Raw genomic sequence first — 62,004 nt, 5'->3', positions numbered from 1 at the left:
GTGGACCAGACCCGTGGCCAGGGGATGGGCATCCCCGGGTAGCAATCCCACAATGCACTGTACCTCAGAGAGAGAGCATACCATGGGGCATCAAGGGTGCCGGGCCCTCCCTCCAGAGGAGGACAGCCGGTTACAATACTGCTCACAAAAAGACAAGGGCCAGGCTGCCCTCGGGGCACCTTCAGTCTTCACTTTTGTCTCTCCGGAAGAGCCAGCAGTCTGATTCCGTCTTTTTCAGCCCCGTCTCTCTCCTTCTCTCCACCCCCCACGCTGCTGAACCGTTTCATTTCAATCACAAAGGAAAAACACAGTGGGGGTGGGGGGAATACCTAGGAGTCTATTATCACATACATATTAATATGTTAATACTTTCTTTCTTAAAAAAAACAACTCTTGATGTTATTATTTTGCAGACTACGCTTTATAGTACCTGTGTGACGGGACCTAGAACACTGGATACAAATAGAGCTATGTTGGTTTATCATAATATGTATGCAGAAACTTTCCTTTTGTCATATTATCCTTGTAATGTAAGGAGATTGTTAATAAAAGCATTTAAATTTACTCACAGAGGTCGAATCTCTGCCTTCTTGCCTCTCTCCCAGCCTGTGCTCAGGGCTATTCAGAATGAGTCCCATGCTTGGGTGTCAGGTGAGATGCCTACTGCCTGCCAGGTCAGAAGGAACTGGAAGAGGCCTTTCAAGTCCCTTCCTGCTGTTCTCGCTTTTCCCCCATTCGAGTCCACTTCCACCAGGTAACTTACATGCCTCACCCACCAGTCAGGCCAAAAAGAGGTGTCACCAAAACCCTTTAAAATAAATCTCTCTGCCCTCACACACATTTAGCCCACAAAAATCTCAGATTTTATTGCAGGTAAACAGTGTTCTAATTCTCCCTCCAACTACCTCGCATGATTCTCCACTGGCAGACTCAATCTCCAGGGAGGGGTCCTTCCCCAGGAGTTTGCTAATGGCACTGGTCCGGGGGTGGGTGATAAGTGATGTTTTTGTTTTTGTTTTTTTAATTAATTTATTTATTTTTGACTGCATTGGGTCTTTGTTGGTGCGCGCGGACTTCTCATTGCGGTGGCTTATCTTGTTGCGGAGCACGGGCTCTAGGCGCGCAGGCTTCAGTAGTTGTGGCTTGTGGGCTCTAGAGCGCAGGCTCAGTAGTTGTGGCGCACGGGCTTAGTTGCTCTGCAGCATGTGGGATCTTCCCAGACCAGGGCTCAAACCCATGTCCCCTGCATTGGCTAGCGGATTCTTAACCACCGCGCCACCAGGGAAGTCCCGATAAGTGATGTTTTGCCCAAATTGTTTTAGAAAGAAGATGGGCATACATTCAAGAAAAATATAGAAAAGTGGTTGTATTGTTTCCTCCCGGATGCTGAACCCTCCTCCTCCCAGCCCCTTCTCACCCCAGCCCAGCTTCCTGCCATGGGCCTTCCCTCTCCCTTTTTCTGACCCTCCGGCTTCTCAGTTCCCGCCATCTTCCTCCCAGCCTGTGTCCCTTCCAGCCCCTAGGTCACCCAGAGGCTTCCTGTTGTGAAGGCCTTTCTACAGTCTCCATAGAATGTTGGGGTTCTCTTCTTTTCCCAGGGGAGGGGGAGTGGGAAGGAAGGAGCAAAGGGGAACAGCTGTCCATGTCTAACCAGCTCCGGTGAACCAGGGTCAGCCCCGCCCCACGGCTGGCCATTGGATTTGACCCACATGTGCATCTGGGAAGCAAGGAAAAGAAAGATATTCCATCTGCACTTGGCTGTGAGCTCGGTCTCCCCAAAGTGGGGCTTGGAGGATGTGGCAAGTGGGGAGGTCTAGTCCACTCCCTCCCCTCCCTCTTCTCCCCAGCTGCCCCAGCTTCCCTCTCCAAGCTTCAAAAGACAAGTTCACCCCAGAGAGAAGACTCAGGAGTCTGGCCTGAAGACCCAAAGGTCCGCTATGTGACCATTTCTACAGTGATCTTTTGAGAACACAGATCTAGTCGTGGCATCCTCTCTGCTTAGAAGCCTCTAAGGGTTTCCCATTGCTCTTAGAGTTCAATCCAAAGTCCCGATCGTGACCCATCAGCCCTGCCTTGTCCAGCCCCTGCCTACCTCCTGGGCTCCTGTGCCCTCCTCTGCCGGTGCTCCCTGGCCTCCTCTCTGTTCCTCAAGCTCACTGGGCTCTTTCCCACCACAGGACCTCCCAGTACCCTGTGCCCTCTGCCTGGGATGGTTTTCCCCAGGATGGTTGCCTGGCCAAGCTCTTCTCATCTTTTAAGTGTCAGCTAAAACGCTTCCTTCTGAGGGGGTCTTTCCTGACCACGCCCTCTAAATAGCCACCCTCAAGGCGCTATTCATTGTTCCTCCTGAGATTTTCATTCATAACACTTATCTCACTTTGGAACTGTGTAATTATCGTGTGTGTGTGTGTGTGTGTGTGTGTGTGTGTGTGTGTGTGTGTGTTCTATGTCTGGTCTTCCTCCTCTGTATTGTAATGCCCATAAGGGGAAAGTAGAGACTTTTTAATACCACTGTGTGCAGTTCCTGTCACATAGTAGGCACCTAATCATTGTTTATCGAAGGGATGAATGAATGAACGTAAATTTCATTTGCCTGATAAAAGTGCAATCCCAGCAATGTTGTATTGGTCACAGTAGAAATCCCAGATTCTTCCACTTTGCCTGTCTCTGTCTCAGTTTCCTCATTTGACTAGGATGCCCCAGCCCTTGACACCTGGCTACACCTGGCCTTGACCCAGCCCCTTCTCTACAAAGTGGAGGCGGCCCCTGAGCTGCTTACTTGAGCTCTCCTCCACTCCAACCTGCTCTTGTCCTTTGGACAATGTTGCACCCCACCCAGGCAGGTATTCCAAGTTCCCCCAGGGAAGAGAACTTTTCCAGCTCCTTCCAGAGTGGCAATTCTGAGTCCGTGGTTCCAGGTAGCATTGTGAAACTATTGCCTATGCATCTGTTTCGTTTCCAGTAAAAACCCTTGGCCACTGGCTCTAAGTCAGAGTCTGAACTTTAGGGTTAGAGTGGTACCAGATTCAAATCCCCCCTCTGCCTCTTATAAGCTGTGACACCTTGGACAAGTCATTTATCTGAGCCTGCGTCTTCAGGGCTCAGTACAGAGCAGAGGCTTAAAAACATGGTGACCAGGGTCATTATCATCGTTACTGTTACCTCTAACATCAGGTTGAAGTAGATGCTAGGAAGTTTAGGGTCCCCTTCTTTCACCCTGAATCCCAGGGTCTACCCTGGATGAGGGGTTGCCTGTGACTTTTAATACAGAGCTACCAATACCTATGCCACAGCTGGCTTGGAGACCTCTGCCTGACTCACCTTTTCCTTCTCAGCCTGGAGAGAGAGCCTCAGGGCACCTTCTTCTGGCCAACAGCTCAACTCACCTGGCTCTCGAGGGAAAAGGGACCGCAAAGAGGGTTGGTTTGTTTGGTTTTGGCTGGAAGAACAGATTTCTCCTCGTCTGTCCCTGGTTTGAATCCTGAGTTTCTGAAACAGGATTTCTGCCATCACCCACTCGCCCTGAGCCACCAAGAATGAGTGCTGGGAAACTGGGATGGGAAACCAGGCTCCAGCAGAGTCTGCCTTGAGAAGAGACCTCACCTGGCTGAGCACAAGCCACCAGTAGACTGGTTTCTATGGTAACATCTGGCTTCCAGTCCTAAGACAGGCTTCCTCCCACCTCCTCCCAGGTAGGCACCTGCCCCCATCTCTGGCTTCAGGAAGCTGCCAAGGTCCCCACCAGGGACCATCTGCGCTGGCTCACCTGCAGGAGATGAGGGAGGGGCACAGGGGACCTTCTCCAAGGCTGGTACCAAGAAAACACCCAACCCCCTAAATCCATCCACAGCCACTTCCCATGGCTCTGTCCTTGCCAGGCATCTGCCCAGGGAAGGAGACAGAACAGATGCCAGGGTTCCAAGCTCTTGAAATGTTGGGCTTATAACTGGCTCTGAAAAAAATAGAAACTCTTGGGTGGAAAATTACCACTGGCTCCATTAGCAATTAAGCAAATGAGAAGAGGCTGACTCAGAGCCTCAGGTAACATCGCATACTGTCTGGAGGAGCAGGTGGCTGTCAGGACACCAGGCCCAGGGCAGGGAAGGCAGGTACACGTGTCCGTGGGTTTAGTTCGTTTTATGCATGAGATTGGAGGCCAGAGATAATGTGAAAAGTCTCAATTACCAAATCACAAAATGTTCAAACTTGAAGGGTGATCATTTTGTCCAAATTTATTTTACAGGTGCAGGCACAAGCCCAGAGGCAAGTGACGTGCCCAGGGCCATGAAGGTGGCAGTGACAAAGCCCAGCTGGGTTGCAGGTTCTCAGCTCCTAAATGCAGTGCTCTAGATTTGAGTTATTTCATAGGCAGGAGCAGAGTTTATTATTTAAGGAGGTTCAGGGGAAAGCCCCATATAAAATCATTCCTGAACTCTTCTTGCCTCTTCCATTTCTCTTTTATATAAATCCAGACTCTCAAATATTAGTTTTGGGCTCCAGGAGCCATATTCATAGTTACCTGTGAAACATAGTCTACACAGTATTTGGCTACGTGGGATAAAACCCACTTCTATTTAATTATGGAAGTTTAAATCCTGGCTGTAATTAAAAGATAACAAATATGTATATGATATAAAATAAGGAATTACATGCACAGACTTGAAAAGCAGAGCTTTTCTTTATGGTTCATTTATCCTTTTTAAGAGCCTTTGGTTTTAATTCCATGTGACCTGGCTGATTGCCTACTGACTTGAAAATTCAGGCCCTTCCCCTGGCTTAATGCCTGAGCCCCTTCCGGAAGCCAGGGCTCCAGCAGCCACCAGGAGGGCCTAAGATGACAGGATTCTGGAAGTTCCCTTGTCCCTGCCCACCACCTGGAGCACAGGTGAACCCCAAGCCACTGCCCTGACTCTTCCAGTGATGGGAGTACTACTTTGGGGGACATTAGAGAAAGTCTCTAGTTTCCACCTGATTTTTCTTCTCAAGAATAAAGTTAAATCCCCAAGAGACCTTGCCCAAGAACGTTCACAGCAGCATTTCCTCTAACGGAAAAAAAAAAAAGGAAAAGAAATATCTAAACATACGTCAACAGGAGAATGGGACTGTGGTATATTCATACAATGGAAAATAATACAGCAGCAAAAAAAATAAAGGAACTAGAGCTAAATAAATCTGCATGGATAAAGCTCAAAATTTTAACGTAGAGCAAAAATAATGCGATGCAATTTCAAATTAAAAACACGAAATATTCTATAGTGCTCAGGGTTTACATGTACAGGTAGTAAAAAGATAAAGAAAGGCTTGAGGTGAGAAACCCTAAATTCAGGATGGTGGTCTCCTGAGTGAAAGGCTGAGGGGATTTCAACTGTATTTGTCAAGTTTTGTAAAACTTGGCAGGGGTTCATGTGTGTTTATCAAATTATTTTTTCTACATTTTATATGTCTAAAATATTAAGTAAAAAGGAATAAAAAACACCAGGCAGCTGACCCTGTCGGAAATTATTTATTTACCACTGCAAGATTTTTGCTCCAAAGTGTGACACCAGACATGTGACTACAATATCTCATGCGTCTTTTTGTGCTTCCGTTCATGATTGCAAAACAGACACACACTTAGAATTGACAACAGGAACACAGGCAGCAAAAACAAATCACAAGGACTAGGTCTCTCTTTTGGTGGTCCTCACCTCCATTTGGCTTAAACTGCCCAGGACTCCTTTACATCCCAAAGGAATTGCCCCTGAAGAACTGCTCTCCCAAATTGTTCTCTCTACATAGCTTTGTTTGGGGTGATTTGCCACTGAATCCACACCAAGAGTCACATCTCAGATTGAAACGGACAGATGCGTGCAAGGTCTTGATCAATAGGCACTCAACAAATATATACTGATTTGAGGCAAGGAGTGAGTTACAGATTAATGAGATTAGACTCCCAATTCTCTACCCCATCGCCATGTATCTATGACACAGCCAGATCACCTTGTGGGCGACAGCCCAGTCAGAGATGGTTTCTCACTTTATTTTCACGTCTGATTCATGCACTTCTTAGAAAATGCTCCCTGGCAAAGGACAAGGTGTTCCTTTCAAAAAAAAAAACATCAGATGTGTTCACACAGACTCAATTACTCTAATTTGGTAGTAAATTGCAAGTGTTATCTGGTACAAGGTAAGCTGATGCAAAGATTAGTGAAGTTTTTTCATCTGGCAGTCTGATATCTCTGGGTAATTTAAAATTCACTGAGATGGAGTTTTGGTGGAAAAGCACAGCTTTTATAATCTCGTCTATCATTAATTACATTTACATAGTGAGCTATAAATTGTTATTAGGTGAATGGTAATACTCAGTGTCATGAATTTCTAGGCCAACTGCTGAGGTGCCTGATGACTTTACCATTGAGAACTCAGCTAGGACTCTGATTTTTATGCCATTTACATAAAAATGTGTCTTTTCCTGCCTACTCCCCTATCCAGTCTTCATTCATTAATTCATTCAACAAATATTTATTGAGGGTGCATGAGCCAGTTCTAATTCTAGGCATTTGGAATACACCAGTGAACACAACAGGCAAAAACCCCTGCAAAATCTGTCTCATTTCTATACAACCTTGTTAAGTGAGGTGATGGCTGACACCTAACATGTTAAGCAGTGACATTTGACTCCCATCAGAGGCAACTTTTAGTTTGGATTCTGGAAAACTAAACCTTTGAGATCCAAAGAAATGAATGCCTCATGATAGAATGACTGTGGGTGGAGTTGATATTCTGGGATCAGGGGCCCCATTAACTCACCTCAAACATCCTTTGGTGTGACTGTAAGGCAGGTGAATGGACTTATAAGGAAGTAGAACCCACGTCTCCTGATTTTAAGTCTAGAATCCAGACTTTTTTAGATTGGAGTAGAAGATATAACCAAGAAGAGAGTACTGGTCAGCTTACATAGGGAATGTTTTGTTCTGTTTCAGCATGCCAACCAAAAAAGGGAGACCAGAATGGTGAGGGGGATCTCAAAAACAGGTCGTAGGAAACCACTAACAAATGCCTTGCCTAAAAAAACTTGGCAGACGGTGGCCAGCCTTAATGGGAGAGATTTCCAGTTACGTGAAAGAATTTCCCATTTGAGAGGGATTAGATATTTTTCTGTTTCTTCAGGGGACAGGTCGAAATTATTTCTAAATGTTTTTCTACTTCTGTCCAGAAAGGGAAAATAACGACACAAAGGTGATATGTCTCTACTCAGATTCTCAGGGAGAGACCAAGAATGATTTGACTTGTTAAAGGACTGAAGGAAAGGAATTCATTTTTAGATCAGGGGCCTGGGTGACATCTGAAGGCCCAGAGTTTAGATGTCAGTATTAAAGAGTCCAAATGTAGAATCCATGGTTCTGGAAATGCCTGGGATGATTCTGGCACTTTCCGGGCATGGTCAGTTCCCAACATGAAGCTTAAAGATGATCTGCTGGTGGCCTTGGAGTTTGTCTCTAACCAGGGATGCCTATAGCTCTCAAGTACAATTTCATCTATCACATCATTCACAGAGACAGAGCTGCCACGTCACTAGTCCTATTTTATGGATGGTCAACAACAGAACCCAGGAATCCTGGTTCCCAGGCAAAGATTATAACCACTCAGCAAGGCTCATAATGTTATTAATGATGTGGACAGCTATTTGGAATAATCAGGTAGTGATTTGAAACCTAGCTGCTCATTATTTACTAATGGAAGTGATAGGTCCTAAAAACAGAGGGACAGGGGCACATTTGCAAAAGACCTCATTTCCTTCTCTACCTCCACAGAGCCAGACTAAATTACTATGTGCCCCAAACTGAATTCCTCCTCAAGTGGCTGGTATGCTGAGAAGGGATGCGTTTGACTCAGAGGGTCACTTTGGTGATGCTGGTGGATGTGACAACCAGCATCCAATAACTAACGGGGGATCCCACCTATTCCTGGTCAGGGAAGGTCTCCCCAAGTATAACATAAACTGATTTCGAGATGAAACAATACAATTATTCAATAGAAAGCACAAAATTCAGTCCAAGAGCAGGATCTGAAAAGCACAGATGAAAACATTAAGAATTCAAATGATGACATTAAAAATGGAGGCTCCTAAATTTTATATCAACAATTGAGATGTCCACCATTGGCACCGGCAGCCCCAGGGTGTTGGGGGCCTGACGAGGACTGTGAAACCCTGTCTGGGATGTTGTAAAAGGGATTTCTCCAAGTGCGGTGCTCCAACCTTGGCATGCAAACTACTCTGTGTTTGCTTAAAATGCAGCCTCCTGGGGTTCAGCCAGGATTACGGATTCGGAATGTCTAAAACAGGGCCTGGGAATCTGCTGGTGATTCTTCACACACTAAGGTTTGAGAACTGCTGGGTTAGTTAGTGCCTTGGGTCAGTAGCACGATTTCCTGCTGGCTAAGATTCCATCCACCCTGACAATCTCTAATTCTTATGAGATGATCCAGGATACATAATTTCTGTCATCCTTTTTGACACACTTATTTTTAAAAAGCCACATTCCTTGCATCCATTATTCCCCAGATTAAGCTTTCTCTGCATCTGGCCTGACCCCCACTGCAAAACCTGCACACAGACCGTATATGATAAGTGTCTCTGCAATAACACAGGTAAGCAAAACGCATTCCTCCTGACCCAAATGTCCCGTCTCCGCCCTGCCCTGCCTTGCTCGTTTTTAAGAAACAGGAGTGTGATGGGAGAGGAAGAGGGTCCTGGTCTTCGCACACACATCTGTCTTCTGGTGTCAGAATGCAAATGGGGCACAAGAGGAGGTCGCAGAGGACAGTGGGGCTGGGAGCGGGCTGTGCCCGAGGAGGGTGGCGGCCTGGGCGGCCGCCTACAGGTGCAGCTGGTGCCACATGGCGATCTGCCGGCGCGGATTCTTCAGCATCTCCTCCCAGTGGCTGCGCTCGGAGCCCGAGGCGTGCAGGCCCAGGCTGCAGCGCCCAAGCGGGCAGCTCTGCCCCTCGGCGCCCTGGCCCAGCACGTCCAGCTCCACACTGGAGGCCCGCAGCAGGTCATCCGGCAGCTCAAACATGATCATCTCGTTCCACACGGGGTTGATCTTGTGCTTGGCGCGTTTCGTCTGCTTCTTCTTCAGCTTCCGAGCCTGGTGCTTCAAGGTCACCTTGACAGAGACATCTGGGGAGAAACAGGGGGACAGAGACAGAGAGAAGGGCCAGGAGTGAGCTTCTGGGGCGTGGTGGGGCCTGGGATGATAGTCCCTCTCGGGGATGGAGAGACAGGGTCTCTGGCTCAAGATCTGCACTGAGGCACCCTCTCTACCACCCCTCCCCCCACCCCATGGGCCATGTATTCATTCAACAGCTATTAAATGCCCACCATATGGCAGACACTGATCTAGACATGGGGGTACGGCAAAAGCTCCTGCCTCAAGTGTGGAGAACAGACCATAGCACAATATATATGGCTGGTCATCAGGTGGCCCATGACAGGGTCACGCTAAGGTACAGCCAGGAAAGTTTGTCATGAGCCCTTCCGAGTGCCTTCACGTCCCACATCAAACCAGGCCCAGGATGATGGCTCAGACGTCCTGCAGCTTGATTTTAAACTCAGACCAGAAACACTAAGCCATCCCTACGTCTTCACCCCCTTGGTTCTCCGTCCAAGCATTTTTGTCGGTTCCTAAGATAGTAGGTCTCCTGCTGGTTGGTTGAGTTCTTCTCATCTGTTCTTTTGCAGGTTTTACTTGAGGATCCCGACCTCATGCAGAGGGTGAGGGTAGCCTGCCTTGACCCCCAGTAGAACTCTCCACCCCAGGAGACTGGCCAGCAGGTCACTAGACAAGCTTTCTGGTAACATCATGAGGTGCAGGACTCAGATTGTGTTTTCATTAGTCAGGGTTTCGGAAGCAAATGTGAGAATAATTGTTACTCTGTATTTATTGCTATAATTATCACCCCCAGGTGGTTAGTTTGTTATTTCAGCAGAGATATTTGAGAGATAAAGTGCTCAGCTGTAATTGTCCTGACAGGAGCTATAAAGATTAAAAAAAAAAAAAAAAAAAAAAAAGAGCAGGAGACAAAGTATTGTCTGGAGGGGATGAGGAAAAAGCATTGCATTCTGACCTTTGGCTCAGGCATCTGTCAGCCAGACCAACTCTTCTGATTTCATTCGCCAAAAATCTCTTGCTCAAAGGTTCTGAATGCAGAGGCAATTCTTTATTTGTTTGCTGCTATAAATATCTATTTATTTATATCCTGCTCTGAGCCCTTGGCTTCGGGTCCAAGTATCATAGGGCTGACCAATGCTACTTTTCTGCTCTGACAGGAGAGGCTGTTTGGTCCTTAAGACTTGCGGCCTGTGCTGCCATATCCAGAAGGAAAAGCCAAGGCCTCCAGAGTGTTGAGGAGATGTTTATTTGGGTATATGCACAGACGCCGCCTTAGCCTGTGCACCCCCACGCTTTCTGCTGTCGCCCACACTCAGCTGGTGTGGGGATGGCAGGTTGGCAAAGGCTGGGAAGAGAGGGGAGCCTAGGGTGGGTGTGGGGAGTAGAGTGGCAGCTAGCTGAAACTGGAGAAGGAGAACCCTGGCTTCCCGACACCTGCGTGGAAGGTGGGTCCAGCCGGGTCTGGTTGACGAGGGCTGGGCTAAATTTTCCCTACAGCCCAGACACTCCACTCCCTGGCTACAGTCTGATCCTTGGCTTCCTATGACCCATGGGTAAGGCTGATTCTTCTCGTCATGGATCTGCAACGTAGGGAGCCCCAGCTAGCTCATTCCTGGGCCCCAGTGGGTGGGATCGGCCCCGGAGTGAATGGATGTGAATTTAGAGAAGTGAGTGTGTCCTTCCAAATTGGTGTGTATGTTTGGGGTGGAGGACACGGCTGAGGCTGACTCCACAAACGTACTGACGTTCCACATCCCTGCTCACCTGTGCCCACTGCCTCCCAGGTGCCACCCCCCCTGCACCTATTCCTCGCAGTGGGAGGGGCCCTAGCTCCCCTCTCACACCTCACTCACCCTTCCCCAGGAGCTCCTTGGACTGATTAGCGTGGAGGTTCTTGGCCTTAATCAGCACCACTAGGAGGCGGTTGGCAGCCGGGAGGTAGCTGATGGAGAGAAGGACCTCTCCCGTTCCTGCAGACGCCTCCTGAAACAGAAGAGGGGATGCAGGAGGTGAGTCTCATTTAGGGATGCCTTCTGACCCCCTCACCATCGCTGAGGCTGGGATCACACTAGCCTCGTATCCAACGGGCATCCTAGAAACCATTTACCCATCAGTACTGCTTTCTCCACCCTCGCAGAATGGAGGAAGGCACAGAGGAATTCTGTGTAGCATGTGTTTCAGTACAAGTTTTTTTCATTTGCCACAAAACGTGATTTTCCAAACAGTTTATATTCAAATCCAACATATAAAACAGATCAAAGAGATGCCACTCAGGATGTGGCAGGGCCAGAGGGCCTGGACCCCCTCTCACCTTCATCACCCCCGCCCCCGGCTCCTGGGGCGACTGTATAGAGCCCTAGGGTTCTAGAGAACAGAGTTTGAGAACCACTGTATTGACTCATCAGGTCCCTGGGGCAGCGGGCTGCTGTAAGACATTACTCTGCTTGAAAAAATAATCCCTTCCAGGCCCTGCAGGGATGAGAGAGTCAATAATGCGATGTACTAATGCTGAGCAGGGCCTGGCTTGGTCAACAGAATGGCCAACCGTGTCAACAAAAGGCCGGGCATACGAGGGGAGGTACCACACCAGAGACACTGGCAGTAACTGTGATTTGCAGGAGGTGCTGATGCCTCCGGGAAACATCCAGAGTGTCCATCCCCCATCTGCAGCTTTACAGAGTGTCTCCGCTGAAATTCCTACAAGAGTTTGCTTGGAATTTCAACAAATCCATTGAGGGACGAAAACGAGTGAAAGAGACACCACAGGAGGCAGGTCACAGCCCAAGGATAGTGCTAAGAGTATAGAATTGATTGTCGGGTTTCAGTTCCAATCTTACCATTTACTAGCTGTGTGACCTTAGGCAAGTTATTTCTCTTTCCAAAACATCCATTTCCTCATCTGTAAAATGGGAACAATAATATCTCCACCCAATGGGGTTGTGAAAATTAAAAGAGTAATTATTTAACGGCTTAGAACAGTGCCTGGCACACACGACAGCATCTGTCCCCTTGCTTTGACGATTACCATTAGTTATCAAGGAAGGACAATCACTACTTCTTGAGATGATTAAGTGGGAACATTGTTTCTGGGTGAATGGGAGCCAGTCTGGGTTTAGGGAGTGAAGCTGGATGGAGTAGCTGGCCAGCCCTCTGCCGGGGTCACACCTTTCATCCAGGAAACATGTCTTCAATAGGACCGCAACAATTCAACTAGCCCTAAGTGGCTAGTCATATGATGGAATGATTCCGGGAGATGCCAGGAATTTGGTAATGGCATTAAGGGTAGCAGCTAACATTACACACTCTGTGCTGGGTGCAATTACAATATCTATCCCCCGAGCCTTCACCTCCACAAAGCCATCCCCAGCACCTAGCACACAGCTGACACACAATACCTATTTGTGAGAAGGAAGGGTGAGACATCCCATTTAATCTTGACAACAGGAGTAAGAGGGATACTGACCTGGTTCCCATTTTAAGCATAAGACCCTGATGCTCAGAGAGGACCCTTCACTGCCTGAGGTCATGTAGCCAGTAAGTAGCAAAACTGAGACTTGAATGGGGGTCTGGTCTGATAGCAAAGCCCCAGTCCTAAACCCGTGGTCCTCCAGCATCCTCGGTGGACAGACCTCTCATTTCACAGTAAAGGAACTGAGTTCAGGCATGTGTACTGAGGGGTGGCAGCTGAGCTGGGATGGGCACCAGCCTCCTGATTCAAGATCACTTATTGGAGGTCCACAGTTGTTGGCCTGGGCTGTGGCCACAGGGTGACCAAGTGAGAGAGGCCTGGACCCATCAGCCCGTGAAGGGCTCGTCACCTCTGTGTAGGGAGCCAACAGCCCCAGATGAGCCCAGCTGGCCGTGCCACAGCTGGAGAATTTTAACAGCATCTGCCCTCTCGGCTCTGCTGTTTGAAGTATCTGCTGACAAAAATAACCCTCTTTCTTTCTCCATCTTTTCTCTGTTTTTTCCCGCACCCACCACCCCTGCATCTTTCTCTTGGGCTCTCAATAAATCATTCCAGCTGCCCTTGGAGTGGGTCACTCTGTGGTCCCTGGTGATGCACATGCCACTTTTGGCTGAGTGTCTTCCGGTGAGAACTGGGGCACCACTGGCACCTCCTTTAACCCATTCTGACCAAGAGAAGAAAAACATGTGGGCTACAGCAACTGATGGCTCCACCCACTTTGTTCAAATCAGCCCGCACCCTCCAGCTAGTGGGGGCAAGGGGCTCCCTAGCCTGGCCTTGGGGCTCTCTCATACACCGAGAGCCCCATCTCAGACTTCTGACTCCACGCTGCCCTCTGAGATTGTTCACATTCGTGGCAAGCAGGCCAGCGGTCCAAGTGGATGTGGGAGTACATTTGCGGAACAGTGACAGCTACCATGAGTGTGATGATTATTAGGATGGATGAGCCGTGAGGGCAGGTCTTTTGCCTTCATCACTGCTGTGTCCCCAGCTCCTGGCACTGTGCCTGGCACATGGTGGGAACTGGGCAAGGTATTTGTGGAATGAATGAATAACTTTTGTTCTTCTAGGGGAAAGGATGGGAACAGGTTAGGTGCCTGGGATTTCTGCACAGATAGGCTGCATTTCTACCATTTTGGAGCAGCACCAAACTCTCCAAAGCCCTGGGGTGGAGCCCCTCCATCTCCTGAGGAAGCTGGTTTACCAGCTGAATAAACCAAAGTGTCGGGTTCCTCTTCCCGGGGGGGCCCAGGCTGTGATTCCACGCAAGTCCCAAATCACACACTAATTAGAGAGTGTGCTTGGGAACAGCCTGGGTCCAGCTGAGAGCGCCTGTCAGTGTTTATCAATTTTCTGAGGCTGGGCAAGAGAGGAAGATAAGGCGAAGAAGATATCACAGCAAAAAGTGGAGCAGGTGGGAGTGAAAGCGTACTCTCCCCTCCCTCGGAGCTCATCAGGAAAGGTGCCTGCTGACTGCATCTCTGTGCATTGTCGGGCACTTACATCCCATGGCGGCAGGAGGACAACCCGGGATTTACAACCAGACTGACCTGGCCTCAAGGCCGAGCTTGCCAGGTCCCAGCTGGGCGACCCCACGCGGGTCACTGAGCTACTCTAAGCCTCAGTTCTCTTGCCTGTAAATGCCATAGTCCTGGTGTCACTTCCGCCTGGTTGTTTAGGGACAGAACTTAGGTAAAGTTCGAAGCATAGCAACTGATAGATGGTAAAAGCTCAAAAATTAGTGTCTTTGTTAGTATTTTTATTACTCCAGTCTGGGAGTCAGCAAACTTTTCCTGACCAGATAGTAACTATTTTAGGCTTTGTAGGCTATACAGTCTCCAGATAAGGCACTGACCAGCTGGTTGAAAGATTGGTCATCCAGAAGGTTCCCTCTAGGCACCATCATGGCAGACCCTTGGATGAGGCCTGGACCTGGGGGCCCAAATAGCCACACACTGTCCTGCAGCCCTGACCTTCCTTGACCCCCCTCACTGTCCTGGGGGGAATGATGATTTGCTCTCCGAGGAACCTCTCTCTGAACAGCGAAGCATCTCAGCAGACGCTTGTTTCCCACTCACGGCTTCTGCAGTAGCAGAGGGGTGGGGAGAACCAACCCAGGCTACAACCAACACCCCCCAGCACTGGTCACTCCTTCAAAGCCCAGCACAAGCACCACTGCACACCAGGCCTTTTAGGACTCCCCGTCAGAGCGCTTCAGTTAGGCCCCTCTTAGATGTCTTATGTCAGATATCATCATCGTCATAGCCAACATCACTGTCATCATCAACTGTTCCAATTTCTCCCTCTGGCCTGTACTTTCTGCGAGTCGAGGGGCTTTGCCCGGCGCTCCTCTCCCCTGCACCGCCTGGCCCACACTAGGTGCATGGGGAGTATGAATGGTTTTAAATGGGGATAATATTGTTAGCACCAGAGCCAATTCACTCACAGTGTGATGTCTTCCATGATGGCAAGGCCAGGGGTGGGCGTGTGCATGGCAAGCTAGAAGCAAAACTAGACACCAGGAATCCCCAGTGCTGAGCTATCAGTCTGCTCCAGCCCTCCACCCTGTTCAAGACTCCACCTTACTTTGATACCCCGCCTCCCTCCCCAGACCCCCGCCCCTAGCCTGGGAAGTTCTCTGAAGTTTGTTCCATGAGCACTGGCCCAGTCCTGCATCCCACGCGCCACTAACAGGTTTTACCTTTCCCGGGGAGAGGCAGCCCTACCTTAACTGAAGTCTTCAGCTCGCCCCACTGGGCGGCCCCCAGAGGCACCGACACCCCATCCAGGCCCAGGCACAGCTCCCCAGCCACACTGTGGCGAGAGAAGCGGTCGCAGGTCCTCAGGGTCAGTGTCAGGGTCGCTGTGGGGAGCTCCCCCTCTGCCAGGGGGAGCGCAAGGCCTTCCTCCCACGTGGTGTGCAGCTGCCGCTTCTTCAGGGCCGTCTGGGCCTCCACGGAGCCCATCTTGTTGGCCACGCTGCCCTGGATATAGCAGTCACAGCCTCCGTCATGGTCACTGGTCACAGCTGCAGCCGGGGAGAAAGCAGCCAGATGTAGGGCTTGCTGAGGACCAGGGGAAGGGAGAAGTAGGGCCCTGCTGTGAGCTGCAGAATCCGGCTTAGTTGTCATGACCTTGGGTGTCTGAAAGACCCCGCCGGGGCTGACGACACTGGCTTCGTGCAATCGCCTTTCAGTAAGACATTTAGAAATCGGAGATCCTCCTCATGACTCTGAGATTTCCCCAAGGCGCCAGGGCCCACAGACTGCTGATGATTTTCATCAGTCTTGCTGCTGATTCCATAATTCGTTTGCTCTCTACATTAAATATTTACCACACAACTACCTGTGATATAAATCGCTTGGCCCCTACCTCATGACTGCTATTTTACATTCTGAACTTTGGTGTTTTTAAGGCTTCCCCGAGTGGAAATTTGCACCTGTGGAGCTTTTATGACTGGTTCCTCAATGATAATTTGAGAAGCGGTAGCTGGCGTTACCCAGGCAGAGAAGACGAAGAACTGAGGCCGTGTGTCCTAATGGAAAGAGCCCTGCAGTGAGCTTCGAGGGAACTGGGCTTAGTCCTGGCTCTGGCACCAGGTTGTTGGAGTGATCTTAGACAAGTCACCTGATGTTGCTAGACTTCAGTTTCCGAACTGTAAAATGGGACTACTGTGAAGCCCAAATGTAAGAAAGTATATGAAACACTAAAAAAAATCTTAAAAGAAGTAAAAACGAAAAACACTCCCTCAGAAAAATAAAATTAAGTACGAAAGTCCAATTTATCCTGTCCCCAGCTTCTAGCTTCCAGGAGCCGCAGAGTAGTGCATTTTTTAGCCCCGATTCCTTTGCAAAGTCTTAGCTTTGTTTGCTGATGGTAAAGTGAATTGTCAGGGTAGGGAGACCAGGGACATCCTGACCCTGTAGGAAAGACTACCTGGTTCTAGGACTACAAAAGCTTTGCTGACCATTCAGAATACCCTCTGTGTCTAGCACAGGCCCTGTCCAATGTCAAAGGCATCTATGGCAGAGATGACTAGCTGTTCAACAAAACCCATTCCTTCTTTTAACTGGGCACCTGCTAGGCCACATTTCCCAGGCTCCTTTGCAGTCAGTGGTCATGTGACCAAGTTCCAGCCAATGGGAAGTGAGCAGGCGTGATGCATACCTTACATAGGATACAGCTTTTAAGGAACAGTTGTGCCCTCTCCCTGTTCTCCCCATCCTTCCACCTGCTAGATGACAAGGAGGCCTCAGTGGAAGGAGCCTGGTCCCTGAATCACTATTTGGAGGAAAGATGTCCACCAACCAGGAATCTCCACTTTGGACAGGTATCTGAGAGAGAGGAAAAACCCTGTGTGTCTGAGCATCACACACGTCAGGGTCTTGTTTGTTACAGAGTGCTAATCTAGTACCCAGTGCTACCTCCAGCCACAGATGCTCTGGGGAGACAAGCACACAGAAGGCTGTGAAAGTCAGCTAAGAACATACCTTCCAGGCGCGTCACAAATAGTTCAGCCTTCTGCCTGTCGTAGTCTAGACGGTAGTGAAGTTTGGGAGCTTGGTTCCACCTGGCAGCCTTCTCTGGGTTCCAAGTCTCCATGACACAGACATCCTGCACCACACCTGTTAAGAAGGTCAAGCCATTACTCCCACCCACGCTGGGGTCTTGTTTTCCAGGTCATGCCTTTTCCATCTCTGCCACAAATCCAAACCCAAAGCTTCCTAACCAGGTGCAAAATCATGGTGGCTGCACCAGGGGACCACCTGTGGTCCCGGGCATTACCTTTCAAGGGACCATCACAGCTCAGTGGGCAAGACACGGGCTTTGGCATCAGACGTGAGCTGTTACATAATAGTTATGGGACCCTGGACAAGTTACTTGACTTCTTTGAACCTCAGTTTCCTCATCTTTACAATGGGCATGATAGCGGTTCCTTCTTCCTGGAGTTCCTGTGAGCATTAAATGAAATAAAGTGAGAAAGTACTTAGCCCAGGACCTGGCCCCTGGTGAGCTTTTAGTAGGGGAAACTGTCACAGACTGTGTGGTCCTGATCATCCTGTTTCAAGCAAATCATTCCCCAGCCCATCTCCAGCTCCATCTCTCTCACAGAGTCCAATCCCTGCTCCCCGGGAGTTCATGGCTGGAAATAAATGTCAGAGAATCAGTCAGGCAGGAGTAGATACTGGAGGGCAAGGTTGGAGATAGTGGATTTGACTTTAGAGCATGTTCAGTAAATACTTGCTGAATGAATGAATTTAATTCAGAAGTTCTGAAAACTACAAATAATGCTCACTCGGTCCCTCACTCGGACAGGAGCCAAACATCTGGAAGGTTCTCATTGGTCAAGCAGCTAATGAGAATGAAAGGACCCAGCAGCTAAGGAGACTCCACTTGTAGCAAGTTGGAATTTAACATTTTTTTTGATTTTCAGGACTAATTTAAAGGGCAGAAATATAAAGGAGTATTTAATTTCCAAAACGGTTCATTATTGGGTTCCTGCAAGTAGTGAAGAATCTCCCTGGTGCGTCTAAGCAAGGAATGGGTTGACCAGGATGTGAGCAACAATGTGTGAAGCCAAACACACACCCACCCAGGACCCGGGTGGCTTCCAAGGGCAGCACATGGACAGTGTCAGAGGGGGCTTGCCTGGCACCCTGAGCTTTCGGGTCTCAGACTGCTTCAGCCTTCAGAATCAAAACCAAACCGAGACCAAACCCAACCCAGCACCCCTGGGAAATGCAGAAGCAGATTCAGCTTCAAAAATCAGGACCCCGTATATGTATAACTGATTCACTGTGCTGTACAGCAGGAAGTAACACAACATTGTAAATCAACTATACTTCAATAAAAATTTAAAAAAAAAAAAAGAATCGGGACCCTGAGCTCTAAAAGGGGCTGATGCGGATCATCGATGGTGGGAGTAGACTGAGTTGCGTGCATCATGGGGACAGTGTCTAATCTGGCGTCCTCTCCCTCTGCACACCCTGGCCTCTGGTCAGTATTTGCTGAACCAATCAGCTCTTAGATTTTGGTGGAATCAGAACGTGGTTGTTGCCTTCCGTGGTGGGGAAAGGAATGAGGAACCAGAAAGAGAAAACAAATGGATGTGTTCTGAATTCTTCAAAGTTTCAGACTCTGAAGTACTCTGCTGCTGTCCTTGGTGGAGAGTGTCCAAGCCTGGCTTCATCCCAGCCTTGAGAAATCTGGGGCTCCCAAGAAAGAGGAGCCCCCCTGTGATTCTGCTTCTGATTCTGATTACCACTCCCAAGGGTCCTCATGCAAATTGTTCCCCACCCGCCAAGCTTAAGCTCTCAAGGCCTCAATGGGTTTATTTTAAAATGTGAGCTGGCAAACCTGGAGGCTAAAAGCCAACCAGGATTCGTTCCTGCCACCAGCACTACCTGTATTTGTTCTCGAAGAAACGCCAGCAGAATCACCGTGGTTCTGGGCTGGGTTGGTGGGGGGCACCTGTTCACTGGTCAGCGTGGTGCTGGACCCAGGCCAGGAGATGCCTTAGGAGCCAGTTACGCTGCTTCTGTTTCCACCATCTCCCTCTCCAACCACACAAAACAAAACCCCAAACCATGCAACAATCCGTTCTCCTGGCTGGATTTTTTGTCTCCTTATAAAAGTCTGCATGCTCCCTTGGGTTAGGCACTGTCTCTGCTTCCATATCTGCCCCAGCGTCCAGCATAGCGCTGTACACAGAAAGGTGTTACATTCTTGATGTTGATGCTGATGAGAAGGAGAATAGAGACAATAATAATGATGTTTTTTTTTTTTTTTAATGATGATGTTTTGATTACATCCTTGGGCCAGGCTCTGAGTTAAACACTTTCTATGCATTATTATGTTTACACTTTACAACAACCCTACTGGGCAGGTGATAGTATGATCCCATTTTATATACGAGGAAACTGAGGCCCCCAAAAGATTAGCAACGTGACCAGGGTGACACAATGGGTATATAAAAGGGGAGAGATTAAACCCATGACTCTGAAGCCCGTAGTTTGACCGCAGCTCTTTATCCCCTCTCTATAGCGGTGCCCACGTCTTGAAAGGGACTCTCCATTTCCCAGTGGAAAGTTGGAGGCCTTGGGGAGACGCAATGTGGGAGCATGCAGGGAATAAAGGGCTAAAGGGCTGTCATTCCAAGGTGCTGTGCCCACTTGGATGGACACTGGGGCTGGCCATGCCCACCATCTACAGAGATGCTTTCACCCCTCTCTGAGTACTGCCCACGGAAGAGTGGGGGGTAGAGAGCCCTACCATTCTGAGGAAGGACCAACAGCTCTTCTGTGACCTGCCTCTTCAGGCGGCTGTCATTTGGGGCCTGGGGGCTGGCAGGTGCAGCAGGCTCCTCTGTGGTCCTCAGCGTGTAGTCAGCGTAGTTGATGACCTCGGGGGCCGTCACAGCCGGCCTGGGGCCGTAGATGTCTGGGAACTTGAGGAGGGCCCGGGGCTGAACGGGCTCTGTGGACTTTTTGACGTTGAACTGCACACACAAATCACTCTGATTAGTCCACGAGAGGATCTCCTGCCTGTTCCCACCCACAGAAATGACAGTAGATGACCTGAGCTTTCAAGGGAGGCAGAGGGAGGGCTGTGGTTGCTTTCTGCTCTGAGGACCATGACTTGGGAAGGCAAAATGTCATCTCCAAGCGCAGCAGAATCCCCAACATCATGAATCACGCTAGGGCCCGCTGAGATGTCAGCCCTGTTCGTCCATCCCGCGTGCATCCATTCCCTGTGTACCCTACAGCTGTGCCCGCAGGTGTTCCCCAGGCCTATCACGGTGGTCTTCCCTCCACTGCTCTCATCTGTGCTCCCTACATCTCTGTTTTCTCTCCTCCTAGTCTTTCTCTCTTATTCCTCCTCCCCCACCCCTTCTCCACCCAATGGCTCAGAAAAGTCTGTGGTCCCACAGACATTTGCAAGGCATCCAAGCTCCTTGCAGTGACCTGTAATTGCTCGGCCAGCCTGGCCGTGCTCATCTTTCTGGCACTGCCCCCAAACCCCTTTCCAGCCACTGAGCGACCTGCTTCTCAAACAGGCTGAACTCTTTCTGGGTCTGGCTTCTGGCCCCCAACTCCTCCCCACAAACCACTCACTCCCACCTCTACCAGCTCTAAATTAAGTCCCTCCTCCAAGCCTGTCCCTCCTTATCACCACATCCAGCGCTTTGCTTTACAGCATCTCTCTCACCCTGTATTGTTTTCACCATAGCCTGGCCTGTTTGTGGTCAGTCTCTCCCACTAGCAGGTGAGCTCCATAAGCACAAGGATTATGTCTTGTCTTGCTCCTGCAGTGTCTGCTCACAGGGAGCACACAGTACATACTTGTGGCTAGGGCTGCCATGTTCAGTTGTTTGTTTTGTGCACTGCACAAAGATGTCTGGAGGAGGAGCAAGTGGGGGCTGAAATGCAATTTGTGCACCCCTTGCCCAGCTATGTGCCCTGGGGTAGGGCTGAGTCCACCTGGAGGAAAGCACATCTTTTCTTTACACAAAGACCCACCTGCTTGTCAAGTCTTAAGTAAGCAAGGCTGCCTCGTACAGGAGTGGAATCTTCTATCTTTGCCTCCACTGGGGACTGAGATTTCTCCTACTTGAGGGATTCAAAGTTATTTAACAGGCAGCAATACTGGGGACCTGCCTAGTCCCCAGGAAATTGGGGGTGGATGACCAGATCTAGAGCTTGAGTTGCTGGCACACTGGGTGGGCAGCCCACAAAACAGCCCTCAGTTTGAGGCAGGTAACAACCCACAGCAGAGCCCCCAAGGAGCTGCCTGCCCTCCACGCTGTCCTCTTGCCCCTCCGCGCTCTGCGGCTGTTGGAGGGGCTGGCCAGGCATTCAAGGCTGCTCTACCCAGTGGCAGGAGTGACTGAGAGGCTGGGAAGTGTGTGCAGTCCTGGAGGGGGGCGGTGGTTACACTGTTTCAAAGTTCAGGTTTCCTGTGTTTGCACTCTGTACATTTCACTACCCCAGGACAACTCCTGGACATTCTGCCCTGGTTGAGACTCTGTCCCCAACCGTTCCTGAAGGATGCTGGAACTTGATGACGGGAGCATTCCTAACTATCCTCGTTCACTGGACAATGGATGGAGAGTCCATGAGAAGGTGCGAAAGGGGTGAGAAGCAAGAGCCAGCCTCTTCTGAACACCCACTTCCTGCGGGTACCCTGAGGGCTGCAGTCCCTGCATTGCCTCACGTATCCTTCAGAACTCCCTAAGGGCCTTAGAGAGGATAAAACATTTCATTCCTCTCTTGGAAACACTGCCCAGTAGGCTATAATGCAGCCGAAGCTAGGACACCTCTATCCTGATCTCTGCTGAGTGCATCTGGCGCGCATGAGCTCGAAAAGCACTTCCGACTTCAATGGACCAAGGTTGCCCTGGACCAGTCAGTGCGGGCAGTAACAAGATCAAGCCTAGACCAGCCTGACCCCAAAGCCCACTGCCCCAGTGGCTCCCAACCTTTCTTCTGCCTTCAAGCCTTTGCCAGGCAGCACCCATCCTTCAGAGACGCTTGTCATTATTACACATTTCGACTAGGCACCCTGGGAGGAGCTGTATGATTTGCAAAGTCAGGCCCCCTTTGCACCTCCACCACATTGAGAGTGTCACTGGGCATCCAGGGGCCTGGCTTCTGGTACTGACCCAACCGTCTGAGCTTGAGTGACTTTTGGCAGGTCATTTCACCTCTGAGTTATCACTCAAGAGACAGGTGATTTCAAGGCTTGTTTCACTCCCACAAGCCGAGCTACAGAGGTGGGAGACGCTGTTCTTTATTTGCCGGTACAGGTGAGTTGGGGAGACAATCACAAACAGGAGAGTAAATAAGAGTATATTTGACAGTTTGGGACTGCAGTACAGAAGCAGGCAGCAGACAGCCTGTGTAAATAACAGGTGGGAGAGAGCAGACGACACCTGCAGGGGGCAGGCAGAGGAGTCCTGGAGGTCAAGGAGGAACCAGGGCGTGAGCTAGACCTTGAAGGAGAGGGGGTCTGGATGGCAGAGGGAGGGCTGGGGAGGAAGGCTGGGCCCCGGGAGGAGACACACAGAGCAATGACCGATGTCCCCATGTCTTCTTGTCCTCCACAAAGTGGTGCTTGCCTCTAATATTTCATCTGAGTTATGCTAATTATACTATTTCACAATAAAGAAACGGAGAATGGAGGAAGTTCAAGGTCATACAACTGATGAGCAGTATATAGTCAAGCCTCCAGATATTTTTCACTTCCAATTTGTGTCATTTCCACTGCCTTGCAGCTGTTTTTTCAGAAAAATAAGTCCTTGTTTGTTTTGGATGCTGGATTCTAAGTGGCAACTGCAGCATTGCAGGGTTCGGGTTGCTAAGACTCCCTCCTTTGTGGCAGCTTCCCACAGGCCACTGGACCACATCCTCTTCTCAGAGTCACCCTGTTCTGTCGCTTGTTGCGGCCAGAACTGAGGCTCTTGGGCTGGTCTAGGGAACACTTTTACATTTACACTTGGTTTCATCTCAGTTCAATCATTTTAGAAAAGGGCTATGATGATTAATTCCCAGTTTGATCAAATTTGGCTGACTTTGCATTTTTAATAGGGAAATAATCACTGGGCTCAGTTTTGAGTGAGGTCCAGTCTGTGTCACCTCAAGTCTCTGCAGAGCCTGAGTTCGAATTCCTCCCTACACAGTGGGTCTCACTTTGTGTGCCCCTGAGAACCTCAGGAGCCTGCAACGGGCTAGGCTTTTCTTGGATGTCCGTCAGTATCCATTCCCTGCTCCCTCTACCTTCCCTCCAGGTCACCAGGCTTTCTGGGTCCCACCCCAGCTCCGGGGCAAGGGTGGGGAGGGGGGTTCTCTTTGGTCTGATTCTATTCGTTCTTGGCATCATCTTGGGAACAGTTTCTGCCCTGGGGAAGCCACCCCAGACAGAATGAAAGGACTTGCTTTCCACGGCACTAAAAGAGATCCTCTCCCCTGCTGAATAGGAGGTGTGTGGCCCTGCCTCGCGACAGCAAGGTGAGCCAGTCTTAGAACAGAGCTGACAAGGTGGACCACAGAGTAGAGAGACAGAAGGAAGCTATGCTTTGATGACAGTGTCATTAAGCCACCGACTCAACTGAGCCTGAAAGCTGTCCTACCTTTGTACTTCTGGTTACACGAATAATGTTGTTCTTATTGTTGAAGCCCGTTTGGATTGGGGTCTTTGTGAATTACAGCCAAAAGCATCCTGAACTGATGTAATGCATTTTTTATCGAGCATCACAGGAGATCATGACCTTGGTGTAGAGAAACTCTACCTAGGCTCAAACATCTCCCTGAGCCCCTCTGCATCCAGCCAAAGGCATCCTCTTTTACTGTTTATCCTTGTCCTGCCTTGGTAAGATCCTATACAGCAATGGCTGCCTTTAGTGGAGAATGATTTATAGCCCTTGACCAGGCGAGAAGCAGTGTCTGCTGACCACTACATGAGCCTCTCCAAGTAGTGAAAGCAGCAGCTGATTACCTGTCTCGTTCCCTTGTACAATCTTATTTGTTGCGTTTCAAAACCCTGGTTCCACCACATCTTTCAAGTGCATCTATGTTTCCACTTAAATAGCTTAAACTTCAATGCCCAAGAAGCAGAAAAGAGGTTTGGGGCTTGAGGGAGGGAGCCTGGGAAGGCATTATAGGTGGAGCGGATGAATGCCTGGGAGGAAGGAGGTGCTCAGCAGGGCAAACCCCATGGGAGGACCTGAGTTCAAGCCTTACACTGCCGATGTAGGAGGGGCAAGATTTCAAAGTGGGATTCTCTTTCTAAATGCCCCTTGAACCCAGAAAAGAAGGTCTGGAAATAGAGATGCAGGATGAATCAGGGAAGGTTTCCAGGGGAGGCAAGCGTTCAACGATTAGGGAGTGCCCAGCTGTGCTCGGCACTGCAGGTACAGAGATGGGAGGGACACCCTCATTGGAGCATCAGCCCCTTCTGATTTGTATCCTTGGCTTCTCCCTCCTCGCCTGTCTCCGGGGCCATGAGCCACTTGCTCCTCCCCACGTGGCCAGCTCTGCGTGGACACCGACCGGCTTCACATAGGCACAGCCCCAAAGTGTCTTATGTCTCGCCCGTGCCGCACTCCTCTTGCACCTGCCCTGGGCTTCTCTGTGGCTGCTGAGGTGTGAGACATCCAGGGACACTCTGGGTCCACCCAAGGGCAACCCGGATGTGTCAAGAGTTAAAACTCCGTGGGGGGAATTCGACCACCGTGGGCTCCTCCCTTCTTCCTCGCTACTCCTCCCAAACAGTTCAGTGACATTTCAGAAGATGACACCTCGAGATCCAGCAGTCGCCCTTGACACCAGCTGGTGGCCGGCTCAGTAACGCTCCCTGTGCGTGCCCCCCCTCCTCTCCTCCCTCCTGCATCCCTGGATGGCACTTGCTGATGAAGAAAAGCCCGGAGGCCTCTGGCAGGCTCAGCTTTCCTGTCAACCAGGCTAAGACAGATGGTATGGGTGGGGAGGGACAAACCTTCATTTAATGAACAAGTATTTATTGATGCCCTACGACAGGCCAGATCCTACGCTAAGTGTTAGGAACATCGAAGTGAACAAGACAGATGCTGTCCTTTTTTATGGGGCTTATGTTGATAAAAAGGAAATTAATTATGTAGTAAATGATCTGTAAACAAACGTTTAACCTTACTAGAGATGTCAGGTGACCCCTTTTGTGACATGATTAATTTTTTCACCTAAAGACTGTTTATTAATTCGGGTTTTCACTCTGGGGCATCCATCTTAAAGCATCACAGCGTCCAGGAAGTTACAGGTGGGGGAAACAGTCCCAACTGGAAATGGAAACGGATGGCTTTGCCCTTTTTACTTGAACTTTAAAAAAAGAGATGGCAGAGTAAAAGAGAGTTGAACATAGAGTTTTCAGATGAGGCCAAACACGGGCCATTGTGGCCGGGGTCTGAAGCTCAGCACGGCAAAGTCCCCCTCAGAGGGGAGCTGGGTCAGAGGACAGGGACCTGCCAGCCTCTGTCACTCTGGGCTCTGACACTGGTAATTATGCACTCTAACATGAGTACAAGAGTTTGCAATACAGCCTTGTGGTCAGACTTCACGCTCTAAAACAAGACAGCTTGGGTGGAGTCCAGGCTCCGCCAGCTACTCGCTGTGTGATCTTGGGTCTGATTAATTAACCTCTCTGTGCCCCTGGTGTCTTCATCTATAAAAGAGGGTGTTAATAATAGTACCTATCTCCTGAGGTTGGATTGAGGAGTAGAAAAGACAACTGGGTGTAAGCTCTTAGCACAGAGGCTGGCATGGCAAGCCCTTGGCAAATGTTGGAAATACTTATTTGACCCTGGAGTCTATGTAAAGTTTTTGATTTATGCATTGGAGCCAGTGTCTATTTTCTTTTTCATATTTTTTAGCACAAAAGAATATATATATTCTTTTTCATATTTTTCCCATTATGGTTTATTATAAGATATTGAATATAGTTCCCTGTGCTATACAGTAGAACCGTGTTGTTTATCTATTTCATATATTGTAGTTTGTATCTGCTAATTCCCAACTCCCAATTTATCTCTCCCCCAACCCCCTTTCCCCTTTGGTAACCATAAATTTGCTTTCTATGTCTGTGAGTCTGTTTCTGTTTTGTAAAAAAGTTCATTTGTATCCTATTTTAGATTCCACATATAAGGGATATCATATGGTATTTGTCTTTCTCTTTCTGACTTAACTTCACTTAGTATGATAATCTCTAGGTCCATCCATGTTGCTGCAAATGGCATGATTTCATTCTTTTTTATGGCTGAGTAGTATTCCATTGTATATATGCACCACATCTTCTTTATCCATTCATCTGTTGATGGACATTTAGGTTGCTTCCATGTCTTAGCCATTGTAAATAACAACTGGTAGCTTCTTAAAAGTTAAACATATATCTACCCTATGACCCAACAATTCCACTCCTAGGTATTTTTCCAAAGAAGATGAAAATATATGTTGACAAAAAGACTTATACACGAATACTGATAGTAACTTTAGTCATACTAGCCAAAACCAGAAAGCAGCCCAAGTGTCCATCAACACGAGAATGGGTAGATACATTGCGGCATATTCTTACAATGGTATACTCCTTAACAGTAAAGAAAGGAATTGTGAATATACTCAACAATAGGGAAAAATTGCAAAAACATAGTAAACAAAAGAAGGCATAGTACATAAGCATCTATACTGTGTGATTCCATTTATATCAGTGGTTCTCAACTCAGGGGACACTTGCAATGTCTGGAGACATTCTTGGTTGTCACAGCTGGGGGTGGAGGTTGCTATCAGGTAGAGGCCAGATGCTGCTAGCCAGCATCCTACAATGCACAGGAAAGCTCCCCACAGCAAAGCATTATCTCACCCCAATGTAAATAGCACCATGATTGAGAAACACTGATGTAGATGAAGTTCTAGGACAGGTGAAACTAATGAATGGTGATCGAAATCAGAACAGTGGTTCTGATTGCTACTGGGGAGAACTGAGTGGTAAGAGGCATGGTAGAAGTGTGGGTTACAGCCTAGAGGATAGCTATTTGTCAAAATTGATCAAACTAGTGACTTGGGATGTGTGCATTTCACTATATGACAACAGTACCTCAATAAAATTTAGATAGAGATACACACACACACACACAAACACACGCCTCTTGCCCACCTGCTGAATTAGGCTTTCTGGGGTTGGCATAAGAATCTGAATGTTGAGCATCCCAAGTGATTCCTACACATGGCCAGCCCAGAACCTGCCTGTGGACCTGCAGTTAGGATCCACTGGTCTCTGGGTCAGTGTTTCTCAAACTTTCCTTCCAAAGCAGCACTAGAAGCAGACGAAGGTAACACGTACTCCAGAGAATGGGAAGTCTTCTGGAGCAATTGGGATTCTTTCTTGAAATCTCCAGTTCTATCTTAAAGTTCATGTGACTTTTTGTATTTGACTCCATATGATGGTTTTAGTATTAAAGTGTTTTAAATTACCATCAGTACAGAAAAGTTTCGCTTATTTATTTTGTGACTTGGGATATTTTGCAGGACACTGGCTAGTACCACATTCCCTCTGCTCCCCAACACACACACACACACACACACACACACACACACATACATACACACACACACACACACATGCGTGCTCTAGTGGAGAAGCAGGACTCTTTCTTCCTATGTTGGACAACATACAATAAATCAAGCTAGAAGTTAACTGAGAGAAACAGTCATTTTGCTTCCAGGGAAGGACCAACTCCTAGAGTCTGTGTGAACAACCATCTGTCCAAATTTTCATTCCAACTGTATAGATAACTCCTCTAAAGAGAATTTGAGGTGCAGCTATAGAAGCTCTTAACAACCCAAAGCCTTGATCCTCTCTGCCCATTCCCTCTGTGGAGCATCCTTGCACGCACCTACAACTGATTGAACCTTCTTGGCTAGCAAGACGCTTGTTCATGACCTTGTATCAGTCAGGGAAGACCACCTGCTATGTAACAAACAACCCCCAACCTCAGTGGCTGAACACAATAAAAGCTGATTTCTCTCAGTCTTGAAGGGTCTGCTGGCTGTTCTCCAAACTCAGAGTCCTCCCAGCCTCTTCCATCTTGTGGTTCTGCCCACCTGTGCCCTGTACTGTTCCAATATGAGCTCACTGAATCCTCATAATAACCCTATCAGGAAGTGCTGCTATAATCAATCCCATTTTACAGGTCAGGATGCACAGCCAGCTAGTGAGTAGTAGAGGCAAGTTTCAAACCCAGGCTGGCTCTCTCCAGAGTCCTCTGTTTACACGCTCTGTCTTGCTTCCAGCCCTTTCCCACCTCCTCATATTTGTAGTCATCCTTTACTGTTCACCCATGCTTTGTGCCCCTTAGACTGTTGCTTGGGCCACCCTTTACTCTGCCCCTGCATGCCCTTTAGTCAGAGGAACAGAGTTGAAGCGCTGGTTCCACACTTTGATGTGTAGAAATTTCACCTGGGAGAATGTAAAAATCAGATTCCCAAGTGCCTCCCCTGCCTTGACTCAGAGGTCTTAAGTGGATCCTAAAGAATCTGTGTGTCTAAGAAGCTCCCTAGGGTGACTGTGACACAGGTGGTCCCTGAGGCTCACGTGGGAACGCCCTGGTTTGGGGGAGGTCCTAGAACGCCAGGCAGGGTAGATGGAGAAACGTCCTCTTGTGTGGTGAGCTTCTCACAGGCACGACCTCCCTCTGTCACGTCCTCTCGGCTCCCCACAAACAGTTGAGTGATGATTGATGGAATCAATGCGTGGATGGCTGGTGAAGGAGGGTGGGTGGTGGGGGGATTAGTATAATAATAATCACTATGATGGAGACCAGCGAAACACGAGACAGAGTGCGTAGAAGCACATCAAACTTTGCCCAGGGAAGGGACAGGGTGGGGTGGGGTGTATAATGGGAGGAGAATTTCATAACGATTCAGAGACTCTGACTTTTGGTTGCTGTCCCCCAGCCCCGCCCCGAAGCCCGGGCAGCAGTTTGACAAGTGCAGAAGTGGGGGAAGGGCTTTCTGGGTCAAGGCAGCAGCATGAAAGTCTGCAGTGTGTTCAGAGAACAGCGGGTACCAACAAAGCTTAAAGCCCTACGAGAAAAGGAGGGGCAATGAGTGTTGCCATTATCCCCATTCTTCTGGAGGACACAGAATTCAAACGCAGATTTCAAAAACAATAATTCCACAGGGCTGGAAACCACACAATGGCAAGATTTCACCCAGAGAATCTTGTAAGTGGTGCTGCATTGACTCCATCAGTTACATCACAAAGCCTGAAAGGACAATATGGCCACCATCTCTCTACCACTTCCTCTGCACCAGATGCTCTGCAAAGCGCAACAGACTTTACTGCATTTGACCCTCACACAACCCTAGAGATAAGTGCCTACTGTTTTCTCTTTTCTATACCCTAGTGTTAATAAATAAAAATAACTTAATTCCTTTCTCTACGGAGGAGGAAGTTGAGACTCAGAGACATTGAAACTTGTCCAGGATCCCACAGCTAAAATATGACAGCTCTAGGCTTGGACCACGAGTCCACCACGAAGCCAGTGCTGCTAACTGACATTTCGCAACATGGTTCCCTGTGGACTATGTCTCTGGATACCAACCATAAACTGGTAAAAATGGAAACGTCCAGATCATTGCATTTGATGTGCTGTCACATCTCACATCATTAGATTGATGACCCCATGCCCCTCCCCACCTGGTTGCTGTTGTAATGACCCGCTTGGGTGTTTGCGCATCAGCTTTGTTCCTGCTCTCAGTTCTGAATCTGGGTTTGACATTCCTTTTGCAGAAAATATGTTTCACTTGTGACCTGAGCCACGGCAAGGTCAAGACTATGCTACAACCTCATCAACACTCGTCAGAAACATTGTTTCAAAGCTAGGTTATTTTAAAGGGGCACAGAAAACTCCCCTGGTCAGTAATCTGGGGCTCAAACCCAGCCTTCCCTCCCCATCTATCCATCCTTATCCTCCCATCTCCAGCTATCATAGCACGGCTGTGGGTTATCATAGTTGACAATGGGTTTCATCTCTGAGCCAAGTCCCTCAACCAGCCTTTAACTTTTAAAATTCCACTGTCCCCTCCACTGTATTGGTTCACTAGAGACTTTTAAAAAGTCTTTCTTTAAGCTGAGTCCATGTGTAGGAGGGGAATCTCAGCCCTGTTTCATCATCAGTTTGGATAAGATGGGAACACACATGCTTACTTGGTATTGGTCTCGGTGGTCTTAAGCAACAGTGTCCATTTGGATACTTTAGATTTTTTTCTCAGTTTCTGATTTATGGGAGCCATGTTTTTAATGTAAGACAGGCAGTTTGGTATTAAAGGTTGGAAAATGTGGTTATATACCCTCTTGACATTGAATTCAGGATCTTGTTCCAGAATAGTTACAGGATTTCTTGATTCTATGATGCTTGGATAATTGATGAAACCATTGACAAAAGCAACAATTTCCAACCTTGTTATTATGCCAGTATACTACATATGATGGCTGAAGTACTGAAATTTGATAGTTTTTGACTCATTTAAAAAATTGATTAGAGCACATTCAGGGTTTTTCTTATAACAATACCTCTTTCACACATTTGTGTTCTAATGCGCTTTTCTGAGTGGGAGAGAAAGGAGATGAATTCTGCAGAACCCGTCAAGTATGTGAATAGCACCCATCAAAGGTGATGCAGCTCAGAAAAAATGTGCAGAAAACCACTAATTGAAGACTTCCTTCCACTCATGTGTAGACATTTGGAAAGCACATCAATTTCTAACCCAGTGGTATAAAAAACTGCCAAGTTGTAAAACAAGGCTTCAAAACAGGACAGTGATTGTTTAACTAGATTCTCCTTATATTTTGGTTTTAAGCCAAAACCCTCCAATTAATCAACCTTCATATTTCTGCCCAAACAGAAATCAGCACACATTTGTTGCCTGCTAACTATGTAGTCAGCCACCCTATGTACCACAGAATAATTCTCTGCCCTTGGGAAGTTTACCATCCAATGGTGGAGGTGAGATATTCCATAGATGGAAATATGAGGCTCTGATGCTACATCTCTTCTACCCTCTGTCCATGGCAGACATGACTAATCGATCAAAGTGTTCTTTCCTGCTGTGATCAGACACAGCCTGTTCAGCTCAGGGATCCAGGAAGCCACTACCAATTAATAAGAATTGATATGCAAGATGAAAGCTATTTGCTCCTCTTGATGCACACTTTAAAAAAGGGAAATAAGTAAAGAAGGTAGAATTAAAAGGCCAAAGGTCTGGACTCTGTGCTACAGAAGACCTAAAGAGGAGTTCCTCAAAGTCCGTGAGATCAGAGAAGGCTTCCTGGAGAAGCAGCTTCAGCCCAACATTCAAGGATAACTGTGGAGATGAAAGGCAGAGGTATCTCAAATGGAGAGAAAGGCAGCAGCCTGGGTACAGAGGGGAGCATGCTCAGGGTGTGGTGAGTCTGGCAAACCAGCTGAAGAGAAAGGCTGGGGCTGAGGGATGGATTTGCAAAGGAATGTTGAGGCAAGGCTGTGAAGGGCCTCCAATGCTGAAGACTTCTTCCAGGTAGTAGAGTTGACAATGCTTAGAGGTGGAGCGATGTGTAGGGAGAAGGAAGAATCCAAGAGAGCTGCATCAAGGAAAAGTACCTCCATTATTACCTCTCAGGTCTCTTTCTTTTTCCAAGAAAACAATCCCTGAGGGTCATTGGATGTCTACAGTCACAGCAATATTTGGGCAACAGATTGGTTCTTCCATGTGATTTTCTTTTTTTTTTTTTTTTTATTGAAATAGAGTTGATTTACAATGTTGTGTTAAATTCTGCTGTAAAGCAACATGATTCAGTTATATATATATATATACTTTTTTTTTTTTTTTTTTTTTTAATTCTTTACCATGGGACTTTCATGGAGATTTCAAGGGACGGCAGCAAGGAGATTTCAAGGAAGGGACAGCCACTAGGGGGCTTCTTCTAATATCCTCTTCCCAGCTGCCACTTTGGCTGACTCAAAGCTAGTGAGTATCATCCCTAGATGTAGCTGTTCCTTCTCTTAAATGGGATCCAAATCTATTGGATTTCCCTTCTGCCTGACAAGGGCCAATATTCGAGCAGTCTACACAATGTTGTCACGAAATACGATTAGATCATGGAAGGTCAATAATATCAGAATATTTGGCTCCAATTTACGATAAAGGTCAAATATTTTTCCTCAGCTCATTTCAAGCTTCAAGCCCTGAAGCTTCCAACCCACAGGTGTGTCTGTTTGGCAAGCACGTATTAAAAACTTCGAGAGGTGCAAAGCACCATACTAGATGCTGGATCAAATGAGAAAATGGGCCATCATGTCAACAATACTCTCCCTTGCCTTCCCATCCTTTCCCTGATGCCACGTGGTGAAACTCCAGTGGTGGATGAGCCCCGCTAAACCATGATGCTGCATCAAATAGCCCTGTGCCGCAAGAGAGTCACCTAGACAGGGTGGATGGTTCCATGATAAATTCATGGTCTCCAACCTTAAACTCAGTCCTCCCCAGAAATCCTACTGTTTCCCTAACTCCTCCCTCAAGCCCACATTTTGGAATTTCTCTCTCTCCTCTGACTTCCTTCATAGAGAAAAAGGAAACCAAGAGAACGGAAGCCCCTTAGCGTCCTGTTAACAGACACAGCGACCTGCCCTTCTTCTCCAGACAGATGCTGTGCCCGTCCCTGTCCTGTGACACTGCAGGAGGTGTCTCCCACTCTCCCTCCCTCCAGGACCAGTCCTTCCATCCGAGCCTTGCGCCCCATCTGCCCATGTGGGAGCCTTACACTAGCTGTTTTTTTTTTTTTTAAATCTCTCTCTCCCTCTCTCTTGAATGTTCATCCTTCTCTTTCAACTGGCTCCTTCCCAACAGCTTTCAACTGTGCTCAATATTCCTTTGACCTCTTTTCCCCTGCTCAGCCCCAGCCCTAGTCCTCTCCACCCCTTTGCAGTCATGCATCTCAAAAGAGCTGCCTATACTCAATGCTGTTCTCATTCCTCACTTTCCAGCCACTCTACAACACTTTCCCAGAGGCCCCATCAGCCCACTGGAGGTCACTGTTGGTCTCCAAGGTCACTGGTAACTTTCACTGTCTCATTCCTATGGGTTTTTTCAGTCTTACCTTACTTGACTTCTCAGTGATTCCCTTCTTCTTCAAAAGTTTTTCTCTTGTTATTGTTATTATTTTGATATCACATTCTCCAGGTTTTTCTCCTTCCTCTCTGGCCACCCCTCCTTGTCTTATGAAATGTTGGCGTCCTCGGTACTTGTTCCTAGGCCCTCTTCCCTCTCATTCTGCACTCTTCCCAGGCTGTCTCAGCCATGCTCATGGCTGTGGTTGCTATTCCCCAATATATATCACAGCCAGACTGTGAGTTCCAAACCTGTGGAACCACCAGCACAATTGACATCTTCATGGAGATAGCTCAAAGGCTCCTCACACTTGCCCTGCACAAAGGTGAACTCATGACTTAAAATCCATGGCCTCATCTTTGTTTCATTAATTGCAACCACCATCCTAAGTGAAACACTTAGTGTCGTCCCTAATTCCTCTCTCTTCCTGAAGCCCACACCCAACCCACAGGCAAAGCCAGTCAATTTATTTTCTAAACATCTCTCCAAACTACTGCTGCCATCACAGTGGCTCAAGCCATCAAGGTCTCTTTCCAGGGTTTCCCTGGTATCCCCATTTCTACTCTTTCCCCACCCAAAAGGATGTTTTCACGGCCTAAATCTGACCATATCACATCTCACTTAAGACCTTTCAGTAGCTTTCATTGCTCTTGGGATAAATATCCAAATACTAATGGTGGCTCAGAAGGTCCTGTGTGGTGCTCTCTGGCCTGACCCACCTCGCTTACTTGCAGTCACTCCCTCCTGTGCCCTCTATGCTCTACCCACTTTGACCTTCTTTCAGTCCCTCCTAAGTGATATTTCTTCTTTCCACAGGGCCTTTGCACATGCCCTATGCCTAGAAGACTTCAAACGCTCATCCCCAATACCTTTACCTAGTAAATGGCACTAACTGTATGCTACAGGGGTGTGCAAGACAGTCCATTTGGTGTATGGAAGAAAATTACAGAATCTCATTTTATAATTTATTTTTGCATTATTGTTTTAAAAGGTCCATGTTTGTGCATGTTTTATTATGGACACAATATATTAGTAGAGCAATATGTATACATAATATGAAGTCTACATATGCTTCACAAAGAATTAAATATACATGTATAAGGGGTACAAGCTCAAAATGTTTTTACTGAAGGGAGTCTCCAAATATGTTAAGATTGGAGCACTAATGAGTTATCACTTCTTGAGAGAACTCTTGCTTCCCTTACCACACCTAACACAGTTAGATTTATATTCATTTGTATGACTGTGTAATGAAGATCTCTACCTGTAGAACATGAGCTGCAGGAGGTCAGGGATGTTGTCTGCCCAGTCACTGCGGTGTCCCTACTGCTAACTCAGTGTCTTGCACATAATAGGTCATCAAGAAATATTTTTTGAATGAATGAATATCCTAGAAGTGTAATGTTCATGCCCACCCTTCCCATCCTAACAGGGGGCTTTCATTTTTCACATCTGGAATACTTTTTATGAACTCTCTCTTTCCTATGTAATGAACATACAGACAAGTCATTGCTTTGGTAAAGGATAAATAAGAAAAGGATTCAGAGATACCTAAAATATACTCTGAGTAGTGACTGGTGCTGACAGTATTGGGTGCTTTCAAAAGCATTATCTCAATTAGTCTTTAATATTACCGTAGAGAACCTTATTGTTATCACCTCTGTTTTGTCGATGAGGAAAGTGGGATTTGGAATGGTCAAGGTCATTTAGCTGGAGAATGCTGGAGGTAGAATTCAAATTCAGGTTTGGGGTCTAAGTCTAATTTGCTTCCTGTTATATCTCAGTGGCTTGATCCTGAAATGAACATTTTCATTCTAAGAGGTAATTTCCTCTTTTGAGTCGTCTCAAAAAGCTAGATTGTTCTTACCTAAAACTAATACTGGTGGGTATCCAAAAACAAACACAAGTCTACCATGTAGTGGTTACCAACGGGATACTTATGCTCCTATTCATTCCTTTCCGTCCTTTGGTTCTTTGTCTCTGCAAGTTTTGTAATGAGGCTGTCACACAAAGAGCTGTAATGAGGCTGTCACACAAAGGGCAACAGTCCTGTTGCTACTTAAAGGATCCGTCCCACTTGCAAGGTAAGAGACGGGCTTATTAGATGATGCATTTGCAGGGAATGTGCCAAAATGCCCTGAGACCACGTTGACATTTTCCTATGGAGTTTCGGCTCTTGACGTACCATCACTGCCTTGACTGTATGTACGTCTCTCTGGTATCTTTGCCCTTTCTTTGTGAACAGACGGTGCTGGAAATAAAAACACATTCTAAGATGCTTGGGGAGTGCACTGTGAGAAAGGGTGGAGGGGAGGCGGGATCTGAAACACGGAATGAGCTTAGAGCTCTCTGAAGTTATTCTAAGCTTCATTCTGCAGCTGTTTCCAGCAAGTCTTCTAGTTGCCCAACCAAACTGCTCTTCCCCAACCTTCTCTTCATCTTCAAATGCATTCCTCTCCAAAACATCATTCTTTTTTCTCTTTTTGGCCGCACTGCATGGGATCTCAGTTCCCCGACCAGGGATTGAACCCGTGCATGGTGGTGAAATTGCTGAATCCTGACCACTAGACCACCAGGGAACTCACCAAAACATCATTCTTAATTCTGTTTGAAAAGCAAAGTCTTCACTCTCCTGCCTCAGTAACTTACATCCCTCTCATCAGGCCACTCTTAACAGCAAGTCCAAAACGACATGGTTTATGATGATTTTCCAAGTAAAACGTGGTCCCCCCAGGGTATTATCTCATTGGTCTTTGCAACGGGAGATTTTTTTTTAACTGTCTCCAATGTCAGCTGCGTGAACAGAGGCTTGAAGGTAGGGAAACCAATACAAAGTGAAGCCACCACGCCCTCCAGGCCTGTCTTGATCCCACGCGGTGTCACTGAAGCTGAGCACAGAGATTCTTCCACAAGCTCAGCACCTTCCCCTTCATTTCTGTGCTTGTGATTTTTATTCTGGCTGCAAGCAGAGACGGTGGCCCCATGAATCTCCTCCCCATTCATCTATCCATCCGTCCAATGACTCACGCAGTCATTCAACATTTCTCCTCACTTCTCTTGCTCTCTGCAAAGCCTGCTCAGTTTTTCTATGAAGGAAAAGTATGTCTTGGATTTAATAAGTGGAGGGTGGAGGGAGTCAATGAAATACGTCAAGGTACCCTAGGGTCTCTGCCAGAGGGACTAAGACTGAGGCTCAGTTTCACAGATTTTCCATGCGCTGCTCCTCCCCTTTCTCTCATTCATATATGCATATGTGCATATTCACATTTACATATGCATGTGCACATATTCATACATGCAACCACCCCTCATTATTTGACACTAATCTGTTCATGGAAACATGCTGGCTAGTGAATTTCAGAGAGCAGTCGCTTGTATTCCACTATTTTAAATGGGGGAAATTATAATGCATTCCAAGTCCACCCAAAACCTCAATCAGCTTCCCCAAATATCACTGTGTATTGCTGTAATGCTCTTAAACACCATGTAAAACTCTCCCAGGAATGTTCTATAATATGAATCAATTAAAACACCCTTTGTTTAATTAGCACTTAGGGAACTCCTTGGTGGGAAAGTTTGTGTGTGTGCAGTGAATGGATACGGTAGGGGATCCAGGCTCCTCCTCCTGGCATCACACTGTCCTGATGATGCCAACGTGAGGAAACGATGTTGAAAGGTAGTAAATAGCACCTCAATTGGACCTGGGTTTGTAGGGCCCCCAGGAACCTAGGTGAAGCAGATTGGGACCCATGAGGGACTAAAGCTTGGGGCAAAGAATGAGGAAGGTGACAGTGATAACATGCACCGTATTTGAAGGATGGAGTAGCAGGTGCAAATTTGCTGGGAGAGCAGGGGAGCCAGCACCGCTGCCCACTCCACTCCTCTTGTGAGACTCAGGGGCCATGACATGCTTTTACGGGTGTGCCCGTGTGGATTCTCTGTAATTGGCATTCAATACAGAGCAGAAATGCTCATTGAAAACGTGCAAGATACTGATGAAGATTTTAAAAATAAGAGTTTGGATTTTTTTTTAAAATTAAAAGCCTAGAAAGTACTTCACACCCACTAGGATGGCTATAATAAAGAACAAAAAATAACAACAAAAAATGGGAAAATAATGTGTTGGCAAAGATGTGAAGAAACTGGAACTCTCATGCCTTGCTGGTGGGAATGTAAAAGGTGCAGTTGCTGCGGAAAGCAATTGGAGGTTCCTCAAAAAGTTAAACATAGAATTATCATAGGACCCAGCAATTCCACTCCTAAGTATATACTTGAGAGCATTGAAAATAGGTACGCAAACAAATACTTGTACAGGAATATACATAGCAGCCCTATTCCAATAACCAAAAAGGTAGAATCAACCCTAATGTTCATCAACAAATGAATGGATAAACAAAGTGAGGCATGTACATATAATGGGATATTATTCAGCCATAAAGAGAAATAAACTCCTCATACACGCTACAACATGGGTGAATCTTGAAAACACTATGCTAAGTGAAAGAAGGCAGGCACGAAAAGTCACCGATTTTAAAATTCCAAATATATGAAACGTCCAGAAGAGGCAAATCCATAAAGAGAGAAAACAGATTGGTGGTTTCCAGAGACTGAAGGCAGAGAGAGAGAGGAATAGTGTCTGCTTAATGGGGATGGAGTTTTTCTTCAGGGGGAATAAAAATGTCTTAGAACTAGATGGAGGTAGTGATCGTCCAACATTGTGAATGTACTAGATGCTACTGATTCATATACTTTAAAATGGTTAACTTTATGTGAATTTCACCTTAACTTTAAAAAGCTTTGAAAATAACTGTAGCCTTCGCACTGTCAGTACACAGGTCAGTGTCCCTCACGTAGGCCTTAATAAATGTTTGATACATAAATGAATAAAGGAATGGAGGAACCTGCCCATGGTCTGCAATACCCTGCTTGCCCAGGCTCCTGTCCCCTTCCCCAGCCTCATCATATACACTGGGCATCCTTTCTCTCTGCTCTCCAGGCACACTGACTTTTCCCTGGGCCCTCCTAAGTGCTAGGCTGCCTCCTGTCCCAGGACTTTTGCACGGCCTCATTCCTATCTGAAACCCCTCACAGCCCCCCTCCCCATTGCCCTGGTTAACTTCCCCTCCTACGCCAGCTCCCAGCTTGCCCATCACTCCCTCCAGGAAAGCCTTCCCTGACCTGTTCGCCTGGATCAGTTCCACCTTACCCTCTCATAGCACCAGAACTTTCTCTTTAGGTCACTTGCCACCATCACACATTTTCATTGATCTGTGCTCTTCTTCTACTAACTCTGGTTTCCCCCATTACAATGTAAGTTTCATGAAGGCGGAGAAAGGTCACTGTGTCATTGAGGAGGGGGCGGTTCCTGCATCCCCAGCCCCAACACAGTACCTGGCACAGGTCTGTGCTCAATAAACATAATTGAGAGAGATGGGAGGAAGGAATAGATCTAGCTTTTTCATCTGTTTTCCTTTAGAAACCTCCTAACTCATTATTTCTTAACAAATTGGTTATAGGGGGCCCTTCGTATGCACGTGTGTGTTGATTCAGACACGTACATTCAGAATTCCTCAGTTCTCTTTTTTTTATTAAAGCTTTTTTTAAAAAATTAATTTATTTTATTTTATTTATTTATGGCTGTGCTGGGTCTTCGTTGCTGCACGCGGGCTTTCTCTAGTTGCGGCGAGCGGGGGCTACTCTTTGTTGCGGTGCGTGGGCTTCTCATTGATGTGGCTTCTCTTGTTGCGGAGCACGGGCTCTAGGCACGCAGGCCTTAGTAGTTGTGGTTTGCTGGCCCAGTAGTTGTGGCTCACGGCCTCTAGAGCGCAGGCTCTGTAGTTGTGGCGCACGGGCTTAGTTGCTCTGCAGCATGTGGGATCTTCCTGGACCAGGGCTTGAACCCATGTCCCCTGCATTGGCAGGTGGATTCTTAACTACTGTGCCACCAGGGAAGTCCAAGAATCCCTTAGTTCTTAAAACCTATTTCTGTGAAGCTCTTCTCCTCCATCCTCAAAGCAGGGTTTCCCAATGTTTGTTAGCAGAAATGAGCTCCGGACGTAGTGAATGCAGTAACATCAAGGAACAAGTCGGAGATAAGCTGTTACTGGTTTTGGGGAAGTTGTAGGTCAATAGCATGGACAGTGCAGGGATCCACCACGCATATTCTCATTTCTCCCTCTGGTCTCTGACTCTGGGACAGTCAGTCACTCTTTTTTTTTTTTTTTTTAAATTTTATTTATTTATTTATTTTTGGCTGCATTGGGTCTTCATTGCTGCGAGAGGTCCTTTCTCTAGCTGCGGTGAGCGGGGGCCACTCTTCGCTGCAGTGCATGGGCTTCTCATTGCCATGGCTTCTCTTGTTGCAGAGCACAGGCCCTAAGGGCATGGGCTTCAGTAGTTGTGGCACACGGGCTCAGTAGTTGTGACTCACGGGCTCCAGAGCACAGACTCAGTAGCTGTGGCGCACGGGCTCAGTTGCTCCGCGGCATGTGGGATCTTCCCAGACCAGGCCTCGAACCCGTTTCCCCTGCATTGGCAGGCGGATTCTTAACCACTGCGCCACCAGGGAAGCCCCAGTCACTCTTTAACTTGTCTCCTCTTCTTTGTCTTCTGGGTCTGCTCCTTCCCCATCCTGCCAGTCTCTCCCCTTCCTTCTGCCTTCAACTTAAGCCCCTCTGATTTCTCGTCCAGGTGTTTCTTCCATTGTGCTCTGATGGACTCTCTATTCCTCTTCTTGTACCCCAGATAATCCAGGCTAGTATCTGAAAGTCTAAAAATGTCAAAAGATGCAGCAGTACTTTCTGCTGGAATTAACAAAAGGTGCTAGTGAACCGTCAATCACATGAAGAGAAGAGCAATGAACATGAATTATCTACATGCTGAACCAGAGGAGAAACTAGAAAGGGAAAAAGATGTGACGGGTCTGGGACCTGCCACCAGGAAGGGATTGATGGACACAGACCAAAAGTCCACATTATGTTTCAAAGGGCCAAGGGTTTCCAGTGGGTGTGCGCTCATCTCCTTGAAATAATCTATGCTAATTTCTTGATGGAAAATTCATAGTCTTCCCTGTTGCTAAGCGACCAGCCCAAACATGTTTACTGTGTAAATTTCTCTGGAGGGCCCAGGGCTGCACCCAGTGCTTGAAGCATGGTGGAAGCAAGAGGCAACAAAGACATCCAAAGCTTTGGGAAAGGTTTCTGCAAATCTTTGACCTGCAAAGATTCATATATTGTAGACACTTTTATGCCATATCTGGGGAAACGCAGTGGCTCAAGTAAAATTTTGACTAGTTTTTTCTGCTAGTCTTCAGCCTAGTGGTCAAACGTGTGGGCTCTGGAACCAGAATTCCTAAATTTGATTCCCAGCTCTGCCACTGAGTAAGTTACTTAAGCACTCTGTGTTTTACTTTTCCCATGTGTAAAATGTAAGTAATAATTATGCATATTTCATAGGGCTATTGTGAGGATAAAATTAATATGGTTAAAGAGCTTAGAACAGTGCCTGGCACACATAAAGAACTCAATAAACGTTAGCTATGCTATCACTATTCTTTATTATTCTGTGGAAACGGATCTATTTTTTGTTTCTTTGTTTGTTTACATGAACAGGAAAGTTCACCAACCAGGAGATCAGCTGAGAAATCAATTCTTTAAAAGGACTGAGAATCCAAAGAGGTCAGACCTTATGGCAGTCCAGAGTCAAATCAGTTCCAGGAGCAGGGTTAGCAATTCATGTTGGCCTCCTGTGATCACTGATGTAGAGGGGAGACCTCATCAGAGTAGCCAACGAGAACTGGAGAAAGTTCTACTTTGGGCCGAAGGTGGGGATTCCCACCCTAAGGGTTTCCCATGGTCCCCCATACCTCGCCTGTCATGGTAGCACTGTAACACGCTTCACGGCAACTGCTGGCTTCACTGTCTACCTCCCCACTTGCAAGGAACAGCATACACCTGTCTTTTTATTGCTGCATCCCAGCGCCTAGCATGTGTTCATTAACCTTTAGTCAATGAGCTTATTAGCTGATGAAATGCAGATCGGGGCTCTGATCCATCCTCACTCTGACAAGCCTGCATTCAGACAAGTGATCTGAGAGGATGTTGCTCCAGTGGTCTAAGGAAGAGGAAAACAGGTGGGAGAGTTAATCAGGCCACGTTGATGTTCTCCAGTCCCTAGTCCGAAGGAGGAGGTGGCCACAGGCATAGCAGAAGAAGGCAGACAGGGCCAGGGAGGTGATGCATAATGGACCACAAAAAGGAGGGCCACGTCTCTTGATTATAGTCCCCAAATCATCCTGGTATTAAAAATACTGGCTTGACGGGGAGGGGGAAGGGTAAGCTGGGACGAAGTGAGAGAGTGGCATGGACATATATACACTACCAAATGTAAAATAGATAGCTAGTGGGAAGCAGCTGCATAGCACAGGGAGATCAGCTTGGTGCTTTGTGACCACCTAGAGGGGTGGGATAGGGAGGGTGGGAGGGAGGTTCAAGAGGGAGGGGATATGGGGATGTATGTATACATACAGCTGATTCACTTTGTTATAGAGCAGAAACTAACACAACATTGTAAAGTAATTATACCCCAATAAAGATGTTAAAAAAAAATAGTGGCTTGATACTAAATCAGTGTTCACAAACGTTACAACACAACTTGACAAATAATAAAAACTTTACTGAGTTATAACTACATACAGAAAAGTACACAAATCATAAATGTAGAGCTGGATAAATTTTCTTTCATAACGTGGACACAGCTGTGTAACCAGCACCACGTCAAGAGGCAGAGCTTATAAACAAAAGCTGGGAAGCTCCCGACTCTGCCCCAGTCATTACCTGCCCCCAGCGGAAACCCCAGACCTAAACGGGCTTGAATTCAAATCTTGTGGAAATGGAAGCTTAACCACGTGCATTCTTCTGCATCTTCACTCTCTTATTCAGTGTTATGTCACGATATGATGATTTAACTCAAAATATACATTGAAGGGTTATCATGTGCCCGTTATCACACCAGATATTGTCAGGGATACAAGGGAAATGAAATACACTCCTTGATCTTGAGGGTGGGGGGGAAGACTCCACTATACATATGTTGTTTGATAAAAATACAGCATGTGTTTAAATTATTTCTTAAAAACTTTGAATCTGTTAGTGTTTGCTGTAGTCTGAATGTTTGTGCCCCCTTAAATCAAAGATGATGCAAACAGATGGAGAGATGTACCATGTTCTTGGATTGGAAGAATCAATACTGTGAAAATGTTAGGAGGTGAGGCTTTAATCCATTTTGAGTTTATTTTCGTGTATGGTGTTAGGGAGTGTTCTAATTTCATTCTTTTACATGTAGCTGTCCAGTTTTCCCAGCACCACTTATTGAAGAGACTGTCTTTTCTCCATTGTATATCCCTACCTCCTTTGTCATAGATTAGGTGGGGCTTTTGGGAGTGAGTAGGCCATGAGGGTGGAGCCTTCATAAATACGATTAGTGCCCTTGTAAAAGTGGCAGGAGAGAGCCCCCTTGCCCCTTCCATCAGGTGAGGTTACATCCAAGAGTCTAGGAAGCTGGTCCTCATCAGACACTGGATTGGCCAGAACTTTGATCTTGGACTTCCCAGCTTCTAGCTCTATGAGAAATAAATTTTTGTTTATAAGCTACCCACTCTGTGGTATTTTCTTATAACAGCCTGAATGAACTAACACGATGTTCCATCAAAAGCCACTTCCCTTCTCAACTCTGCTGGAAGGAGGGTAGGATTTTATAGTTTGGTAGAAAGTAGCATTGGGAGCTAGGAGCTTTTGACTACATAGCTTCAAAGGGACAGCAGCAGGGTTACCCTGGGAACTCTGAGACTCATTTGAGAAGATTCATGTAAGAAAGGTAAGCACCAGATGGGAAGAAAAATCATACCTGAAATGAAAGCTTTCTGAGAACAGGACTGCAACTCGTGCTAACGTGTCAGGGCACTGACAGTTCCCCTTACTTGCTCTGTAGTTATTTAGGTTCGCCAAAAGGAAGGCTTCTCTGCAAGGACCCAGAAATGCTGTGAGTGACAGCCTGTGCAGACAAGCGTGAAAAGGAAATTCTGGGGGAAGGAATCAATGGGTCTGGCTGCCTCTTGCTAAGAGATGCGGCAGCAGCGGTGAAGCGAAGATGATTACACACACACACACACACACACACACACACACACGTGTCTGCCTCTCTGCTCTGCCTCCTGGCTCAAGCATACAGTAATCACTGCATAATAACCGAGCTTTGAAAGCTGGGCTGACCACAGGGAGGGAGGTCCCAGGGGATGCTGCCAGATCACAAGGACAGTGTAGTGAAACTGAATCCCTCTCCTCCCTGGAAAGCCTGCACGCAGGTGAGGGCGAGGGATTGTGTAAGAAGGCAGGATAAAGGGTTCACAATGTATATTTCAGAAAAGCCAAGACAAATTATGAATTGAAGCTGGCTGGAGGCATGAACAGCGGTGCCTGAGGGTTTGCACCCTCTGCCACCTCCCACATGGTGGAGATGCTGGATGGATTCCTTCAGCTGTCTGGAGAAGAATGTCTGAAAAGCAGCAAATAAAAGACATAGGACTACAACAGTACATCTAATAAAATCAATCGGGGAAATGGTTATATGTGTGCCTCTTTATTCTTTCATTAAATAATAGGATCTAGCGGGGGATTTAATAAGTGCATAATTTAGAATTAGAGATGAGCATAAATGTTATCATAAAGCATCTGCAACAGCTGTGCTGTGCTCTGAAACTCTCTGTGATTTCCCTTGAGGACCAAGTCACAGATATTGCTAATATTCCTGTGGCGTGTTGTTTATACTCCTACTTACAGAAAATGCTAAGTTTCATGTAGAGGTTAATGAAAAGAAAGATACAATTTTTTCCTCTCCAAGACCAAGAACCCCTTACAGTTTACCTATAGACCCCTTGTTGGGGTCTGTGGACCTCAGGTTAAGAACCCTCAGGGAAAGCTTCAAAGTGCTTTTCAAAATCACTGCAATTCATGACCAGAAACTGGATTCCCAGGCATGGCCAACAAATCCAAGGAATTTTTCCAGCAGCCACAAGCAGCGACTTATAGAGACATGGGCGGTCACTCTATATCCCAGAGACATCCAAGTTGTCAGTGGCTACAGGAATCTAGAACGCTCTTCCCCAGCCCCCATGTCCTCTTTGTTTAAGGAACATCTTCAGAGAGGCTTCCTTACCTGACTCTCCTCATCTTTGTCAACATGTGCCACGCCCATCACCCTGCTGACATCTGCCACCCCTAATACTACCTCCTTTACTTTTTTTGAAATGTCAACATAGTGTCTTTTCTCTGTGTACTTTATCTGGGTCAGCAGCTGAATCAGTCTGAGCAAAATGGCAGCCAAACCGACATTGTGAGATCTCAATTTCATCACATTCACACCTACAGATTCAGTCCCAGGGGCCCAAATCCTTGTCACTGAGGGAGCCAAGTGAGGGATGTGAATGGATGGGTCTCACATATCAACAAATGTTTATTGTGTCCCTATGAGCTAGCCCCGGGTTGCACAGTGGTTGCAAAATGCATCCACATTTGAAGAAATAACTCAGACAATCACCCACAACGGCTGGGCACAGGGATGCCTTTATTTGTCAACAGTTTCTTATTGGGCACCTACTAGTTTCCAGACACTGAGTAGGTGCTGGGAATAAATATTGTACAGGTGAGTAGATATGAAAAATCACATCCAACTGTCCCAAGTGCTACAAAAGAATTGGGAAGGAATGGTATGGAGAACGTAATGGGGAAGAGAGGGCTTTGTTACATGTGGCCGTAGACAAAATCCTCCCTGAGGAGGTAAAATTCAAACAGAAAGAGACCTAAAGGATGAGAAGGAGCCATCTGTGTGAAAAGCCAGAGGAAAATGGGAAGGGTTGATGTCTTCAAGAAGGATCAAAAAATCCAGGGAAGCTGAGACGGCCCATGAAGCGGGCAACTGGCATGAGCTTGGCTGGAGAGGTAAACACCTGCCACATCAAGCAGGTGAGGAAGTGGAGTGGAGTGGCTAACAGCACCGACTCCAGAACCAGACCAGCTTGGCTAGAATCCGGCTCTAAAACTTCTCGAACTGTGTGGCCTTGGGCAAGTCACTCACCCTCTCTTTAGCTCTTTCAGCTTTAAGTTGGGCTCATCATATACGTCCTTCATTGAGTTGCTAAATGCATTAAGTGTAAAGCACTTAGAATGTAGCCTGGCACAGAGTACATGCCAGGCTCCGGTTTGCTGTGTTTGTTCCAAGCTCAGTGAGAAGTTGTGGAGGATTTTAAGCCAGGGAGACGCATGATCTGGTTTGTCTTTAACAGATCATTGACCATTGCGTGGGCTACTGGTCCTCAGTAAGACAAAGAGTTGGAAGGGACCCCGGAGGTCACTTACACCAACACTGTCCCCAGCGGTTCTCTCTGGGAAGGGGAGGAGACAGTGCCTGAAGGGCCACCACTGTGAAAGGCAGAAGAATGGCTGTCCCTGAAGCGTGCCGGATGGGATAGGAGGTTGAGGACCCAACGTCTGGAGAAGGGCTCATCCAACACCCCCTCCCCCGCCCTGTGCCCACCTGGAGCGGGTAGCCCACTACTCCCATTTCAGATGGTTCTGGGTCCCACATCCCACTGCCCAGTTGGCTCCTGTTCTTGCCGGTGTCAATGTCACTTTTCTCAGATTGTAAGTGCGTCAAGGACAGCAGCCATTTCATTCCACTTTCAGTGACTGACACAGGCCCCGAGAAACTGGGTCTGAGCTTCTGAATAATTAATTGGCAAAAGGAAGGTGGAATCACAGCTTTATAGTGCCTCCCCTGGAACTCTAAGCTCTGGAAGGAACCTAGAGGGCCTTGGGAAGTCATTAAGTCACCCCCTGCCCCAGGGCCTGCCTTCCTCCAGTCTTTCCATCCAGACTTCCTCCCGGGTCTTCAGAGGACATTGTGCACTCGCCACCTTGGGAATGTGTCCTGGAGATCCCAGCCCATGTAGCGCAGTCCTTCCAAACCTTTCCCAGACCCCTTCTGCTGCTCTGTACAATGGGGACACCACCCATTTCCTGCCCAAAGAGGCTCTGGGGACAAGCTGATGCATGGGATAAAAGCCCTCCTGTCTCCAGGGGCATCTCCAGACACACCTTCGGGGAGGTCTCAGCTACTCGCTCAGTCTGGCTGGAGCTGAGAGCTGCTAGGACAGGGTGAGGGTCCTCCAGGCCCCCCCATATTCTTCTGCCTCTCCAGACCCCAGGCACACCCAGCCCAGCTGCCCCTCCCCAGCTCCCACTGCAGCGACAGCGGCCACCTGCTCTCTGGATTTTGGTGGATTTCCCCCTTCTCGACTCTGTCAGTGCTCTCCCTGTGCCAGCCCACAACTGGCCCCCCTCCTCGCTCTCACAGCCCCCCTTCTTCTTCCCCCCAATTCGAGCTTCTCATTCTGCACCATTCCCTTCTCAGTCTCCCCTAACCCTCACAGCCCGCTCCCCCAGCCCCCTCACAGCGTCCCGGTCTTATTACTCCTCCAAGTTCCCCACGCTCGCCTCCCAGCCCCCAAATCCCCTCCCAGCCCCATTCCCATCCAAGCTCCCTTTCCCATTCCCTCCCATGCCCGCCCCTTTAGCGCTCGCTGTCCCGGTTCCTCTCCTGTCCCCGCAAGCCCCCCATACCCTTCATTATCCTCCCCGACCCCTCCTCCACCCCCAGGCCTTCAGGACCCCCCCCCCACCCCCCCGAGGGTCCCCGAGCACGTCCGCGGTCCCCACACCCCGCCATGCTCTATCGCGCAAAGAAGAACGCCGACCATTGCCTGCCACCCACTCCCCCGCCGCTGCCCGGGAGACCCCACCCGGCCCGGGGAGACCAAGGCGCCGCCCCCGCTCACCTGCTGGGACCGGAGCACGCCGGGCTTCGCCTTCTCCGGATCGGGGTCCAGGTCCCTCTGCAGCACCCCCTTCTTGGGGTGCATGTGCCGGCACAGGCAGGTGACCCCGCACAGCGCGAGGATGCTGGTGGCCGTGCCCAGCGTGGCGCCCAGCGCGATCACGGGCACCGACAGCACCATGGTGCCCGCTCCCCGCGCGGGGCTGGGTCCCGCCGCCGCGCACCTCCCGGGCCTGGGATCCGGGCGCGCCAGCCGCTCTCCAGCCGCCGGAGGGGCGGGGAGGGAGGGCGGCTCGAGGACGTCAGAGCAGGAGGCTGGACCCGGAGCGAGCTGGTGCGCCCGCACTCAGCTCCGCGTCAGCCAGCACCCCTCCCCTCCAGCATATGACCGGACCCCCGACCCTAACTGGAGCCTGAGCCGTTCAGGTGGAAGGAACGTGAGGGCCATCTCGGGCCATCCTTCACGCTTTACGTAGAAGGACACTTGGGCCCCAGAAGGGCAGGAGCTGGCCAAGGTCACATTGTGCATTAGGTTAGCAGGGAAACCGGGGCTCAAACCCAGGCCTGAGACTCCGTCCGAGTAGGGGGTCGTTTTACCAGACTGCTAACCCTTTCTTTGTTCACCCTCTCTGGCCGAGGAGGCTGGAAAATCAACAGGAGCTTTTTCAAACACACAAAGCTGGAGATTTCCTATCTCCCGAACTTGCTGTGTGTTTACCACCAGGGAGAGGGGCTGTACTGCGTCCTGGTGGAGATGATTGCAATGATTCTTTTCACATCTGCACTTCCTTTAGCCGTGACCGGGGAATCTACCATTATTACCGAATCAGATTTGCAGATATTCTCATCTCCATTTACAGATGAAGAAGCCGGAGGCTCAGAGGGGAGGTGGGGCAGCTAGAAAAATCCAGTCATCCTGAACCCAAACTCAGGTATGCAGATTCCAAGTCCTCATGCCACCCTCAAGGAAAGGACTTCTCTTAGAATGATAAAGAGTATCGCATGCAGCAGCTAGGAGTACACACTTTGATTCAGAGAGGGGGGAAAATAAGCATGCTTAGAGTGAGGGGAAATTAGAATTCCAGGCATGAGGAGGACTGTCTTAAATCACAAAACGGGGATTTCCAGTGTTTTTCATTATGCAGGGTTTCATTTAATTCAGCAAGCATTTGCTGGGAGTCGGCTGTGCTCTAAGCATGCTGGACATGTGTGAGGAGGAGTGGAGGTGATTTCACCTGAAACAGGGCTCTCAACTTCCCGTGCAGCTGATGACTCCCAAATCTATGATCATTCCAACCAAACCTTTTCTGCTGAGCCCGAGACATGACTACCATCTGGTACCTCCCACTGTTTGTTATTTACTTATGCAGAAAAAACCCACGACGTAGTAAATAAACCCAAGAACAAGTCTTTTGTGACTTCTCATGTTGACTGGGCTCAGCTGGGTGGTTTTCCTACTCAACTTGGTATCTTCTGGGACATCCAAGATGGCATACCTCATGGCAAGCAGTAGGTGCTGGCTGCTGCCCAGAGCACAGCTGGGCTGTGTATTGAGCACTTGGGTTCTCCTCCGCGTGGCTGGAGCTTCTCACAGCATGGCAGCCAGGTTCTAAGAGGAAGGAAGCAGAAGCTGCCAGTTCTCTTAAGGTCTGGGTTCAGCAGTCCTAGAACATTGTTTCTTTGGTCAAAACAATAGTCTCCCTCTAATCCTTTCCCTACAGGGCATCAAAAGGATGTTTCTGAAATACAGGGCTGATCCTGTCACTCACATGCATAAAAGCTTTCAAAGTTTCTGCAGCAATAAACCCGAGAGACTCCAGTTGAATCCAGAGCCCTTTGTGATGTGATCCCTGCCCTCTACATACTTCCCAACCTGCCCTTGAACCCCAGACAGTCCCGGGGACATGGGATTCATTCAGCAAATGAATACCTTTAGAGCCTCCATACTATCACCCATGGGTGCATGCAGCAGGCACTCAGGAACTGTTGAAAAGGGTGAATGGTTCACATGATCTCATGCAGGACTTCCAGTGGCCCAAGAGGAATCCCATTTGCTAAATGAGCTCCATTTGATTCAACTGACTCTTTTGCAAGTATTTATTTTGTGCCTGCTGTATGCCAGGCATATTTTCCTACTAAGCTTCATTTGCTGCCAGCTGTGGAGCTGAAGTGCCTCTTTCCCTGGTGGTAAAGTTAGCATTCTCTCTCATAAGAGCTTCCCTGGGAGGTTTTCTTGGCTCCCAGGCCTGACAATGCAAAATGTTCTGGGGAAATAAGAGGTTTAATTAATGCTCTCAGTCCGGATTTCCCATGCCTGAGCTGGTCCCCTGGGAGAACTTCAATGCCACCTAACAAGATCTGGGGTGGGGGTGAGGGAAAGGATGAAGAACACTTAATACCAGACATTTTCTGATGGAGATCAGACATCTGTCATGTGGTCCTCTGTTACTATGGTTACTGAGATGTTAGCAGCTGCAGTGACCTTCATTTTTAACAGGAAGAGGGACCCCAGCCCAAGTAGAGCAGCTGGGCTTTTGCCTCTTTCACACACAGTGAACCCATGGCAGAGCTAGGCTAGACCTCAGGAGATTTGAAACACGGTTAAGTCATTAGGACTCTGGGTCACCTTGGCTACATCTCTTCAAAGATGTGACTTTTGCTTCTTGGTTACTGATATCCAGGCAGCAGCCCTTAATGACAACTCTCTAAGAAAAGGCATTAGTGGGATCCTTTGAAAAATGAGATCGTCTCTATTGAGAAAGGCCGTTGAGAGAGTTGGCTAAACACAGAGTCTGAGGATGAGGCTTGCAAATGATTGGAACGCTGGGGCCACCAGACTGCCAAGGGAAGACAGAGCAGGATGCTTGCGGGCGGCGGGGGTGGGGGGAGGGAGCTTCTGGAAGGCTGAGGAGTAGATCTCTGACAGTTCCCCAGCCTCTTGATGAGGATACCACCATTGTGATTTTGATGGATATTTTACTTGCTGGATGCTGGATGTTGTTGTTTAAATATTCTGAGCAACTGCTTTGAATTTCTAAGATATTAAAAGGCTTTTATCTGTGGGGAAGGATTTCAAATGTAAGAGGTACTCTTATTTAGCAAACATTTATGGTGTTTGCCTATAGTGTTAGGCAAGAGGGAGGAAATATACAAGCAGAACAACTGAATTTTAACATCGGAAGGATTTCAGAGATCACTGTGTGGAACCCTTTCATTTTACCAAGAGGAAACCTGGGGCCCAGAGAGATTGTGGCTGGCCGCAGGGTAGAAGGAGTTAATGGCAGAGCTGGGAAGGTGTTTTAGGTTAGGGTAGATTAGGTTGTGCCACAATAAAAAATAACTTCAAACCTCAGGGATTAATTCAATAAAAGTATATCTTGCTCCTATCACAGTTTAAGGAGGGTCAGGGGACCTGTGTGAGCAGTTTATCTCTAATCAGTGACTCAGGAATTTGGGCTTTTTCTGTCTTGTGACTCCTTTGCTTCCAGCCATGCAGACAGAGAAAAGAGAAGGAATTGAAGACCACTTGTGACATTTCAGAGGCCATGGCTGGAAACAGTACATGGCTTTCACCCCATTGATCAGTCAGAATTTGATAACATAACAGAGGAGACTGGGAAATACAGAGGAGAAACAGCAAAAGTTGTCTTTGCCACAGAAGCCAGAGCTTAGGACTTCCTGTCCAGTGCATATTTCTCTAACTCATTCATTCACTCAACAACTTTTTTGAGTTTCTACCGTGTACCAGGCACCACGCTCAGTGACAGAACAAAGCTAGGGGGCAAAACCAAGCATGGTCTCTCTCGCCATGGAGTTTACATTCCCACGGGAAAGACAGACAATAATCATTCATCACACAAGTACATGTGAAATGACAACTGTGATACAAGCTGAGAAGGAGAGGTTCAAGGTTGAGATTTGACTTTGAGACACCAATGAAGGCTTCCCAGAGGAAGTAGCACTTGGACTTCGGTCTAAGAGAGTTAAGTTAGTGCAGCTAAGAAGGAAGAGTGTTCTAGGCAGAGAAACAGTACATGCAGGGACCCTGTGATGGAACTGCACAGCGGGCAGGGGGCAGCAGTGTGCTGGCCAACCAGCTGGGGGGGGGCAGGGATTGATTTTTAGCATTTGTTGATTTCTCTGGTGTAAATACTTCCACCATGGTCAATTTCCAGCTGCCAAAAAATTCCTGAGTATTCACCAATAGGAGCGGCTCCAGCACACAAGTGGCAGAAGCTCCGTGTGAGATGAGCCTGAAGGGAGAGGTGCGGGCCGGACAACAGGGCTTGTGGGCCATGAGGGAGGGGCACTCAGCGTTTTCAGGCAGGGGAGCATGATGTGATCAGATTCGTGTTTTGAAAAGACTCCTCTGGCTGCAGTGTTGAGAACAGATGCAAGAGGGACAATGTGGACGCTGGTGCACTGGAGAGGAGGCCACAGCGGGCATCCAGCAGAGGGCTGCCAAGCTTCCTTCACGACACGTAGAGCCGTGTGATGGGCCGGCTCTGTCTGTGGCGTGAGGAGAGGGAGGTGTGGGGGGCCGATCACTTTCCCTCTCTGCCGGACCCCACTTTCCAGCTCTGCGTTGTTAGCTCGCTTGTTTGGTGACCTTGTGGTTCTCCAAGCTGGACCACTGCTAACTGGAGGTTCCCCAAGCCCTGGGCCCCGCTAAAGGCAAGATGTGCAGTAGGAAGCTGCCTGGGATAAGGGGGTGGGTCTCCCGGGCCCCCAGCTGAGTGATGCAGCCCCCGGAGGGCTAGACACTGGCAGAGGGGCAAGGAGGTGAGGAGCTCCATCGAGGTCCAGGAGTGAGGCCCACTCCCACGACAACTGCCGCCAGCTTCGAGCAATTCTGGGACCACATCGTAAGGCAGAAAGGAGGAAGGGGCTGGATCTGTGGGCCCCTGATACAGAAATCCAAGTCGGCGAAAGGTAGAAAAATATTCTGGAGTTGAGCAAATCACAGCCTCGCTTATTGACCACTGCTGATGCCACGTGCCCTGGCAGGTCACCTTCAACAACCCAGTGTTCTTTCAAACCCCCGATTCCATATCAGCACACGATGAAGCAACATATTCCTATTCTCAGGGGTAGAGCTCCTCAACTACATCCAATATCTCATGGAGCTGACCTAAAGGCTCCCTTTCTCTCTAGATTTCTGGAATATATGAAGATGACGAGGTTTTGTCTGGAGGGTTTTTCCTGCCTGGCTGGGAGGAAGAATTGAACAAAAGCTATTTCCTTCTTCAGAAAAGTGTTTGTATGCAATATATATGAAATTTTGTATGTAACTCTAAATTGTTCAAGGACCATGTGACATCTTCTAGAAGTTCATGGACCCCAGAACCCCAGAAAAATCTTTGGCATGACTGAAAGAATAGTGGACTTGAAATCAGAAGAAATAGATTCAATTCCCTTGTCTTTGTGTTCACTAGACTATATGATCCATTGGCAGATAAGCTTAAGTTTTCTGAGCCTTGATTTCCTTATCTGTAAAATGGGGACAATCATCTTCACTTCATGAAGATGTTGTGAGGATAATCTAAACCTGTGTAAATAATAGAGGATACTCAATGAATATTAAAATGATCCCATTTGCTCCAGACCCTTTAATTTCTCAATAAAACAGCTTAGCTTAGTGAAAAGAGTAGTTATTGAAGTCCCACAGGTATGTATTATTCTATCTTGGTTGCTTATGAGCTGAGAGACCCTGGATAGATTAGTCAGCCTAACCTGCTTGAGCTTTAGTTTTTTCATTTGTAAAATTAGTGTAGTATATTTGCAGAGGTGGCTGCAATTATTCCCCTTCCTATGCCCATAATTCTTTGCAATATTATGACTTTCCAAAAAAGTGAGGGTCTCTTGCTTCATGCCTTCATCTGGGCTGGCCTTGTGACTTAATTTGGCTGATAGACTGGTGGAAATGACATTGTGCCAGTTCTAAGCCTAAGCCTAAGGAGACATTGGATGCTTCCACTCTCTGTCATGGAATCCTGTCCAGCCAGCATGTGAAGAAGCCCAGGCTGGCCTTTTGGAGGATGAACGATTAAGTGGCCCAGTTGTCTGCATGACCCCAGGCCACACAGAAGCAGAGCTGCGCAGCTGCCTGGCAACTTGCCACAGACACAGGACTGAGCCCAGCCAACACCAGAAGAACCACCCAGCTAAGCCCAGCCAACTGTGCCAGTCCACAGAATTAGGAGCTAACTGAAGATTATGAGTCATTTTAAGCCACTGACTTTTGGAGTGTTTGATCCACATCAAGAACTTCAAGTGGTAGATGGTATTTTAGCCCTCACAGAATTACTGGGAGGGTGTGGAAGACACCTAGCACAGGGCCTGGTGCACAGAAGTGGTGTAATGAATGACTTTGATCATTATTCCTGGCTCCCAAAGGCAATCTCGCCAAGCACTTTCAGCAATGCCTGATGGGTGCACTAGCCCATTAATAATCGTGTAAGAATCAATCCTGGGGACCCTAATGCTTAAAATGGTAAGTAATAGCTCTCTGATCCAACCTCCACGGAACCAACTTTCCAGATTAGTCCAAGCTCTCCAGTCCAGCTGTGTTCATCTCCAAATCTTTTTATGCCAGTTGATCTCATTATTGAATTATATACTTTAATTACTTTATATGTCAACTAATGAGATAGAAGCGTGAAGAGAAATACTTTGGAAAGACCTATAAAGGTAAGTTGCCTTCAGAACTTCTATTAAAATAAGTACCAGCAAGTTATCTGCAAAGGGTTGGGGGGAATTGTAAAATTCTAGGATTCTGCCGTCAAATTGTTAGGCAAGTGTATCTAAGCTCCTCCTCCACTGTAAAGAAAGTGAGACTGGACATCACAGGTGACCCATCATGGTGTGTACAAAAGGAAACGGTGTTAACGTTTATGAAGTGCTTCTTACATGTCATGCAGGGCTCTGAGCATTTTATCTGTACTAATACATTTCAGAAACTTTAAGAAAGATGGCATGGAGCTCTAATTAACAAGAGATGGGATAAATAATAAAAACTATGATTTACATTAAAATAGAATCCTTAAGTTGTGTGTGTCATTTTTAACTTTTTATTGAAGTATGACCCATGGGCAATAAGAGCACAGATCATAAGTATAACTTAGTTCATTTTACAAAATGAACACACCCGTTCTATCCAGAGCACAGAAGAAGACTCACACCCCAGGAGTGCTTTGTGCATTGTTTTCTAGGATTCCCCATTTTTTTTTTTAACTTTTGGGATTTATTTATTTGTTTGTTTGTTTGTTTGTTTGTTTGTTTATTTATTTATAGCTGTGTTGGGTCTTCGTTTCTATGTGAGGGCTTTCTCTAGTTGCAGCAAGTGGGGGGCCACTCTTCATCGCGGTGCGCGAGCCTCTCACCATGCGGCCTCTCTTGTTGCGGAGCACAGGCTCCAGACGCGCAGGCTCAGTAGTTGTGGCTCACGGGCCTAGTTGCTTCGCGGCATGTGAGATCTTCCCAGACCAGGGCTCGAACCCGTGTCCCCTGCATTGGCAGGCGGATTCTCAACCACTGCGCCACCAGGGAAGCCCCAGGATTCCCCATTTTAACCAGCATTTTTAGATGGGCCCAGCAGCCCTGGGTCCCGAAGTGTCAGACTTAAACAAGCTTCCCCGGGATAGTAAGCTGGGGCTGTGAAGAGGACCCGCCCGTGCTGTCCACGGATGGGAGCATGCTGCCACCTGGAGGACACAGGGGGAATGGACTCTCCCTTCCAGGGCTTCACTTCCTGCATCACCCTCTTTCTCTCTGAGGCCTCTCTGTTCTAAAATGACCAGCCCTCTGCCCTTTGCCCTATCACTCCCTACTCCCCTTTCCTGCCTTACTTTTAACATTATTTAATAGTCCACATAATTTTCCTTACCTTTCTTATCTGTCTTGATGGCCTGAGTCTCCACTTTGGAATATAGGCCTTAGGAAGGTAGGGATATGGGTCTGTGTTATCTGCTGATGTATCCCAGCCCTGCAACAGTACCTGGCACATAACAGCACCTCAGTAAATCTGGCGAGTGGGCAAAGAGGACCCTGATCTGCCCCACAGCCCTGCCCGTGGGCCTTGACCCAAGCCCTGAGGCTTTGCTGCGCCCTGGTGCACAGCCCTATGCAAGTTCCCTTCACCACTCTACTCCCTCCACCCCCGGCCCTATTCCCACCCTTGGGAGGGCCTGGAACCCCTGGCACTGTTTAAACTGCTCCGCAGGGCCAAGGAGAGTGGGCGGAGCCGTGGCCGGAACCCCTGGACACCTGGTCTGCGGCAGTCTGAGCCAGTGGTCAGGCTGGAAAGTAGAACCAAGAGTGGTCAAGCCAGAGGGTGGTACCAGCTACCCCAGAGGGAATCCAGGTGCCATTAGCGAACCAGCTGGGTGGCCCCTGGCAAAGCACTTTATCTTAATGCGGCTCAGTTTTTGACATCTGTAAACGGAGAGAATTAAGTAATATTAACAGATGGGAAGTGCTTGGCCCCGTGGTTAGCCCTGGACTGTTAGAAATTATTACCTTTATATTGAAATGCTAGGGCTGAAAGGAAAACTAGAGTTCATATGGTCCAGGAGAAGCACTGTTTACTGTTGTTATTGAAAAACATTTCCCCACACACAGTTTTATGCGGAAATTCAACTTGTAAACGAAAGACAAGCTGCTCTGGTAGAAGGGGGAGCGGGGAGAAGAATCACGTGGGGCCCTACATTACACAGCAGGACCTCCGAGGAGCTTCAAAGCTGCTCTTAAGCACCCATGAAGCCACTGATGGTGGTTGATACCCTCATTTCACAGTTGGGGACACCAAGGTCCAGAGAGGAGAAGGGCCTTGTCCGGCTCACAGGACTTTGTAGCTGCGCTGGGCTGAGCTTCCAGACCTTGTGACTTCACATCCAGGGTTCCCCCCAGGGTCTCTCTGCTGCCCCCCAAACCTTTCACAATTTTATTTTTTGGCTGTTTAGTGAAGGGCCTAAGGGGTCCTCATGAAGAATAATATCCTTTCCCCTCATTCAAATCACCGTGAGCTTCCAGGTGGAGGTGGAGCCGGAGGAAGTGGGGAGGTGTTTTGGAGGAGACTTAATGCCATGTTGGAGAAGAAATCTCAGAGGCAAAGTCAAGTTGGTGAATTTGAGGAGCTCTGTAGACAAAGCCAGGGTCAATCTGATGTCACAGAGCAAAGACACCAGAGAAGGTTTGGGGAATTATTGTGAAACAAAATTGAATAATCAGTGAAAAGTACTTTGAAGGTAGCTAAGTGCTAAATAAATAACAAGACGCTTATTGTCATCAATATCATCTTGACACTTTATATTAATCAACAGGCCTGGAAGGGATTCTAATTAGGAGAATTAATGCTATGAATAAAAACCGTGAATAAAAATGACAAAATGCCAATTTCTGGGCCCCATCTCTACTAAGGAGGCTGCTTTGGGGTCACTGGTGCACCCAGTGTTAAAGATGAATGAGATCTCTCCCTTACTTTGTTGCTCATAAGGAAAATTCATTACCATCTTTTGCTCTGGTTTTGTCAGAGAATTGAGAGTTATTTATTGATCGCTTGTAACACTAATTACATTCTAGGTCTTACCTTCAAAATTTGAAGTGTTCATAATTAACAAAAGTATCTCAGAAATGAATGAAGGTGACGTCCCCTCTTTTCTATAATTATAGCGAGAGTGAGGTCTTTCTTTTGCAAATAATCTCATTTGATACGATGTAAAACTGAGATCATTTATGAAGATACCAATCTTGGTTCCATGCATTGTGGGGACTGGTGGATGTGACTGATAATCTCCAAAGATGACCATCAATTCCTTCCCTCCCCACCATTGCTAGCTGCCCCACATCGAGAGGTGGAGTCTGTTTCCCTCACCTTTGATGTGGGCTGGCCTTGGTGATTTGCTGGACAACAGAATGCACAGTAGTGATGTTCTGAGACTTCCAAGACTAAATCATAGGAAACCTCCCAGCTTCTGCCTGGGCCTCTTGGAATGCTCACTGGGGCTACTCCCTCTAGGAGCCCAGCTTCCAAATTCTGGGAAAGCCAAGTACATGGAGAAGCCTTGTATAGAAGCTCCAGTCAACAGCCCAACCGAGCGCCCAGCCGACAGCCCATATATGCTGCTTTGTGAGTGAGCCATGTGGGATGTCCAGCTCAGTCGAGCCTTCAGATGACAGCAGCCCCAGCTGCTATGTGAATGCAACTGTCTGAGAGAGTCCAAGTGAGACCTGAGTCCAATCAACACAGAGACATGAGAGATAATTGCAAAGTATTGTTTTAAGCCACTGAGATCTGGGGCTATTTGTTACATCACAATAGATAACCAGAGCATGTCAATACAGCGTGTATTCTGTTTCCTGTTGATATAAATCTTTCTGCAGAAATATAACTTGAGCAGAAATATAATTTGAACAAAAGGATTTTGTAAAACTCCTGAGACTTTGGAGATTTTTTTGCCATGTCCTGTGAAAATAATCTTTAAAGAGAAACCTGCAATTTGGACCAGCCATTTCCCTGATGATAATGCTGTAATGGGCATCTCTGTATTCGTAAAGAGCATAAATGCTTGTAAGATGCTCTCTCAGATCAGGACAGGACTGCTGGACTTTCTTCTCCCACTTACATAATGGGACAAACATACAAGCCCATGACTCTGTAAGATTTCTTATTTTAATAAATAAGTCTTTTGTCATTTAAATTCACATGGGAAATATATGTTTTCCAGTGAACTCCTCAGGTGGTGCTGGTGTGGGTGGTCCATGGACCATAATTTGAGAAACTTCAGTACGTTGGCTGTGCCTGGGGAGGGGGGCAGAGCAGAGCCCTGGGTTCTTTCTTGTCGTTGTCTCCCTACACCCCACCGACTTTCTAGAACCATCTTTGCACACTACCCGTATCCCTGCCTGTGTCTGTCTCCAGGCTTTTTCTAGCTGCCCCGAAGGAAAGTCACCTGGATTCAGGATAGAATCAAGGACCAGATCCTCTCTGCTATCCTGGGGCCCCCACCCCACACTCTGTCCAGAAAGCTTCACCATCCCTCCACTGCCTGCTGCTGCTATTGCCCTTGCCTCCATTCTGGGCATCTCACTGTGCCCTCCATCCATAGCCACCTGCTCCTTGGGAGCTCCATCCGCTGACCTCAGAGGCTAAGAGATACCCAGCGTGGGCCTGAGCTTGCGCCCTCTCTGTGGGTCTCACTGCAGGAAATGATAGCAAAGTCATTTCCCTCTCCCAGCCCCTGATTGCCTTAATCAACCTCATAGGGCTTTTTAAAAAAGAAAAACAATATTTATTTTATAGTTAAATAACTAGGATCACTCAGTAATGAGAAATGTGCATCTGTTCACACTGCCCAATTTCTTAATCCTCATTTTATTTCTTTTTTTTCCGAAATAGATTTTAGGGTATAATTGATATTTAAAAACTGCACATATTTAATGGGCTTTTGTAAGGATTAAATGAGTTAACACAAGCAAAGGGCTTGGACAGCAATCATTGCATGTGAAGGGGCTCACGAATACTAGTTCTTACTATTATTGTTGTCGTTAGCATTAATCAGAGTTTCTCTAAGGATGGCAGTAAACGTACACTTTCTTGGAAGTCCCTATAGTTTCATCCTAAAGAAGTAATGTGATTTTGCACCTTCATCCACCATAGATTTTTATTGGCCCTGAAATAACGTGTTTTAAATTAGACCAGGAGGAGAAACAAAAATTGGTCCCAGGTTTCTTCTATGGCTTCTGTCATTGCCAGCCCAGCACCCAAACTGGAAACGCTCACCTTTAAATTGCTCACCTCTCTCACTAGTTTGCCCTGTGCTTTCCCGTCACAATCTGATCACAACTTCTTGACATCCTGAGGGTGCAGTTTAGGCAAACACGCTGCTGTTTACAGAGTGTGCGTGGTTAATAGGGCCAGGTCCGGAGTCAGACTGCCTGGGTTCAAATCTCAGCTACTCTACTTACTAGCTGTGGTGAGTTGCTTAACTTCTTTTAAGCCTCAGTTTCCTCATCTGCCATATGGGGTGAGGATGGTTAATACTGGGGTTGTCACGCTGTAAGGAATAAATCAGGTAATCTATGCACAGTGCCTGGCAACAAAATAGTGTTAGCTCTGGTTAGTAAGGGTCCTGATGGCAAACCCTGGGACCCAGCATTTGTCTAAGACCCTCTCTATGGTGAGCCTTGTGTTAGATGTATTGTCAAGGGTGTGTATGTGTGTGAGTGTGTGTGTATGTGTGTCTCTCCAATTCAGTGGTTCCCAGTTGGGGGCAATTTTGCCTTCCAGGGCACATTTGGCAATGTCTGGAGACATTTTTGGTGGTCACTATTGGAGAGAGGGAGCGGCTACTGGGTAAAGGGTGGAGATGCTACTAAACATCCTACAAGGCGCAGGACCGCCCCTACACTCCAACAAAAACTCATCCAGTCTAAAATGTCAATAGTGCTGAGGTTGAAAATCCCCGTTCTGATTAGAATATAAACGCCACGAGGACAGAGGCTGCGTCTCTGTCCACCGATGTATCCCCAGACTGTAGCAAAGTGCTTGGTCCTCAATAAATCCCTGCTGAATGGATGATTGATTGACATGAATGAATGACAATCAAGGCTCTCAGGGGGTGGAGATCTCTGTGGGGCTGGGTGAGCAGCACACGGTTTGACTGCAGACTGTTCCCCTGCTGGAGGATTCATCAATCCTGGGACAAAGGGTCCCAAGCCTGAGTCGGGGTAGAGGGCTGGGCTAGGGTGAGCCCTGGGACGCAGGCCTCTCAGGGGGCTGGCTGGTGGATCGAGGGTTCATGCAGTCTACACCAAGCATACAATTCTAGGAAACCAGTCAGAAAACTCTCACACAGCAGCCATCAAGAGCGGAGAGTCACCTCCACGTCTCTGGTGTGCAGGCCCCTGGGAGACATCAGTTGGGTTATTTTTCCATCAGCAATGTTGAGTGGTTTTGATGGGGGCGGGAGGGGGTGCTAGTGTTGCTTGCAAAGCACTTAGGACAAATCCTCTAGAATCTGCTGATTCCAGCGATCTCCCTGGTTTTTTTTTTTTCTTTAGTGATCACTTCCTGCCCTGGAAAGTGCTACCTGCCAGCATTTCTGCAAATTTGAGAAGAGAATCCACATCAGCGAGTTCCAGCAACCCCCTAAACTCTGGCCCAGAATCCTTTTCATGGAAACCAGCAGGCAGAGGCCTGGGTCCTCCCAGCCCCAACCTCTCCCTTCCACTTCCTCTGCTCCTTCCCGCAGAGCCGTGAAACCCAGTGCACTGTGAAGGTGCAAGGCAGAGACTAGGGGTGCCGTCCTTAGAAACCGCACCTTCACGAGCCTCCTCTCAAGATCACATGACATCAGCTGACAGAGAGGCCTTGGAAGTGGACCCAGAGCATCATTCAGCCAAGTAGTGACTGAGGGCTTTTCATGCTTGTAGTGGGATCCCACTTGCCTGCTTGAGCTTTTCCAGGGGTGCAGGTCTGAACTGATTTACTTTCAGGCTTTGAGAAGTGCGAAGTAAGCTTTGAGATCAAGATGTGTATGCATCAAAAAAAATTTTCAAGAACTGAATTTAATTTTACTTGAATTTAACAGAAGAAAAGGAAATTGAGGTTATGCTAAACGAATTGCTGAGCTTCAGATAAATTGCTCTTCTCTACAATATATTAATTGAAGAGATTATTTTAAGTTGATAAAACAGAGCATGGAAAAATTAGGAGATTACAGTCATTATAGTGTTTTTTAAAAACTCCATGTTTTATTTTGAAGCAGAAGAGATTGATACCCTGCTAAGAAAAAGGAGGAAATTAACACCCTTAATGTTCACACTTTGCTTCCCCACCTCTGAATACTATTATTATTCACTTTGTCCAAGTTTATAGCATCGACATTCTGTCTGACACCACAAGCCTTTTGTGACAGATGTTGTCCACCAAATCCTTCACCCTTTCTTTCTTCCCTCACAACTGGACTACACTCCCCAGTGCCCTTTGCAATCAGATGCACCTGCGCTTTAGATGATGGCCTGTGAGCAGGAGTGTCGTGTGCCAACTCCCTGGCCCGTGAAAACGGCAGTGGGTGATCCTCCATGCTCCTTCCCATCCCATGTATGCAAGCCCAGGGCACCTGGACGCCCATGCTGACTACCATGGGGCAGACACCTGGAGCCCTGAATCACCAATTAAGGAAGAGTTGCTGTCGAGGAGGAAACAACTCTTTTGGAATGTATGTGATCCAGACAGAAACTTCTATCATGTTTGAGCCCATATATATTTTGGGTGTGTTTGTTAAGATAATTTACATGACCTTAACCAGCACTCTTGTTCTACAATTAAATGGACACAATAATCACTACAGTTTTTCCAGTTCTGAGTGTTTTATTTTGATTGGCTGGTTTTATTCACCAACCAATAGATTCTTTCAGGAAAACCCATAATAATAATGGCTAAAATGTCCTGAGCTCTTACTATGTGACAGACACTGTGCTAATTACTTCCATGTATTAATTCATGTGATTTTTTCAACAGTCCTATTTTGTATGAATGCCATCCCCATTATACAGATGAGTAAACTGAGGCACAGAGAGGTTATATAACATAACACAGCTGATAAGTTCCAGAGCTGGATTTCACCAGTTCAGGCAGTCTAGCTCTGAGTTCATTGTCTTCCCCTCTGTATTAAACCTTTCAGGGAGTTATATTCCTTAACTTCTTGTTTGGTTCATTGTCTTACTTTTTTTTTTCTTTGTAATTGCTTGTAATACCCTTTTATGTGGTACCAAATTCTATGAATATATAAAATCACAACTCCCTATTTTTCTGGGTATCTTC

The 62,004-nt window shown here is 47.5% G+C and overlaps 1 protein-coding gene across 1 annotated transcript; it reads right to left on the bottom strand.

Annotated features, from left to right (window-relative positions):
- Positions 1-5,487: 5,487 nt before the first annotated feature.
- On the bottom strand, positions 5,488-47,406 carry SYT13 (synaptotagmin 13). The gene is made up of 6 exons (XM_007181254.2): positions 47,182-47,406; positions 19,897-20,122; positions 17,115-17,249; positions 15,351-15,652; positions 11,009-11,138; positions 5,488-9,163 (listed from the first exon to the last, which is right to left on the bottom strand). The coding sequence occupies exons 1-6, from the start codon at positions 47,359-47,361 to the stop codon at positions 8,859-8,861; spliced, it is 1,278 nt and encodes a 425-aa protein (XP_007181316.2). The 5' UTR covers positions 47,362-47,406; the 3' UTR covers positions 5,488-8,858.
- Between the last annotated feature and the right edge of the window lie 14,598 nt (positions 47,407-62,004).

This window comes from Balaenoptera acutorostrata, chromosome 9 (genome assembly GCF_949987535.1).
Source record: "Balaenoptera acutorostrata chromosome 9, mBalAcu1.1, whole genome shotgun sequence".
Lineage (NCBI taxonomy): Eukaryota > Metazoa > Chordata > Mammalia > Artiodactyla > Balaenopteridae > Balaenoptera > Balaenoptera acutorostrata.
Note: the sequence above shows the minus strand (reverse complement) of the source record. Positions and strands in the feature narration are given on the sequence as shown.

Excerpts from the sequence above, each read along its gene's own strand:
- SYT13 (XM_007181254.2), bottom strand. The coding sequence starts at position 47,361 with ATGGTGCTGTCGGTGCCCGTGATCGCGCTGGGCGCCACGCTGGGCACG. Across the intron at positions 17,250-19,896 it reads GTTGGTCCTTCCTCAGAATG|GTGTGGTGCAGGATGTCTGT; the intron begins GTAGGGCTCTCT and ends CCTTCTTAACAG. Across the intron at positions 15,653-17,114 it reads ATTTGTGACGCGCCTGGAAG|CTGTGACCAGTGACCATGAC; the intron begins GTATGTTCTTAG and ends CCCCGGCTGCAG.